At 35.5% G+C, this 60,948-nt stretch overlaps 2 protein-coding genes across 2 annotated transcripts; one reads left to right on the top strand and one right to left on the bottom strand.

Annotated features, from left to right (window-relative positions):
- Positions 1 to 1,088: 1,088 nt before the first annotated feature.
- Positions 1,089 to 33,524, bottom strand: Smp_130480 (TBC1 domain family member 15, putative; the record flags this gene model as incomplete). The annotated part of the gene is made up of 15 exons (XM_018790042.1): positions 33,487 to 33,524; positions 31,405 to 31,521; positions 31,323 to 31,365; positions 31,076 to 31,283; positions 25,708 to 25,788; positions 24,831 to 25,119; positions 23,189 to 23,329; positions 21,202 to 21,305; positions 16,596 to 16,690; positions 11,127 to 11,243; positions 9,321 to 9,421; positions 7,382 to 7,481; positions 4,109 to 4,206; positions 2,193 to 2,309; positions 1,089 to 1,427 (listed from the first exon to the last, which is right to left on the bottom strand). The coding sequence occupies exons 1-15, from the start codon at positions 33,487 to 33,489 to the stop codon at positions 1,089 to 1,091; spliced, it is 1,953 nt and encodes a 650-aa protein (XP_018646390.1). The 5' UTR covers positions 33,490 to 33,524.
- Positions 33,525 to 53,209: 19,685 nt separating this feature from the next.
- On the top strand, positions 53,210 to 60,111 carry Smp_130490 (hypothetical protein; the record flags this gene model as incomplete). The annotated part of the gene is made up of 3 exons (XM_018790031.1): positions 53,210 to 53,247; positions 58,450 to 58,594; positions 59,965 to 60,111. 3 exons carry the CDS (start codon positions 53,210 to 53,212, stop codon positions 60,109 to 60,111), a joined length of 330 nt encoding a protein of 109 aa, XP_018646389.1.
- Positions 60,112 to 60,948: the final 837 nt, after the last annotated feature.

Raw genomic sequence — 60,948 nt, 5'->3', positions numbered from 1 at the left:
ATATATGCTTATTATCCAGAGTGACTAGGTGTCAAATAGTTTTCACATTATTATTGTTATCCTTGTCTATTCTTACCCCCCATTTCCAGTCTAGTTGACCTTTTATTTTTATATATAAGTGTTCTTAACAAGTATATGTGTGATCAGATTGTTCGAAATGTATTGCGCTAATATATCACATAGTTCTGATAATCTTCGTCTTCTTATTACATTATCGAAATTATATGATGAACTATTATCCCCATTTACATCCCGTGACTTAATAAGTAGTCGGTTCATGTTAATCCTATGATGCCCTGTTTATAAGTCCAAAACCCATTTTTTCCTGCAGCATTCTACGTGGACTTTTAGAAAGTGTTATCTCAGGAAAAATACCAATCAAGTTATCACAAAAGAGAGCATAAGAGTGATCCCCACAGACATATTGAGGCCTTACTTTCTTTTAAAAGTTTCTACATGTACGCACAATTTAAATAACCTTTTAAGTACTTCGTGATTATTTATTACCTGAGAATGTTTAGACTACATTACATTGGAACTGATTCTATAGAACTATAATATCACCAAAATTCACTTATTAGGAATCTGTGCCGGTTAACTAATCGATCAAACGGTTGTTTTTCTTTCGGCAGTATGGCACTATCACAATGTTCCTACGTATCCTGGAGACTAATTATCTTTAAGAAAAACATTTGAAGGAGATGAAGATTCAATGAATTACTTTTCTTCGAAGAAATATTTTGATTTCTTTTCAACAGCTAGAAGAAAAGTCATTATTAAAAGTAGAATCACAGTGCTGATAGAGGAAAAATTACAAAGATAAAAAGATATAGTCAAATAAATTTAAGGGTAAGTAGATAAATGTATACATGAACAGAAGGGAGAACCATATTAAGTCTCCTAAGTGATGGATGCTCCTGGTTTACGTTGAATATGTGACACATAGAAATAGGAAAATGGTCATATGCACATTTTTCATAACCCAGCAGTTATCTAATAGGTCCAATTGAAAAGAGAGTTTATAAAGTACATTTTTGAGGAGTTTGAAACCTGGTATCTGTGTTAAGCATTATATATATAGTTTGTCACTAGAAGAATTGTCTATTACTACTAGATGGGATCATTAAAATTGACTGATTAGTTATATCTTCATTTGGATCGAACATTTCATTATCCATTAATACTTCTAGTTCCTCATTTAACAAAGTTGGTGAATAATCATAAATAGATGATGAACGCTCTGTACAACTGGTGTTTTTCTCTTTGTAGTCATTAACATGTCTAGATGTTGCTAAAGACTGTCCATGAATAATATCCTGCACAGAATGTGGTAAAGAATCAGAGATCTGTTCCAGCTGGCCTAACAAGGCTGTAGCACGAATTATAGAGTCTTCCAGTGGAATCTTCATGGATAATTCATTCACATGCTAAATTTTTCACAAAAACATTTACGCATTATTAACTGATTGATAATAAAGAAAATCAACATGTTCCATAAAGTAGTACATTAAATGTAATTCTAAATGAACTGTTTATCAAAAAAGGCATCGCTTCATATGGAAGATAATGGCTTGCGAGGCTACAACGACTGACTGAATTTCATATATATATATATATATATATATATATATATATATATATATATATAAAGGGTTTTTATGCCTGCGATGTTGATGTCGGAATGAAATGGTCGATTTCAGTGCCTGAATTTATAAGCCAAATATATTTTCAATGGGGGCTAGCAGTGAAATTCAGGACTCGGATTTCATCCTATTGGGGACTTAACAGGGCGCACTTAACTACATTCTAGTTTAAATGTTACAACTAACGATTAAATCAAGTACAAAATTTCAAAGATCAGTACCACCTGTTGAAGTGTTTTATTACGGGAACCGCTATATGTTCAACGGATATGTTATATATTATTAACCTGATAAAAATGATTTTCAGAGTCCCGAATACTAATAATATTTAAGAAGTCATTTAAATATTGATGTTCGCAAAACGAGTGGAATCATATATATATATATATATATATATATATATATATATATATATATACTCCGTAATATTTCATACTTCTGAGCTGCAATATCTTTACAGTATCGACATGTCGAATGTTTTTTTGAATTACATCAACCTTTTTACCAAGTAATAATTTTTGGTGATTTATTTTTATAAATAAAACTAACCTTCAGTATACTGTTTGCATCATATTTTCTATTCATGATATTATCTCTTTGAGACAAAAGTATAGCGGCAGCGAAAAAGATATGGAAATTCTTAGTCCGATAATCTGTCCAAAACGCCTAAAGAAAGCATTACACCAAGATTGATAACAATATAAATACAGAATAGACAGTTATGAACGGGTTTTTCACTTGTCATTAGCAAAAATCACTAGTAAATATAAGCATATCACGGAAACGTGTGACTTTAATTTAATTTCACAGTAATTGGTTGCGAAGTAGTAACCCATGTTATGTTTATCTAACTCGTAATCCTGATTGCATCCTATTGACCAAGTTGAATTCTGGGCACTGGTCTTCGTGAATGGACACTACATGCACTATGTTATGATGTTACGTAGTTGGAATTGTCGACTGGAAACCATAAACCTAGGGTTTCATTCCAAGTTAGAACTAGTCGGCGTAAATTACTAGCAATCTTCAGGGAACTGACATGGCGATTGTTACTAATCAATCACCAATCAACATAAATATCTCGGTTTTGCGAGATATCAGGCGAAGCCCGAACAGTTCAATGGCAACGCCTCAGATTATAAAACTGTGTGATCCAGACTTGAATTTCACATAGGACACCAGTTCAGGATTGCAGATACTTCTTGTTAACAAGTGTCAACTAGCGCAAAACAGTGCTACAGTAGGTTTGAAGATTCACAGGGGAGTGCAAAATCTTTAGAAACAATGAGAGCTGACTGGATCACACAGACTGAGAAGTTATTGGACTTTTTATTGGACCCATAAACCACTGTCATATACTTTGTCGTTCCAGATTTACCATTAATTAATTTCTTATTACTCCGATTTATAAGCAAACAGTGTAATTACCTAACTGTGTTGCTGTATCGTCAGGTATATTGTGTAGATTCTGAGTCATGACAGAATGAATTACAATAGAGGACTGATCAGCATCCTATATACGTCTTCTGATTGGACACCAGGTTAGGAGCTCAAAGAGCAGTAAGCTATAAGGTCTGGGTTGTTGTTCATTGGTCGATGTCTAAACTGGTAAAAAGGTCACCGATCCTACTGGCAATATAAGCGAAATAATCGATAGTCGGACTAGAGAGGAAGAGAGAGAGAGAGAGGATACAACCGCTGTTTTGTAATTACAACTTGGTCACACGAGATGGCAACATAAATCAACCACCTACTTGCTTGTTTTTTTCTGTTATGCCAGAAATATCTTCAGGGTTTTCCTTATGTTACTAATTTGTTCGTTTGATTTCCTTTTTTTCGGTTCTCTGCAGCCATTGATAGATTTATATTTTTATATGTTTTAATTGATTTCCACTATCTGTATTAATATGAAGTATGGGCGAGATAAACGAACGCAAAATTTTCTTAAAATCCTACGACGTTTAGCATGTCAGACTACATGAATATAGCCTAAAAATTACAAACATATGAGGATATAAAGAGAAGTAACAAATAACTGACAAGTGATTGTAGGTGGCTAACCCCGCCTGTAGCTCTCACAGGGCTACTGAAGGTCCCAGGTCCGGGCAAAGGAGGAGGGTTGGGCATGGGGTCGGCAACCCTATCCCGTAGAAAAAAACTTTGCCAGAAAAAGAAACACTAACCAGATTGTAAGTGGTTATATGCCAATAAAAATATATTTCAAAACATTGAGTGAGGTAAATAAACACCTTTTAGTAAATAATATAATCACTAATAACAAATGAAGAGTTAGAGAAATAGTGAAAAGTTTTCTCAACTATTAGTGTGTAACTTTGGTAAACACAGGAAAAATAATCAGTTTAGTAAGTTAACAAAAAAAGAAACAACAACTTGGACATTTATTTAAAGAAACTATTGATTCAAAAAATTAAAACAATTATTAGCATATGATTAATTTAACATACCTCCCATAAAGTCATAGTATCTTTGTATGAGAACTCTCGTTTGAAATGAATTAACAACCAGCGGAAGCAAAACGGCATTTCCTTGGCGCTTTTCGATTCTGTAAACATTTATTGTAGAATTTTTAGTAAAATAACATTCATAAGATGGAAAATGGTTATCAGTTTACGTAAATGAACAAAACCAAAGTATATAAAGAATACAAATTTTTACGTGATATCAAATGATAGTATCCTTCCGAGCATCTTCAGTGTAAGTTTTCTATCAACTAGATGAAAATTTGTAATTTTACAATCGCTTAAAATGAGATTTAATTTAACAACTACAAGTGAATTGAATCGAGGAAGCCATATGCTTATAAAACTGCATAAACTCTGCCAAGTTTATTATTCATGCAATGTCAGCTAATATATAATAAAGTCAGTAGAAAATTGTTAACTAACACTACAATGCGTCATCATAATGATTTCTAGACAGATACTGTTGGAAAAGTCTATTATTCATTAGTCAGTAAGCTTAATGATAGACAAGAAAGAATTAACAGATGCCATTGAAATCATGGACCGATCATTGATAGATCACCATTGAAAACCTGGTCTAACATTGGTCGGTTCAATTAAATTTAATAATCTCAAACTAACACTCAGAGAAACTCTTAAATAAACCAGCTACATCGAATCCACCGGACATCGAAGCAGTACACACAGCCCTTCCCACAGATTTCATTCCAATAACGATCGAAGAAATCAGTATAGCCATCACACAAATTAAGAGACGGAAAGAAGCACAACCTGACAATATACCAGCTGAAGCTCTGAAGTCAGACATAAAAGTAAATGCAAGTATGCTTATCGTCCTATTCAGGAAAATTTGGGAGAAAGAACAGGTGCCAACAGACTGGAAAGAAGAATACCAAGGATATCAAGATGCCAAAGAAAGATCTGAGCTAATGTGAGAATTACAGAGTGATCACACTATTATTAGTGCCGGGAGGTTTTCATCAGACTGTTGCCGAACCGAATGAAAGACTAAGTAAACGCCAAACTTCGAGATGAACATACCGGATTCTGTGAGGATAGGTCGTGCAAGACCAAATGAAGACACTAAGGATCATCGTTGAACAATTAATTGAATGGAACTCGTAACTATACATGAACTTCCTTGGCTATGAGAAAGCAATTGACATTGTGGATAGGAGAACTTCTTCAACACTATTGAGTACCCGAGAAAATCGTCAACATCATCCAGAATTCATACGACGGACTACAGTGCAAAGCCGTGCTTGGAGGAGAGCCGTCAGATGCATTTCAAGTGAAGACCGCAGTCAGACAAGGCTGCTTACTCTCCAACTTCCTCTTTCTTTTGGTGGTCAACTGGATTATGAAGACTTCCACACCTGAGTGGAGGCACGGAATACAATAGGAAACTTCGACGCACCTAGACAATCTGGACTTCGCAGGTAACCTAGTCCTTCTATCACATATACACGAACAAATGCAGTTGCAGACAAATAGTGTAGCAATAGCCTCTGCATCAGTAGGCCTGAACATACACAACGGAAAAAGCAACATCATGAAATACAACACGGAGAACACTAACTCATTCGCACTTGATGGAGAAACTCTGGAAGAGGTGGGAACATTCACGTACCTCAGCAGGCAGCACCATCGATGAACAAGGAGGATCTGGTGAAGTCGTAAACAAAAGGAATGGTAAAGTAAGGACGGCATTCCTACAACCGAAGAATGTATGAACTCAAAGTAACTCTCAACCAACATCAGAGTCAAAATACGAACGTCAAGACAGTTCTACTGTATGGAGCTGAAAATTCGAAGACTACTACAACCACCATCAAAAAGGTACAAGTATGTATAAACAATGGTCTACGTGAGATACTCAATGTCTGTTGGTCGGATACCATCAGCAACAGACTACTGTGGGAGAGAACAGACCACCTTCCAACGGAAGAGGAAAAGAGGTTGGGAGTGGATAGGACATACATTACAGAAATCACCAAGCTGCATCACGAAGAAAGCGCTAAGTTGGAATCCTGAAGGGAAACGGAAAAGAGGAAAGCCAAAGAACACACTGCGTCGGTAATCAGAAGCAAATATTAAAATGATGAATAGCAACTGGAAAGGATTTTCCAGGACAGAGTTTGACAGAGAATTCTGGTGGCCGGCCTATGCTCCTCGGCGAGAGGTAACAGGTGTAAGTAAGTACACAACTAAACTGAAAATTAACAGATGTAGTTAATTCCGTAAGCTTCACTTTTAGAAAGAAAGAGAGAAAACAGTTCATAGATGATACTTATAATTAAGTAGATCGGGATGACTAATGTTTACCATATGTGCCTTTCAGGAATTGCTAGTGTATATTGTAACCAGAAAATGAGGGATGTGAAAATTAGAAGTAGGATACTAGGTGAATACGCTACATCAGTTGATGAGGTTTTTATCGACTGAGGTGGTTGGAATAAGACGTATCATGCATACTTAACCACTGTCTAACAAGACCAGTGATAATAGCTGAAATGAGAGTAGGTTGGTAGAAAGCTATAGGTGGCCAAATCAAAAAGTGATATAAGTCCATTAAGCCATTGGTTGTTAAACTGAGGTGTGTTGGTAGATGCAGATAACCTAGTCAAAGTCGACACGATAGTCCCAGTTAGTGGTTAAAAACGTAAGGTGGCATGACTTAGAAGTAATCTCAATGGTACAGTTATATTTACTGTGCGTCCTGCCTTAGATACAAAGCTTTTTCTTTATTTCAAATTTTTCTATTCTACGAATTCACATTTTTCCGAGTCGTATTTTCTATGCTTAATTTTTTTAATTACCACCAATAATGTCACTGCTTATAGTGCTCTAGCATGCAGTTGTGCTGTTGAAGTGTAATAACTTGAACCGATGTACATACATGCCAGCTTTGATGTTGCGTATGACTGATAATTTAAGGATTTTCGATATTCTTATATAATAAAAGAAAAAAAGTACCCAGTTGTTGTTATTAAGTTATAATAGAAAATCATATGAAACATTATTCTTTCGATATTTCAGGTAGATTTACGAATTATTGGAAGAATTAGAGATACCTATCAAAAAATGTGATAGCTATGTGAGGGTATAGAGTAAGTAGATAATTACAACCTAAAGATAGATATAGGTCGTTTTTTTTAAATTTTGGTTGTACATATTATTCTATCTATAACTTAAATTTCCTGGAATATTTTATCCTGATCTTAATAAAATTGTCATTAATTTAATAAAATTTACCAAGATATTCACTGAAAGTCGGATCAACTATTTCAATCAATGAAAATAATTGATTAAATTGTTCTCTGACGGCATTGAGTTCACCATTGAAATTAGATTCCTATAATAAAGAAACAGAAAAATTCCTAATAGAACATATATATATATCATAATTTTACCATCACATATTCAATAAGCAAACACTCAACATATTAACAAGAAACGAATAAAATGTTCTTGAACAAATATTAGACTATCATCAGGATTTATCTGGAACCAAATGACTATCATTAATACTGCCATGAGGATTAATTCAAGTGGTTCGTGTCGTCTATCTTTCAACTGTACAAATATTCCAATAATATATATATCCTGTATATCCTTTAAAGAAACAAGAGATGAATACATTGGAATATATTCAGTTAATAAGTGATGAGTTGAAAAGAGAGCTGTAACAACTGAACTGGTAGAAAACTCTCTTGTTTGGAGATAGGTATCTAGTTATAATTATGAAAAATATTAATATAAAATTTTATTAAATAATTATAATTTGACTATATATGAAAAAGAAGTTCGTTGTTATATTGTACACTTAATTCGGAGCGCTCCTTACTGAAACAACGTTTATATTACTGAATAACATTATTGTTATTATAATCATTATTATTAACATACAAGAGGGAAAAACAAAACTAGATTTCTTCTACAAATTAAACTAACAAGACTGGAATAGAAGCGAAGTAAGATGACAATAGAAAACGAATGATAAATAAATAGAAAGAAAGAAAATGTGGGAATATGAAATAATCATTATTTCTTTGTTCAGCATTGTAATTAATGTGAAAATCAAGAAACTCCTCTTTTAAATGGTTCTAAATTATTTTAAAATACAAAGCTTAGTAGATGTCTGTTGTTAGTGTATACACGAAACTACTACTAACACTTAATTTACATTACGTCACATTCTTCTGTTTTGAGTAATGTTCTTTATTTTGTCTAGTTTGTAGCACACTCGAAATTTCCATTAGAATCGGACGAAAACTGGATTTTTCGAAAATTAGCATTTCGGATTTTTTAAATTTTCAAGTGCAACGCTAAATTAGACGTTATGAAGCTTACATAATGAATGGCTGAATCTCGAAGACACTGAAAAAATCTATAAATATCCATGCTTTTTCGATGTATCTTAGTCAATTGTGGCGGGAATAAATCTGAGCACTGTTCGGTTGTTTTCGCAATAGTTAAATGAAAATTTAAGCTTTTGGATAATGCCATAAGACGAGGGTTATCAGAATTATGTGATATATTTGCGTAATGCATTTTGAACAATCTGATCATAACTATACTTGTAAAGACATTATATATGAAGAATAAGAGTTGAACTAGAATGAAATCCCCTATGTATTTTCAAAAACAATTTGTTCTAACACTTAACCTATCCTGATTTCCATGATTTATTATCCAGCGTCTTTTTTAACATTGTTTTTGTGTAGTTTACTATTATCTTTCTCCCCTTCACCTCTTACTTTGTCTAGTTGACATTTTATTGTTCATATATGATATCTCAACAATTATGTGTGCGATCAAACTGTTCGAAATGCATTGCGGAAATATATCACATGATTCTGATAATTTTCCAGCTTCACATCGTATTATCCAAGCTTATTGAAAGGACTAATATTTTTCAAATTTTTGGAAATCTTGGCATTAAAAAATCCACATTTTCCTCATGCTTTTCAGCATATTACTAGGCTAAACATTCAATAAAGGTGAATGGATACACAAACATTGGTATACGTTCGTAATTCTGGACATTTATACGTTGCCCTAAGCTCAAACGATGTAAAGAACGAACACTACTGAAGTCAATAGATTTCATAGGTAAAATGAGTAATATAATACACTTTTTTCAGTTATATATATATATATATATATATATATATATATGTGAAAAACTTACTAGTCTGTTCATTAAACCAACAAAACACCAAAAAGAATCTTCTTCATCTTTAATAACATAAAGTATTAATGCGAGTAAATCATTCATTCCTTGGAAGTAACCTGAAGCACAAACACATACAAAAAACAAATATAATTGAAATAGATGATCATGAGAACAGAATCAAAATGTTTGATAAGAATCAAGACGAATGTTTTAGATCAATTTTAAAACGGTATCTCTTAGACATATCCAAGGAAAAACTCTGTCGACATTTTCATTATCAATGTACACGATTTTAAGTTGTAAGAATGCATTTTTAAAATAATTGAGGATATTTATGATTATTCTCTCCTTTTCATTTCTCATTAGCAAAAAGGTTTCAAGTGATATTTTAAAAGTTATTCCTAATAAGAATACAAAATGAATTATCATAGCGATTTTCTCAAAACTGTAATCTACTCCATTTCATTGATAATTCGCTTTTATTTGATTGACGTCAATCAAGAGATCAGGGGAATGTGACCAAAAAATTAGGTCATTAGAATAAAACCAATTATTAAAAAAAACCAATCATGTAAATAAACAATCTAGATATTTGTTGATGACTGAATGCAATCGGTTGGAAGTCTTATGTTTCATTAGGAAGACTTATTTCTAATTACAAGTTAACTGATGTTGTTTGAGGATTTGAACTCGCATCGTTTTCTGGTGTCATAATCAATGGCATTACCACTGAAATATTCTGGTTGTGACTGACATTCAGTAAGATGGAGATATCTAAATCAATCAGACATTGAGTAGAAGTTGTCTAATTCAGTGTTGATAAAATTTGTTCCAACTCATTAACTAATAATTCCCAACTGGCTATTTGCTAATTCACTTTGCTCATTCAACTTTAAACAAAGATGAACAGTGAATTCAAGTTACTTTATTTAGTTGTAAAAGTTTCTCAAGGTAAAATTTGATAAATATCAAATACTGGACAATATTACATTAGTTGATGACTGATTAATATAGACCTAGATAATATATGCAGCAGTTAAATGGTGTCATTTAATGACTTTAAAATTTTGTACATTATCTCTACAACAACTGAATTGGACGTGTGCAGTTTTAAGGAAAACAATGTCGGTAGTAGTAAAGTAAACGCTTAAGACAGTTAATTTATTAGGCTACTATTGACATAGATTGAAAAAAATAATAACATCTAGTGTGTGGAGGTGTACAGAATTTGACATAATCAGTAGGATCATAGTTTAACATAAGCAAATATAACTTATTTTGCAAAAATATGGTTTGTTAAATTGTATTGTACGTTATTTTTTGCACACTTGTTTATCATTCTAAAGTGGACAACCATATTTCGTTTTGTCTTAGGGGTAGAGCTCGAATTAAGAAGAATTGGATGTTAATTTACTCACCGATCATTACTGGAAGATTTATTGATTCACTGTAGACCGATGGTGAATGATTTATGGACAAACAATAACTGTTCAGACTGTTTTCTTGTAAAATCACTACATTTATAAATGACAGGATTTCATATTTTTTTGAATGTTTAATAAGGTATAAATAAACTTTGCTTAAAAAACAATGATTAAAAGTTTGACATTGATGGCTTCAAATATCTATTCTAATATCCTGGAGACGCCGATATATCCATAAGTCCTAATAAGCGATCTCAAATTAACGTGAAATCGATATTTTTCTCAATTAGTCAGTAACTTTGACATAATCAGTTACTAATTAGACAACGTCTAAATTCAAAACAACTAATCACATAATAATAACTCAGTGAATATAAACAGTTAATTTCAAGCTTACCGAAATCCATATTATATATAGTATACGTGATAAGTATATCTGAAAGACGTGTCAAATTCCCATGACTATCATCTGAGTAAAAATCAGTTTTCCGATCAGTACGTGGAACGTCTTTATCTAAGTATGTTGATATATAACAAAACAAAAAGAATAGGTATTAGTTGTGTCAAGAAAAACAAAGTGTATTGTACACAAAAAATAAATTAGGACAAATACAGTCAACAATAAATACCAAAACATACTTCAAAGAAGAATTGTTCTTAATAATCAATTGAAGTGGTTTTATAACACTTAAATAAGTAAGTTGATAATATACGTGTAATAAACTGTATACAAATAAACATCACGTAAACAATAGTGGAATTCAATAAAACTACTCCAGTACAGTTGGAGGATAAAAGTAAAGAAAAGTTGAAGGATATTGTTAACCGGAAATGGAATATTCTGAAATTAACTCAATTGAATAAGAAGCAAATGTCAGAAATCTAAGCCTCGTTAAATACACAAATAAAAGCTCTGTCCTAACTCTTAAAGGGAAATCAACACAATAAAGGTCAGATATCTATGGGATGACATATGAAGAATGAAGCATGGAATTAATAGATAATAGCTTCGTTTGTATAAAGTATACTGAATCTAATTCTGACATGATATATACTCTAAATGATAAAGGATTACAATGATCTTTCCATCAACTTATTTGAAATATCATAGTAGGCATAGATCACGTTACGATGGCACAACCATGTCTAACACTGAAGTATATCTTTAAGAAACCAGTTGAGTTAGGATATAGAGTGCTATTGTGCTTTAAATTATTCGGAAATACCAAACAACAAAAGGAAGTTGCCTAAAGAACTAACGGTTAGTGAAAAATATCAAGAGGAAGATACTCTATGAAAGAAAGTGAAGAAGAAAAGAATGGATGTTGAGATCATAGTAAAATGAGAGATTGAACATAATGCATTTGTGCAGAGGGGTTAGGCACGAATTGATGGATTGCGGCGTCCGAGGTAAGTAAGCTTTTAATTTGCACTCCGTATGGTCCTTTGTATGACTATAGAAAAGGATTCTAACGGAGTGACGTGACCAGCACTTACGAAATGCCCTTGAATCGAATCGCTAGCTGACTTCCGTGATCCTTTTGAAAGCCACGCGGCGTAATGCTCATAAATTCATTTCTAAAGAGCTAACTTTGTGTTTCAAAAGAGCAAGTAAACTTAAATATGAACATTGATATGGCCTAAAGCACGAGGTTGTCCTTCATACATTCACCAAAATCCGAATGAAGAAGGTAATGTTCAGAATGCTTTCTTCAAGGATCTAGAAGATTTGTTTTTATCTAATAATTGATCGAGTTTACCGCACAATCCTCCAACCAAATATTTTGGGCCTACTAACATGGTTCAGTCCAATGGTCAATGAGTTTATAGACTGGTTCTACATCTTGATTTGTATATACCTTTCTCCAAACTTAATCTTAAAACAGCCAGCATTGCTCATACAGATAAGTAGGTAGTGAATAGGCATACGTAATCGTTAAAACGTGTTTGCCTGAGTGCCCTGTTTATATATGACGTGATAATGCCCGCCAATTAGAGGGCAGTGAATTATCGATCGGATGAAATACGAAACGCGTACGAGCAGTCTAGAGCACTTGTCGGTCCTGCTATCTGCCTAGCCCAGCCAGTTAAGTTCAGAACACCAAAAAGAGCCTCTGCAATATGAATCATTATTCTCAAGCATACTGGGTTTATATATCAAGCAGACTGACCACATCGTACCATAAAATAGAAAATAACATTTGTACAAGATCTAGCCAAATGTGGCTATGAATAGGGGGAACAGTAATTAATAGACTGGGTATAACTCAGGATTGGTGAATCGTATAGTAGTAGTCTATGGGTCAAAATAAAGCTTATAATAAAAGGAACATGAATATGAATAGTTTAGTCACTTAACAATTATACAATAGGAAATATACACATCATATTGGTCCATAAATAGTTCTCAAAAGTTACCATTCACAATTCACTTTGGGATATAACAGTAATACATGCCTCAAGCAAGTCAGTCAACGAAAATTCTCAACTTCGTCAACCGGTTTAGCATCTTTGTTTAGTAAACTTAAGCTGGGCACTGCTCACTACGTTGGTTTATCAAACGCTTGCAATCTTTCGAAGATATCTATTGTAAAATGCTTAAAGACCACCCAAGTTGTCTAAGAGCTATAAAATAATGCCGCGAGAAAGAATTGGAAGCAATTAGGACCGTTAAGCAATATACTTGCTCTTTAGTTTATAGGGGGAAATGTCACTTGCGCCATATGTGACTTAAGTTGATAAAAGTCTGGTGAGATTTCTAAATTCATGCAGACATAGACTAATCAGAGCTGGTGCGACTCCAAAGGTCAGCGTATTAGTCATCACACTAAACCACTTCACTCCCCATGATCAGTTTAGGGTTTAAAGAAGACCAGTACTGAGGTAACGTTTTGCATTTAGGAGTGGAACATATCCTAATCAAGCTCAAATTAATAATAAGAGCGTCTAGACTTAACTAAAGCATATATTTGTTATTTCATAATAATGGAAATAAATTGTGACAGTTTATGAAATTCACAGGAACTATTCGGACGCACAGACATCTGAGGAATATCATCCTATCGATGGTGATCGAATTAAGTTTTGATGAATTGGCTTCCAGTTGCTTTCAACTACCCAGTTTCAACGAGATATCATCCCTGTTTTAATTTAAAATAGTTGATAGATGATCAAGATCTCAGCCTGAATCCTTGCAAATAGTCTTAGATACATTTTTTGCCAGATAACGGACCATCTACATCACATTTATTCGCATGCCTATTAGGACTGTATTATTAAAATGATTAGGAATATAATCAGCACTTGACGAGAAGTGACATGTTCGATTCATTCAACAATCAACAAAACATGTTGTGTAGGCAGTTTCGTTTATTGAAAAGTTATCAATTAAAGGGAATATACCTACTGCGACTAACTGATTTCAATGGTTTAGTCTTTTTAACTTCATCTTTTTATCATTATAATAAAGATATTAATTAGACATGAATCATATTTCTTAACACACACTCATACTTTTTAACAACATTCAAAGGAAACAGCATAAAACAATGGCTACTGTTAAAAAAAGAAATAACTCCGCCTGTAGCTCCTCTGGGGGCTACTGCCGGTCCCAAGCCCGGGTAAAGGAGGAGGGTTGGGCATGGGGTTAGCGACCCCATCCCGTAGAAAACCAACTCGCTAAAAAACGCTAACCAGAAAAAATTACTCAAACCATTTAAACTCTGCCATGGGAGTAGAAGGAATAAGAATCACCATCACAAGGAATGGATTACTGTTGATATACTGGATAAGATTCAAGAAAGGAGAATTAAGAAGACAGCAATCAATATCAGCTGAACAAGAGCAGAAAAAGCCAAGGCACAAGCTGAATACACAGAAGTAAACAAGCAAGTGAAGAGGAGCGTCAGAACCGATGAACGTAAACACGTGGAAGATTTAGCAATGACAGCGGAAAAGGCTGCAAGAGAGGGAACATTTCCAAGAACTCTTGAATCGACCAGCTCCACTGAACCCACCCAACATCGGAGCAGCACCCACAGACCTCCCAATCGATGTTGGCCCACCAACAATTGAAGAGATCAGCATGGCCACCAGACAAATCAAGAGCGGCAAAGCAGCGGGACCAGACAACATCCCGGCAGAGGCACTGAAAGCAGATGTAGCAGCAACTGCAAAGATACTCCACATTCTCTCCAGTAAGATTTGGGATGAAGAACAAGTACCAATAGACTGGAAAGAAGGACTTCTGATCAAGATACCAAAGAAAGGCGATCTCAGCAAGTCCGATAACTACAGGGGCATCACTCTTCTCTCAATACCAGGAAAAGTCTTCAACAGAATATTGTTAAACAGAGTGAAGGCTTCCGTAGACGCCCAACTTCGAGATCAACAAGCTGGATTTTGTAAGGATAGATCGTGTACAGACCGAATCGCAACTCTACGTATCATTGTGGAACAATCAATCGAATGGAATTCATCACTCTACATCAACTTCATTGACTACGAGAAGGCATTTGATAGCGTGGACAGGACGACACTATGGAGGCTTCTTCGACACTACGGCGTGCCTGAGAAGATAGTCAATATCATACGGAACTCCTATGATGGACTAAACTACCAAATCGTCCACGGAGGACAACTCATTCGAGGCAAAGACCGGTGTTAGGCAAGGTTGCTTATTCTCACCCTTTCTCTTTCTCCTAGTGATCGACTGGATCATGAAGACGTCAACATCTGGAGGAAATCACGGGATACAGTGGACAGCTAGGATGCAGCTGGACGATTTAGACTTCACAGATGATCTGGCTCTCCTATCACACACGCAACAACAAATTCAGGAGAAGACGACCAATGTAACAGCAACCTCAGCAGCAGTAGGTCTCAATATACACAAAGGGAAAAACAAGACTCTCCGATACAATACAACATACACCAATCGTATCACACCTGACGGAGAAGCTTTGCAGGATTTGAAAACCTTCACATATCTGGGCAGCATCATTGATGAACACGGTGGATCAGATGCAGATGTGAAGACGTGGATCGGCAAAGCAAGAACAATGCATTTACAACTGAAGAACATCTGGAACTCAAAACAATTGTCAACCAACACCAAGGTTAGAATTTTCAATACAAATGTCAAGACAGTTCTACTGTATGGGGCGGAGACGTGGAGAACTACGAAAGCCATTATCCAGAAGATACAAGTGTTCATCAACAGCTGTCTACGCAAGATACTTCGGATCAGATGGCCAGACACTATCAGCAACAAGTTACTGTGGGAGAGAACAAACCAGATTCCATCAAGCGGAGGAAGAAATCAGGAAGAAGCGCTGGAAGTGGATTGGGCACACCTTGAGGAAATCACCCAATTGCGTCACAAGACAATCCCTCACATGGAATTCTGAAGGCCAAAGGAGAAGAGGAAGACCAAAAAACACATTACGCCGAGAAATAGAGACAGACATGAGAAGAATGAACAAAAAATGGATAGAACTAGAAAAGAAGGCCCAGGACAGAGTGGGTTGGAGAAAGCTGGTCGGCGGCCTATGCTCCATTGGGAGTAACAGGCGTAAGTAAGTAAGTAAGTAAGTAAGTAAAAAAAGAAATGAACGGTAGTGAAATGTCAAATTTTTGCTAGTTATATTCCGAAAATTCTCATATAATTTATGATGAATGGTCACTTAAGATTGTTGAGCAATGTAAGGAGACGTCATATGCATAGGATAAATCAAGTAATATCTAAAAATAATTAATTTTCACCAAGGAAAGCGAAACATTTGTTTGCTTGATAAACATCACAATCGGAAAATGAAGTTATTACGTTCTTTAGATGAACGAAAGAAAATAACAATGAGGGACTTACCAATAAAACATTTACGATCACGAAACAATCCAAACCTAGCTTCTCGATCAGGGGACATTGACTTCCAAAATGTCTTCAAGATGTGATATTCACGACTGAAAAAAAATAGAAACGTAAAACGCTGGAGAATGTAGTTTATTGTATAATGAAGTAAGGATTTATGAGGAATATAACTATAGGAAAGAAACATTTAGAGTTTAACTCATTGAGTAATAACCATAATTATAAGACAGAAAAAAAAATTAAGGAAATAAGTTATCTGGACTTGTCTATTTTGATTACAAAGCCAGTTGAATGTTAATGCTTGACACTCTCTAAGTATAAAGGTCAAGTTTAAGTCTTCTGATTGTCATGGTTTCCATATAGGTCACATACGGAACAATTTTACTTCTAAAATTCAGTTTCACTTGTATGACGAGCTAAGCACAAAACGAAATAGGCTTCGAGTATTTTAATCACCACTGTTATCCGAAAGACAATGCCAGAGAGTCATCCATTAGGCGATGCAAATCATTGTGTGTTTAAGGAATGTTCTACATACTTTTAGATGAAGGTTTAACTTGGTAATTTCAAATAAACCTATGATAGGGTAGATTGTTAGTAATAAAATAATGACACAGTTCTGATCTCTCAACGAGTAAAAATTGAATTCCTGACGTTCTATGGCTCAGTATAAGTCACTTCTTCAGAGAACACAAAAATAGTTGAATAAATAGTACAAAGGAACGAAGCAATATATTTGACATAACCGAAACACGGATCTGATAAAGTTAATGCTGAGTCATTGTGGCCAAGGTAATGTGAGACATGCTGGTGTATTTATGTGTACATTAGTGGGTATTACCCAAAACTTGTCTTGATTCAGTTATTTATTTATTCTATGAAGAAGCAAATTACACTGAGCTGTGAAACGTCAGATATCCAATTTTCCACACATTTGGATATTGAAAATACATCATTATTGACTGAAGGGTTTTGCATTTTTCAATTATTAGTATCCAGGACTCAGTTGACTCGTTTGTTATGCCATATGGGCCTCCTAGAACGGATGTTCCAACAATCCTTGTATTTAAAACGTTATAATATTTTGAAAAAGTGACGACTCTCATGACGCAATTGTTTACTGGGTAACATACGCTGAAGTTTTGTGGTAATGGGTTTCACATACAAAATCCAATGACAGCGTTCATACCGAAATGCTATTGGATTTAGATAGGGAATCGCAGACACGATGAATTACGTTTAGTGCCACTGTATAAAAAAACGATCATTTTGTAAACAGAAAATACTGAAACTAATCAATTAAATGCTGAACACATCTTAACTAGTAATTCGTTTTTGTACTGTTTGTTTGAATCTTCCCACTGATGTTAAAAACTGAAATTGATCAGTCTCTTATTGAAATATATGCATCCTGTGAGGGTTCCCTCCATATTGTCTTAAGTTGCAAGCATTATAAGCAGAGGTGGACGGTGGCTAGCATTAGAATCCAGGACGCGCGTCTTGTCTTATTTGGGACTTGTCAGCTGGATGTGTCTGCATCCTAGAGTTGATGTTCACTCCGGAACTTGAGCCCAGTACCATCCGCTTCAACGCCTTCGAGTTATTCACTTAGCTACTGAGTTTAGATAGTCGCTAGCTTGTGTAATGGAGTGAAGTTTAATTTATTTTGTATTGGTTATTTGAATCTTCCCACCGTTCTTTAGGGATGCAATTAACCAGTCTCGTTTTGGTATATGTGGGTCTTGTGAGGATTGCCTTGACATTACCATCAAGTCAAAAGCATTTTAAGCAGAGAACAAACGTGTGTCCTGGTCTCCAGTGCTAGCCACTATCTCTGCTTAAATCATATTATAACCAATGGAAAATGTTAGTATCGAAGACAAATGACTGGTTGGACTAATATTAAAGCACATCTAAAAAAATTAAACCTTTAAGGAAAGATTATACAAAAGTTATTGCTTCATGCAAGTTGAGAACTGATGATCAAAAGGAAAAGTCAACGAGGTAAGTATATATATATATATCTTGAAAGTTAACAATAACAATCTCCACTTGTTTTAAGTCGTACATTTAAAGATTTCTTTTCTTATTATAATTTCCAAATCAAAGAAAGCCAGTGGTATTTATTATATTAGTAAATAAACTTAGTTTTATGAAATCAATAAGAATTAATTGACTAAAAAAGCAAAAGAACAGGAAATTTGATCATCATCATTAAACAATAATGGACAGCTGGAAACTTAGTTTTTATTCTGTAAACAAATGTTTATTAGTTGATGGAGCCTTTAATGACATGTATTACAGTGAGAATATAATTTAAAGAAGAAGAAACTTAGGTAAATAAACATTCAGGGTTATTGAAGTTGGGCAGTGACTAGTAGTGGAATACAGAAGATATATTACATTCTATTTGAAACTCAGATAATTAAATTGGACTGTTAATGATCACACAGACTCGAAACCATTACATTTTATCTTACCACTGAGCTACAGAGACAGAGTGGTCAATTGCAAATCTTGACATCAATAATAATGCACACCGCTATGATCTTCTTAATTGTTTGTACTTTACGCAATTTTAATTTGAAGGCTATACATTGAGAGGAGCACGAATATTATTACTGTTTGATCCTTACGACTTTATGAAGATATTAGCAAGAAAAAATAGATTACTACTTGCGTAACGCTATATGTTACCAATACTATTGAAAGCTATGTATGACTGGTGTTTTAATACAGTTTATAACACTATAACACATTATTTAGATTTGTTTTGATGACTTATATTTGATTTTCAAATTTTGCTAGTACAAAATTGTCCAAAACAAATGAACGAGAAACACATCCAATGAGCAAACATTGACTAAAGTGTAAGTGTAACTGCTGTTAATCTATGCATGTTAAAATACATAATTAGTAAAGTAGTGATAAATATCTGAGATGGTAAACTATAATGTGGGGATTCTTAGAATCAAAAAAATAAAGATTTGAAGAATGAAAGCGTAATGTTAATATTAATAAATAGCTAAACAGCCTATAAATTTGGTCTACAATCACCCTATTTTACCTTCAATTTACTATATTACAAAATCTGACTGAGTAGTTGATTTATTTCATTGATGTATATATTTATATTTCAATTGCTTAATTGGGCTACTAGAGTGGAAATATTTTCAACCATTGTGCATGCAAATAAATGATAACCTGAATTACAGTTACGTTTATTCTGACGCATAACATGAGTTGTTGTATAAGTGACTAAGACCTTCAGACTAACGAGAAAATGCATACTAGTCAGTGACCAATAGATACAAAGTGTGGATTTCCTAAGAAATTCGTACACTTATCACGAGAACAGTGATAAATTTGGTGATGGTTTCACTCTTTTTAAAGAGCTGTGGAGAATAGTGGATAAAGAAAGATTGTGCGATAGTATTTTATCACTAATTCTGTTAAATCCCTTATCTCTAAAAACCATCGATATTTACCTCCCGTGAAGAGATGATAAATCCACTTTGTTTTGTGATGAGATGTCCATGACTAAATACCAAAGCCTGGAGAAAGATGAACAGATTTTATCAGTATGTCGGGTTACAGATCTGTACTAATGGATAATCAATGTTGAAACATAGGTAGGGCTTCAATCAAGAGAGTTGAGTTTGATGGTAATGATAATAAAAGTTTTGTAAAAAAGGCCTATTTTATTTTTAAATTTATTTATTTATTTAAACACATAAATATTGATACAAAAAAGCGGCAGATACATATGCGCCACACTTCATTTGATTTGTGTAGGGATTGTGATACTGCCCGGGTGCCCAAACTGAAGCAGATGGTTTTCTTAGGAGACCACACCCGGAGCCTTTGACCTAAAGATCTGGTCCACAAGGCAGTGGAGCATCGTGAGGAGATGCAGTCTCATGTTATCTGGTGACCAACGATCGATTCGTACTCCATTTGTCCCCTCAGGATTCTGGAGTCCATGTGTACCATTGGTTTGGAATCAGGGTTTTCCAACTCCCCTAGGTGGACTTTCCGTGTCCACCAATCCGGTTAAAGCCCCGGACATTCGCTTTTCGTCCACTCAATTTCGTAAACAACACCCCCGCTACGAGAAGGCGGTGAGTATGACTTCCCTGACAGAGGCTATATACGCGTGGTCATGTGAGAGCATTTCGAGAGGGAGAGCGGACTCTCCCCACTCTCGGCCGTAGCAGGGCATTCGGGGATCAAAGTCAAAGCATAGATATTACATTAAAACATGACACATTCGAAGTTGTCATTGATAGTTTGTATGAATTGTTTCAACAAACTATAATCTTCCCACACGTATCTCATGACAGGTAAAAAGAAATCAATGTTTGAAAATTTCAAGATAAATAATTAATTACTGTGGAGCTATATATATTGCCTGTTTGATGACCGAATCTTCTTATTAATGACCTTTTCTTACCATATTTGGTTGGCAACGAAACAGAATTTAGTATTCATAAATAATGATGTGAACCTTTTGTCAATAAGTGCATATATTTTAGTCCTACAAGAAATTACTCACTTACGTTACATAATAAAATACTTTTAATATTATTTAAAACTAGCAAACCTTTTTTCAGCTTTTAGTCTTTCATTTTCTTCTGCTGTATAAGTCCATTGATAATAACCGAGTAAATACTTCCATACTATTGGTTTTAAATCATTTTCAATACCCTGCATGAAATAATAATAACAATGGTAATTATGCGAAACAAGAAGGAAAATGACGATAAATATACCCAATAAAGTAGAAAAAATAATCATAGTCGCTTTAGTTAATACTCATTTATTGTTAAACACAGTATTACATAACTAGTCTAGGTGGTTGGGACACGTAATACGTATGTCCAATCTCAGCACGGATTCAAAAAGCTCGTTTGACTTTTGCCAACTTACGTCACCTATGGCGAAGACGAGATATCCGTCTATCAATTAAGCTTCTGCTATGCGAATCATTTATTTCAAGCATACTCGGTTTACATACCAGACAGACAGACCGCATCATATCATAAAATAGAAAATAATATTTATACAAGATCAAACCAGATGTGGCTGTGAACGTGGGATACAGTAATCAATAAACTGAACATAATTTGGGGACAGTAAATCGTACAGTAATAATTCATAGGTCAAAATGAAGCTTATAATAAGATGAATATAGATACACACAATCTGATTACTCAATAGTTAAACAATAAGAATATATATATACATAGAGACTGACCAGTTGCAGTCCTAACACATCGATGGGAAGATTCAAACAAACAATACTAAGTGAATTTATATATTAATAGTTCATTAATAGGTCCTGGAAGTTACCCGTACTTATGTCTTCACCAGGATATAACAGTATTCTAACATATTTCCTTCTATAAACTGGTTTATGGTATCAGAGACACACTTAGTTTCTTATAACATAGTCATTTTTATTGGCTACCTAATTATCTAGAGTCAAAATAGTATGAACTTTGTGGGAATCTATACTTTTGACGAGTTACATCTTCAATCGATTAACTTTTCATGAGCATTTTACAATCAAATAAGATTTAACATTTTCTTGATAGGAATAATCATGATGATAGTTGATAACCCTAATCAGGCATACATTTTCATTCATTTTTTTTGAAACAAAAAATAATAAAAATGATCTTGATTCCATCAGATAGAACGTTAATATATTTGATCGAAACCAAAAGTTTTTTTTACTATTAACGGAAAGTAAAATATTTTATTCTATTGAAAATAAATTACCGATCATATGATATAATACCATCAATAAATGAGTAGTGACAACAGTATACTTATTAACAATATCAACATAATGGTGAAAGTTAAGAGATTAATTTCGATAAAAATCAATTTCAAGGAGATCATTAGTAATGATTGGGAAGAGAAATGTTTGAAACTTGGGTAGTTATATTTTAATCGGTTAAGTTTTATGTTTTTAAACAGCTGTTTTATGGTGCTTTTTAAGTTGTCCTTAATAATAGGTTTGTTTTTGGACTTAATAACTGTTATATCCCGACAAGAATAATGAATAGTAACTGTTGGGATTTATTTATGGACTAATTACTTACTTACGTCTGTTACCCCCAATGGAGCATAGGCCGCCGACCAGCATTCTCCAACCCACTCTAATACTATACGTATATTCTTAATGCATAGCTACTGAGTAACTAGTTTGTGTATATTCATATCTCTCATATTATGAGCTTTATTTTGACCTACAGACTATTATTATGCGATTTCCCATCGTTATTTCTAGTTTATTAATTACAGTTTCTCTCAATTACAGCCACTTTTTGGCTTGATCTTGTACAAATGTTATTTCCTACTTTATGGTGTGATGTGGTCTGTTACAAAGACATTAAAAATAGGGTGAGAAATTGATAAGCAACAAACCAATAAAAACGTTTTGCCTCTTGTCACAGTAAATAAAGACAGTTCCTGTAGGTATTTTCACCACAAAAATGAAACGAAAATCCGAATTTACAGAATAAATCAAATAAGTGTTATTTTAGGGGATTTAAAGTCTTCAGTAAATATAACTAACTTACGCCATTGAATATTATTTCGCGTAAATTTTCAGGTCGATTTACACGACCTTCTGGATCCAGTGACCTTTTCCATTGGGTCATATTCAGTGGAAGGGAACGCTGAACAGTGGGCATTGGTGGAAGGGAAATAGGATTGGGTCTCTAGAAAAACAAGTAAAATAAAAATAATTTGTACTCACCTTTAACAAGTTTGATATTTGAAAGTCTAGCATTTTAACAAATAAAATCTCATAAATGTAAACTAAGACTTCCCTATTTCGCTTACATTACCATTGTTAATAATAGCAATAATAATAATAATAAATCGTTGAAGCCAATTAGCAGAAAACCTCTCGTAGTGGTATTACATATTTTTCGATAAGTATTTTTACCATGTATGGACGCTATTAGAGTATAATACACTACGCAAAAAATATGATTATTAACCACGTATAAATAGCAACATGTGTATAGCACTATGGTTCATTAGTCTATTGATTCGGCTTTTAACCATTGGATAGAGGACTCTTGTCCTATTTCATCAACCTTAGAATAGTTAAGTTATTTTTCGTGAATAACAAGTGTGGGCTTCAGCCCCGTCTCCAAGTTACTACGTTCGAAGAGATTACGAGATCACTGAAATCGGCGAACGGAAAGAAGACTCAGTGACATAATGACGAGATAACTATTCCGATGCGGGCCATCCCCGTCGCCAATTGTTATATCTGGTAGTCGCTAATTGTTATGTTGGAATCGTTTGTCACTTGTACTTGTAAAACGAGGAACAACTGCAATTCCCACGATGCGAAAGTAAGGATACAAAGGTTGGCACAAGTGAAGATCTATTACCCCCAAAACACGATGACGACCGTAGTCGAAAATATACTCATCTATATGTCGATTTGCACACTCATTTTGATCAATGGTTAGGATGAAATCACATATATGAAAAATAACAAATAAGTGTTATACCGAACAAATTACCATACTGGAAGAACAAAACAAATACTACATTGAGTAATTATGACAGTAATGTTGGACAGAAATCACAATGAGTAAAAGAATGCAATTTTACTTTTTAATCCCATCATATCACAAACAGATAGTTATTTAGTTAAAACACTTACTTAATTGTTTTGAAATCATAAATGCTATGATTTTAACACTTCTTCAAAGATAGTAGGACGTACTTTTATGCGATGTCAGACCTTCAATGTGTTTATTCCGGATAATTTACACAGAAATAGAGATTTTATAAAATTTGGGACGATTATTTACGAATTCAACTATAAACTTGGGATTTATTGAGTGGTAATACAACAAAATAACGATGAACATTTTTAATTAATAAGTAAGCAACTAATAAATTTTTTAAAGCAACGGTGAATGAAGTAACTGAGAACACAAGTTTACATTGAACTCAGGAGAAGTAATTATTCTTCGAAATCACTTTTCTAACATTATATCATTAGCGAAGACAACCGATTGGTTAAAATTACCGAGTACGTTACAAAAATATAGTTAAACTATACAAAAATAAATATGGAAATTCATTATCAAACAAAATCAGTTGATATTACCTCTAAGGAACAGTAGTTTACTTTATTTGCAAATAAAAAAGGAGAAAAATCTATGAATGAAATAAAGCAAAACTTAAACTAACTCGTTCAACAACAGCAAATCCCCCTTCATCGTCGGTAGTTCTTAAACGTGCAGCCTCGATTTTCTGTAGATCTTCTGCAATACATTTTGCAAAATACTCTTCAGATGAACCGTTATTTGGTGCTATATTTTCATCGATTAAATTAGGTGACAATATAGTACTGACAATTGAGTTGACATGTATTCCAATATTTCTTAATGAAGCACCTAACTGGCCGGAAAAAGGGGACCCGACCAGCCCTGCCCCTCCCACTCTTGCTGAACTGAAATGACGTTTGTTTTGTACAAAACTGATGATATAATGCAGATATATTTTGGTTTAATGAAAACATAAACAAACATACATGAAAGAAGTAAACAGAATTCACTGCTGTCTAACATCTTTTTAAATGCTAGCAATTTACTCAAGCTAACGATTTTCAGGATTTGATTAAACTAAATATATTATTCATCAACAATCAGTATTGTTTAGGTAATTACTGAAAAATAAGAAGCCGTGTAGCTGGCATTTGCATGCTACATTGTTACAAACAAATATACCCACCTCGGTTATGCAATATGTGCCCATTATATCTTAATATCGGAGTAGAAACCTTTAAATTTTGATGGATAGTACGACTGACAGTATTTTTTCCGCTTATTTTTTGAACTCAAAACCGAAATTTTCAGGTTAATCTGGGGTGAAATTTAGAGTACAAATTAACAAAAACTCTTAAATTAAGACAGAGAAATGTTGCAAGTCAACACTTAATTTCGAACTGTGATTCAAAATCATTTCAGATTGAAAGTAATTATATTTTACTTTGAATATGAATTATACACAATAATTACGTATAGAAAACTTTTGATGAATCAAATAACAATTTCATTAAACTTACGGATCAGGAAGATGGTAATTAGAAGCAAAATTATATTGTGGACGAGGTCTGATAATGTACCGATTCTCATCGTCATGACATCTAAATTAATGAACAACAATAACAACCAGTCGATAAACAAAGCAATCATTCATATGCCCAAACAATAAAACGATTAATTCAAAACAAAGTATAGAAGATATTACAGAAAAATTTAAATTTCAAGTAAACACGGAGTACGTTAAAACTGTTTTAATGATTTAAGCAACCTAACATATTTACAGAATCTATGGTTTACAGACAACTGGATGAGTTTGTAGGTTATTCGTTACAAATGTAAGTAACGCACGATCTAGCACAGACATGTCAGTTTTAGATTCATACAACAAGAGACAATCAGCAGGATAATGAGCTAAGACAGAAAATATTGATTTTAGCAGTAGTGCGGACAAAAATAAAAGGATGAACGGTCAAAAGGAGAAAGTGGAAACAAGGAATGAAAAGAATGAGATAATACAGTAATTAAGTTACAAGAAAATAAAGAAATGCATCTAAAAAAACGAGACAGATTTATAGCCATATTACCTGACATCGTCAACCATGCATTTTGATTAATCGGTAAACTCTAATCAAGTCAGCGTCTCACAACACATCTTGCATTAATGATCAATGATTAGTGTGAAGTGATGTTTTAGTAGTTGTGGTATCCAATTGTTAGAGCCTTGATTATGAATTAGAATGCCATCTAGTCAGTCAGGTAGTAGTAGTTATACTAAGTTAGACACAAAACATTTGCAGTAGAGATGAGTACATGTATGATTATTACCACGGCTATATGTCTCGGTCAAACCAACCGTACACTCCTGCAACCACAATCAACACTAACCAGAAACAATGGCAGCTCGCCATGAGTAATACACGTTTCAACCAGGTCAACAGAAATATGTTGACAGTTTCATCAACAGCTTTATCATCTTTACTTGGCGATTAACCATCTAACATCACCCGACGGTCTCACCAGACACGTACAATGGTCCGAAGACAATCATGGTCAAATAACTATATACTACACACGTTTTCCACCTTACAAGCCCATGTTTGGAATTCTCAAGATAATACAGATTACAAAAGTAACAAATGTCGCCATACATATTTTCTAAGTTGATAGGCTGATAAAACTACCTAATAAACTTGAAAACAGTTCCCTGCAGAATAAATAATATATTTGTAATACTCATTGGGATGTTACAAACATATTATTTATTTATAACAATCTACCCAATGCTCAATTTATTCGAAATTATCAATTCAAACCTTGGTAATGATTCCTATAAGTTCCCTGTAGAGTTGAAAATTAGGTTTGCTTGGATAGCCGCGATCCGCAAGGCTAGATAAAGGAACAATATTGATAATACTTAGTTATCTTGGACAAGCTAACTGTTGGTAATTTCAGGAGGAAAGTGCTGAATGGCGTGAAATTAGAAGACTAGACACCAACAAATGCAAATAGATATATAACTGGGTGAGCATCTCAGTGTACTAAAATAGTTAGGATTAGCTGGAAATGCTTACATATTTACATACATAGATGATAAATTCTTTAAGATGAAATAGGAGAGCTTTTCGCCATGAAAACTCCTACATAGCTAGTAATGAGAGAAGACTGTATGGTTGTCGGCCTTCTATAGTCTGGACAGCTAGATGGTTAAATTACTACATTACAAGTATTTGGACAGTAAAATCACAAAAACATCACCAGTGAACAACGTTTTCCGGTTCCCAAGCAGGGTTTATAATCTGAGGGCCCGATGAACATCATTTAAGAGTTTGTATAACAAGGTTTTATCGGCTATATTAAGAATGGTTCGATTGTATTCAAAACCCAGCGACCAAAGATATGAATTGTGAAAACTTATTAATCAATACGTGAAAAGTACCTTGGTAAGAATTAAAATGTTTTAGGTATTATAAGATTTGGCTGTCTGCCATTCAATTTGTTTGGGCATGAGCCGCACTTTATTCCTTTTCCTAAGACCTGGGTATAAAATCAAATCAACGGATTTTTGTTGAGTTTTCCTGGTTGGTTCTTAGCTGACTTCTAACAAAGATGAACTAAACATCGCTTTGTACTGACAGAAATACCAAAATCGATACAACGATCAACGCGACCAAGTTAGAAATGCGCTTCCTTAAACAATTCAACTGAAAATGTATAGTGAAACTGACTAGTCAGTCAGTCAGCTACAAAGTACGACCAGGCACATATATGCATCGGTCCACGTTGCCACACCTCATTAGCACAACAAGATGAACACCGACTTCATAGTAGTTAATTTAGTGGTGGTAATAAATAAAAGAAAGATTGTGTATAAGATATAGAACAGGAAGAAAGAAGTAGTTGGTAGGAAGAGCAATTTTAATCTCACGGTTTAAGGGAAGACAAAGAGTGTATACACCTACGCCATTGTGATCGACTCTCAGCCATGTCACACAAAGTCTGCAACCATTGATTACGATAGTCACGCGGACCCCAACCAAGTAGCATGCATCTACCATCATGGCTCAGACTAGAAGTAAGTGAATTCAAGCTCTGATGCCACGTTTTGGTTTGGCCGCCCCTAACTCTCTTCCAACCATCCCCAATACTAGTCAGCATATCGCGTCGTGGTAATCGGTGTTCAGGCATACGTAACACGTGGCCCAACCATCTCAGTCGATGAAGATTCATGACCTCATCAACTGATTTACCATCATTCCCTAATACTTTGCGTCTAATCTCACTATTACTTACCCGGTGATCCCAGCAGATGCAAGCAATATTTCTAAGGCATTTGTGGTCAAATACTAGTAGTTTACAAGTGTCTTCTACCCTTAATGACCACGTTTCACAGCCGTAAAGTAGAATAGAACAAACTGCTGCGCAGTATACTCATCTTTCTACTGATAGATGGATACCTCTACTTCGTCATAAGTGACGTGAGTTGGCAAAAGCCAGACGAGCTTTCTGAATCCGTGCATAGGTTTCGTCGAACACCAACACATTAGGACTGATCAGACTTTCAAGATAAGTGAAGTTGTAGACGCGTTAGACTACTTCACTCTCTATCCTTAGTTTAGGTGTTGTGTTGATGCAGGCCAGTCCTGAAGCAACAATGCGCATTCGGACGGGGAGAAACGCATCTCAAACATCCTGTCATTGTTGCTCAGTGCGACCAAAACACTCCGCATTTTATCACCGTCTTCACCAAACAAGACCATGTCATCTGCGTTATCTAAGTCAATAAGTGGACCTCCTGGTAGATCAATCCCAAAAACTTTAGACTACGTGAAAGTCCTTTCCAGCAGTAGGTATATGGTGAAATTAAAGAAGATAGTGGACAGCCTTGCCGAACACCACTTGAGGATGCAAAATCAGATGACAGTTCGCTATAAGCTCTCACTCGACTAGTAGTATTCGAGTAAAGAGCCTTCACAAGGTTTATGTGCTTCTGAGGTACACCTTTCAATGACAGACACTGTCACAGGACCTTTCGGTCTACAGAGTCAAACGCTGCTTTCAAGTCAAGAAAAACTATTATTGTCTGACGCCGATAAGCATGCCTGTGCTATAAAACCAGACGAATAGTGAATATGCGGTAAATACAGTCACAACCAGGTCTGAAGCCAGCCTGATTTTCTCGTGTTTGCAGTTCATGAGTCTTAGTTAGGCGTCCGATAATTATTGAGGCAAGTATTTTAGATGCTATGTTAGTCAAACTAATCCCTCTATGGTTATTACAGGATGATTTTGACAATCAGTGATTGTGACCAGTCAGATGGGATTACATATAACTCTCAGATTTTAGCTAAAATATTAGTCAACCCAATCGCTAAAATTGGACTATCATCTGTAGCCAATCCATCTGGATCAGCTGCTCTTCCTCGTTTCAGATTAGCTACAGATTTTTGAACTTCAGTTAGTGTCAAGGGACCTAATTCAATGTTTTATTCAGGTTTTCTGGGTATGGTGGGTAGCTGTACAGTAGTTGAAGGCCAGCTGAACTGCTCTTTAAAGTGTTCCTCCCGTAGTTCTATACATCTGGGCTGAGAGCAGATAAGTGTCATCTTTTTCTGAGATAGTCTCACTTACACTTGAATTCTTAATTCCAGTTTCTTTTATTCGTCTGAAGAGTTGCCTGGTGTTGCCTACAGCCACTGTCTTTTCCATCTCTTTCGCTTTCGTTGCCCACCACTGCTCACGATCGTACTGTAAACTTTTGGTTAACCTAGATTTTCTCTCTTCATCGTGTTTCGAGCCTGATTGGATAAGTCTACGAGAGTCTATCAGTGTAATAGATGTAGGAGAAATCTACTGGTTTTTCGTGACCCTATGGTTCAAATCACTAATACATGTCACTGCTGTTTCCACAGCTGTTCGTACATCTTTCCAAACAACATCTGGGGCAGCCCCGTTTTCAGAGCTACGTAGGCGTAATTTCAGTTGTTCCTGGAATCTACTTTTGGCTTACTCGTCCCTCAGTTCAATCCTAATGGGTATTCTTAGTGTGGTTTTTCTGCATCCAGTGAGGCGCGAGCAACTACATGCTCGTATTAGAGCACGATCGGAGTCCGAATAGGCATTCCAGAACGAGAGACATTCTTTTATTGAGCCTCTCCGACGACGACTGATGGCAATATGGTCTATTTGAGTCCATCGTTGGTTTGGTGCAGGGCGTCCCATCCATGTTAGACGATATCTCTCCTTATGATTAAAATTAGTGTTTGCTAAAAACAAACGATTGTCTGAGCATAGTTGCAACAGACGATCACCATTATCGGTTCGTTGAGCCGGAATACTAAAATACCCACCTAAATGTCTTTCTGTTTGATTTAAGCTGCCTAATTGGGCATTAAAGTCACCCGCTGCGAGTACTATGTCTGAGCGCTTAGCTCCGTACTTGTTGGGACCTTACCGCCGGAGACAGATATTCGTGGGATAAGGTGAGGTGTGCATTTTTAGGGTCGACCTTTTCTGATCCCACCCCTCCTTGTGGGAAGGCAGGATCGCTGTTATGCTGGTTGTCTGAAGGAAACACCTTACTGCTGTCACACCTCTGTACAGTCAGCAGTACGACTTCGCCCTCGGACCTTGGGTTTGCTGCTTTTAGTCTTACCGTTCTTCAATCGACCTGCCTGGCATCGTAGGACCTTGAGGAACGACTGTTCCAGCCAGTATAGCTCGATTGGTTTATTACGACAAGCACGCCCGACCACCACGTCAAGGTAGCAGCAACGGTTGGGAACTGACTATTAGCAAGGTGAAATACAAATCAAGATTGTAGACTTCAATAAATAACGGAACAAGGTTTTATGACTACCAGTATAGATAAAAGATTTCAAATACACTCACCTTCTAACGTCAGCCAAACTACTCAAACTTTGCAAAAATGAACTTGAACCACCTTTACGGAACTCGAATGGGCCATAAGGTTTTTGTGATTTTAAGGATAAATACACTCCACGACAAGGAAAGCATGGGGCCTTTCGTATAACAAGAAAATCCATATCCCTAATATCGATTTCATAACCTTTTCTATCTTCTTGGGATAATGACGAGTCTATAAGGTAATCTAAATAGGAATGACAGTGAAATCTACCTTGATCATGATGGGGTACCCAGTGAATACTTACTTTTGATCCCTAACAAAAATTGTAATTATACACGAATTCCAAACTAACATGATCTGTTAAGAACAATGTTCCCTTGATTGAAATACTATCTGTCGGGCATTGGTTCGAAATATACATCAAGTAGACGTCCTCCCATTTTCTGCAATCAGTGTTTCCTGATCCGTTCTGAAAAATTACGAAACTAACCACATAAACCACACTGTAGGCAAAATGAGTTGAGAACAATTGACACTATTACTAACATGGAACAAAAGGGAGAAGAGCCTTGCAGTGTGCTATAAACTTACGTGCAATAACAAAAGTTGCCTATTTGGTTATAACAAAGGAACTTTGGAAGACAAGTTTGTCAAACACCTAAACGGACAATTTTTTGTCAAACAAACAAACAACTTTGAGTAACAAAAGCGTTTTATTGATAACGAAAACACACGAAGGGGACTGAGAAATAGTATAATTATGTAAAACTTTGCGATATGAGAGATCTCTTAAAGCGGCTTGAATGATTATTGTTGAGCTTACACAATATCTCTGTTATGACTGTACCTTATAGCTCTTTATTTCATTCACACACCGTAACTTTTATTCCATACTTGTGGTTAAATACTTTCAGAGACACTATTTGTGTTCTTTTTATGGTGGCGTAATAAAAATGATAGTACTATGAACACACGCACGTATATGCCGAGTTGTGGTAGCAATGACAGCATAGGTAGTTTCGGTTTTCTGATTAGGAAATATGGCTTTAAACTTTTGCTACCGATTTCGAATGCTAATTGGTTTTCCAAAATAGCTCACTTATTTCCACAAAAATATAAGGGTTTGAAGCCAAACATTGTCCATTTCACAACCTCGTTTACCACTCAGTTATTGACAAAATACTGACCTAGACAATGTCTATATCAATTTGTATACTTAAACACCTGCTATATCACAAAGCTTACTCCCAAGTTTCAATAGATTAAACAATATAAAAAGTGCCGGATGCATTTAGATTTCGATGAAACAGGGGAAACAAACCACGAATGCTTAGCGTAGCAGTAATAAAAGAACAAAAGAGGAAAAACGATTAGTGAAGTGATGCGTGTAATTTGGTTGAAGCTTAACATCATGTGAGGCTTACTACGAAAATCTATAGGAGTTTTGTTAAAATATGTAAATAGAAATCACCAGAATAATTATTATTAACTCGGTGGATATGTCAGTGACTATGATGAAAAGCCTTATGCACAAATGGGCACAATAATTACAGTTTATAGGATTTCCAAGGAGTGAAAAGGAACTATCAGTGATAACAGAAAGTGTATACAAAATGTAAAATTTCTATGAAAACGTTAAAACTAAAGTAGTCATATTTGTGAGTAAATACAGTTAACAATCAACTGGATACTAACTAAACTTATCCACCGAAATGGATCTTCCCGTCAGAATACCACTTACTAACGTTTGATCTTTAGGACACAATGTAGGAAAGTATGTTACATTGATGTCTCAGTTCTAAAACTGCGTTATCTGTAGTAAGAGTAAAGCCTAATTTGTGAGTCCCGTATAGGTCTCCAACACATTTTATCACTACTTAAAGCAAAATGGATTTGTAATGAAAAACAACCCTTACACGCAACTTTGGATCTATCCTAATATGCAATTCTGATGGCCTCATTCATTTGTATTAGTAATAACAAATGAAATTAAAATCCATAAGTGGGATTCCACGAATAAATTTAGGTTTCGCAGTTTTTAACTGGAGGTTGGAGACCCAACTCCACTGAATTACTAAAACCAAACAAACCCAATAATATTAAATGTTTTAACATTTAATGCCGACATATCATGATATGTCGAAATACAGAGGCGGAAGACAGAACCACATACAATTGGAAGTGCCAGGGCTGAACAAGCTAGACCAAAATAAGCCTCGTAGTTCTAATTCACACCCAAATATTCGAATATATATAGGTAGTAGAACACATATGCATATTCACGTATATTTATATATATCATCTGGACCAAAAAGCTGGTTTATATAGATCCGGTGATTCCAAGCACTACTAAAAATCAATGCTCTGGAGTCATAATGGTTCGGCAAAGAGGTTTCTCATGTTACTGTAGTGAAATAATGCTTCACATAATTACCATACGTTGATCGATTAGCAAACAAACCACGCGCGCTGGTCATCTAACCAGACTGAATCATGGCGAAGGGTTCAAACAAACTTTCACAATTTCGGTTAATAAACATCCAGACAATGAAGCAAATGATTTATAAAAACCCTATTCACTAGATGAATGAGATGAACTTCCAAAAATCCATGATTTTAATCATAGTCACTGACATATCCACAGAGTTAGTAATAATTATTCTGGTGACTTCTATTTACATATTTTAACAAAACTCCTATAGATTTTCATAGTAAGCCTCACATGATGTTAAGCTTCAACCGAATTAAACGCGCCACTCGATTTATGATTTGCCACTTTATATTATATTGTTTGATTTGTAAACGTTAACTGAAATTTTTCGATCGATATTCATATTTTGTCAATCTTTGACTGTCGACGGTTGCGCATTAAATATATGTGGGATATTTTTGTGGTGTTTACTTGGACCGATGATTCCTTAGATACTGAATGTATACATTACTCCAACTTCGTTCTCCACATGAAAACCAGAGACCTCTCATACGATGCAAAGGTTGCAATTTAATTTCAAATCTTTGGTGAACAGTCTTCGTTATTCATTATTCGTTGCCACTGTCTTAGGTTGGCTGAAGTTGGAGATGATGACTGGGTGCAACATGCTAGCATAGTAAATCGAGTGTCTGGGTGTTTCAACTTATCGGCAATGACGGAAGACCGGCTTAAGTGTCTTGTTTTTATGTGCAGCTTGCAGTTACCTGAAATTGTCAACATGTAAAACCGAAATTGTAAGTTGAATTGAACAGTGTCCAAATATAGTGCTACAAGAGGCGTCTAGTGAATATCAGAATTTGGTGAACTTAAAACATGGCACTTCTCTTGTTGAAAACAGTACCGGTCATCATATGTGCAGGTAATAAATTGCAGAAAGATTATTTGTACTTATTCAATATAGTTCAAACAAATAGCCTCCATCCTCATGCTGATTACGCGGTGAGTGGCATGACAAGAAGTTTTGCCAGATGAAAACTATTGTTGTATTAAATGTCATCGGAATGCCTATAAAGAATACAGCCACAGGAAAAGAACCCACGGTCATTCCTCGAAAACCTATTTCAGGTATTACAGATCCAGTGCGATAACTCGCGAAATATCTCATAACAGAGCGCGAATTCACTGCCGAAAAAAGTATGTAACTTTTGATATTAATAAACAACGTACTCGTTTTCAACTTTATACACCATCTGATACCATTCTGGTCATCCCAGAGATTTGGAAAAGTATCGGGATTTCCCCAGTTCATATAACAACGCAACTATCACACGATGTATCTGGTGGGAAGGTAAATATTGTTGGAGAAGTACTTTTTCTAAAGATAAAGTGACAACTAATGTAACATTATTTCTTACAAAGAATTCAGCACTTGACTTGTTAGGGATAGGTCTGATAGAGATACTATAACTAGCAAGGCTTTCGATTAACAGCATCTGATAACCCTGTAGTGGATGTCGAGTCGAAGACGGACTATGATCACCACTACAATTCGTTTACGCGCCCAGAAACGACTTGGTTCCTTTGATAACTCGTAAATCAGAAGGCTTTATTAATCCAGATCAAATATATTTATTAGCGATCTCGTGGTATAGAAATAATACCGAGACGTGCCAAAGAGTACAGGCAAAATGAGCAGTGCGTGAGCAAGTTCGAACCAAACAAGGCGGAGAGTGAAACAAGAAGTGAAACTGATACAGTTAAACAAATACAGTAAAACAATCTCTGGTACAACTGGTTACAATAATAATAACTGTTTCCGTTATTCCAATCGTGTTCTTATCGAGACTGGCCGGTCACTACAACCCCTTAGAGTGGAAGCAGAAAAATGCTGTGCTACAAAGACACCATCACGTGTTTATAGAAGGACTGGGAGAGTATACGAAAGGCAAGCACTACTAACCATCAAACCCGGAGCCACTCTCGTTTCTCGACCTAAGAGTTTCTTGCCTTATGCTACCCCTCCAGTACTTGAACAAGAATTAGAAGGGCTTCAGAAAATGGGTGTTATAGGACCTGTAAACTTCTCAGGTTCGGCTGTTCCAATAATGGTGGTTTAAAAGTTTGATGGGAGCGTTCGCCTATGTGCAGACTATTTCACCGGACTAAATGAAACTCTAAAGGAGCAGACAAAACGAACTTACAAAAAGGATTGGGTGCTAGAATGCATAGTGGAATATGGTTTACACCTCCGTGCGGAAAAATGCGACTGTACTATGAAGCAACTGCAGTATCTCAGCTTCACAATAAATAAAAATGGAAGACGAGCACATCCAAGGAACATTGAAGCTGTGAAAACTATGCCTGGACCTATGGATATCCCTACTCTACAATCCTTTTTGGGATTGGTCAGTCATTACGCTACCTTCCTCTCATCGTCTGCGTGCGAAATGTGATTGGCCAGCGATCAAGCAACTCCTAGCTTCCAGTCTCTTGCTGACGCATTATGATCCTTTCCTACCGATAGTTGTTGCTCCAGATGCTTCTAACTATGGTAGTGAAGAAGTAATCTCTTTCATTTTCCCTGATGGTCTGAGAAAGCAATCTCCTATGTTATCAGGTCCATGATAACAGCAGAACGAAACTATAGTCAAATTGAGAAGGAGGCTCTATCAATTATCTTTGCAGCAAAAGTGTTCCACAAGATGATATTTGGTCAGCAATTCACTTTAATAGCAGACCATAAGCCATGACTGGCTGTATTGGGGTCGAAGAATGGGATTCCTGTTCACACGGCTAACCCACTACAACGATGTGCGATAATACTTCAGGGTTAAGATTTCACGATCGAGTATCAGTCGACTAACGCTCTCGGGTAAGTTGATGCGTTATCAAGATCAATAGGTTCCCAGTCAAAACTGACAGAAGATATTCTTGTGGCACATGCATCAGACACACAAACTAAATCTTTAAAGATGGAAGAGTGGTGCCCACTCGAAATAATCAGCTAAATCTCCCACTCGAGTTAATCTCAGACATATCAACGACACAGACTCCCAAGAATATTTAAAACAAGACTTGTACCAGAAAGACAGCGAAGAAAATGGAAAGCCTTGGCAAACCAGTCGTCAGGCTACAAGTGGATTCAAGGAAGAAATCTTATCCCGGGGGGTGCTGGAACGACGGAGCCTCCAGAGGCCCCAGATGAGCCAAAGTGTTCCGTCCAATCTGAACGCAATGGAGCTTTCTAGAACATCAACGTGACGTGCTACCGTTGGTCAGTAGCATAACATCCCTCTTTGCGGATTTGTTGAATTATAATGATGATATAACAAACGCTAACATCTATAAACACTCATGATTTCCTGTACCTTTTAATTCTTGCCCAACAAGCACTTTCTCCAGTCTTCTTTTGTCTTCTCATTTGCGACTTGAGAGGGTTCTTGTGTTTGAGTGCTCAAGTTATACGCAGTATATTAAGAATCCAAGCTCTAGATATGACAAATACTACTAAACACCACAATTACTCGGAAGTGATTTTCGAGTTTCTTCCGTTCTCCAAGCTGAATTATAACATAGAATAGCTTGAAATCAAATTTTGTCAAAAAAATACATTGCTAGGAATTTAAGGAGTATCGTAACATAATAATGTTTTGCTTGATAATTTTAGTTTGTGACGAATTTCGCTGCTAATTATTCTATAGAACACCGTAGTATACCATTTGTTCATTCGCACAGTTTTTTCAGTGTCCATAATTATCTTGACAGTTTTTTATTGAATTTGTTTTTTTCACGTCGTTTTCTAGTTTCTGTAGTCCACCATGAATAAAAGATAATTTAGCGAGAAGAAAAAAGTTATATATATTTATAATATATATACGTGATGCATTTTTTATGAAGATTAAGGGTTAATATTCCTTTTGGTGATCCAGTCTGATTTGACAACAAAGATAGACATACAAGCGTGTATCTCAATTAAAAATTACAAATTCAGTAGATCAGGTGAGTGTATGACCGAACGATAAGGAAAAAAAACTGTCAATTTAAGGAATATCAGCATAATAGTTTACATATTTAAGTTGATTTCAGTTATTCTTCAATATATCTAACCACTCAACGTGGAATAAAATGTTTGATTGTTACTCATATGTAGGTTTTCTTTAAGTAAATTCAGCTGAGAATGTAAACTTATCAAAAAACGTCCCGTGGCCCTCCATTCTGTTTCGCGTTCCTCATTTATTTGTCTCCTGGAAATAAATAGTTCATTTAATTATGAAGTATTGCCACACATGTAAAAATTGTACAGATAAGACAGATGGATGATAAATAAATACTTTGCTAAAATACAGATTTATGAACTAAGTATATTCTTTTCAATAATTTGTCTTCAGGTTTTACAATTATATATCCAAATTAATAATCCATAAAATTGAGAAGGTTTAAAGCAAATTAGATAATTTAAAATCATAGCATGTGAATTAAGAATTTTTTGTAATATAAAGTAAAATCAGAATGGGGATTTGTAGAGACTGTAGTAATTTAAAAAGTTGGATCCATGAGTCGATCTATAAGGTAGATCGTAGATGCGCATTGTTGAGGAGTCCCATACTAGGACGAAACGGCCGTTCAGTACATTTAGGGTTTCAATGGTGGTATAACTTAGATCGATTCATGAATTCAACTATTAAAATCAAATCGTTAATGTTGAAGTGACCAATATTAAGTGTTAACTTGAATAATTTTATACATTAAATAAAATTCTGAGAGATCTACCCCTATTCACCCAATTCACATTGTTCTACATGTTACATGATTTCTGTTTAGTAATTACATTATTACCTCTCTCACCCCATATTGACCATATTTATTCTGATCATTTATCACACAGTTTCATTTAACGTATAAAGTTATTCAGGTTAACACTTCATATTAGTCACCCAAACGTTAATGATTTTAATTTACGGTATGTCATAAACGATCCTTAATTCACATACTATGGTTTTAAATGATGTAATTTGCTTGAAACATATCCAATTTTATGAAATATTATTCTGGATATATAATTGTAAACCCTGAAGAGAAATTTTTGAGAAGAATATTCTTCGTTCATATATCTGCTTTAATATGATTGAGATTTTCAGCGATTAAAATAGTTTATTGTCAAGATGAATGGTTTTTAAGATGTTCGTTTACTTTGAACATGGTCACTACAATAAATTACATCAGTTCTAACACTGTTAAGAACAAGAAATCACTGACCGAATAGTCTGTCATGGTTTATGACTCTTCATTAGTACGAACTCACAGAATCGATGTCAGAATCTTCGGTCTTCTTTCAGGGTAATTCAGTTAACTGATGACATTTCTTAATCATTATGTGGAACTTGAAGATAATCATTTCATTCTCTAGTGTTCAATGATCCTCTATGTGATATCAGTTGATTATGAAAACTACTATCAAATGTATTTTGTAATCTGTTATCGAATTTAATTTAACTATTTAGTATAACACTTTAAGCTTATAATTCAGTAAGGAAATATAACTGTCTTATGAGCAATACATTTCCATAGAACGGAGAGGATATGAAATATTGATTAACTGCACGATCTGATAACATTTTAATTATTTAATTGTATTGTAAATGCAGTTTTTAATGGAAATCATTGAGTTTGGGTCTCAGTTGTGATCGTTGACACAAGAATCTTACATAATTGTTACTTGGATAATGATGACGGTGGTTTGTTAACTTTTGCCTACTGAGACTTAATAAAGTCTGATCATTTGTCACTTAATAATGTTTTCTGAACAAACCAGTTCAACCTAGTCGATTGAATTCAAATGGTTTAAGCATTTTGAATCCCAGGGTTGAATTTCCAGGTAAATTTGATTTAAAATTTTATCTCCGAAAGACAATCTAGTGTGAGAATAACCATCTGTTTCCAATAAGAGTGCCTTAAATATCTAGCATTATCAAGCATTTTTCTTTCTATTTAAAGCGTTATTGTCGTATATAAGAGTGTAATTTCATTGTGAACTTTATTTTAACCATCAAAGGCTATCTATATATGTCTTTGGTGTACATGCTAGCGTAGCGCATCTCAACTTACCAGGTGAAAAAAGAGAATGAAGTGAAAGTTATAGCTTGAAATAAAATCCACAGTGAAAATTATGCTCTTATATATAGTACTTACTCACTAAATGAACGAGAATTTTAAGGAAATGCACACTTATTGAAGATTCAGAGACAGATGCACTACGAAATTTATCCCATCCCACAAACTATCATCTGTTGTTTGAATGTGTTATAGATAACTTTACTTTGCACGTAAACAAGACTACTTGAAAAAGTATTATTTAGCAAAGAAAATTAACCGTATAATCTAAGACGTTTCGAGTAAATTGATTGTCTAAATGAAGTTCCTTCCCGGAACTTAAATAACTGGTCACTCACGATATTTGAACTGAACTATATTTTGTAACATACTAAATGAACAAACATTTTGAACCATTATACGATTATCGTCTAACCTCCATTTCGTTCGACGATTTTGAAACCATGTTTTCACTTGTACATCAGTCATTTTTAATAAGTTTGCTAGTTCATTCCTCTCTGTCGAAGCCAAGTACTTTTGTTGACGAAACTTTCTCTCGAGTGTTGTCACCTGTTAACAAGTCAGATAAAATAACCAAAAAATAAACAATTTATCTAAATTATACATAGTTGATTCAAGAAAAAAATGTGAAAAGTATCAACAATAATTAATGTGTACGTAAAATTTCCAATTAAATTATTTAAATAATGTTAGTTGTACTAAAATAAGTGTATAAAATGAGTTGGAAATGTGAATTAATTGATACTTAACTGGGGTTACTGAACCTAGTAACTAACCCAGTTCTAGTATCATATTGTTCCTTCCATCCTTACTTATTCGGATAACCCATGAAAAGTTCAAGCGAATTTTACCAAAAAAAAATGCATTTTTCGAATATATTATATATTCTACCTACAAGAAGAAAAGATGGATCACTAAGAAAAAACATAAATAAGACAATTAATTGGACTAGCCAATATGTAAATTTTTTTAGTTTTGTTCTTGTACAATAAAATAGGAGTCTGATTAAGACACTTCACTATAAAATCAAGACCACATGCTCCTCAGATGCTGTTGAAGACGAAACAAAGGCATTGTATACAACTCTGAAGGGAATGGATATCTGAAGAAATTTACAAACCAATATGTAGCTGAGAAAAGAGAGCATAAAGGAATGTCTAACTGTGAGCAAAAACCTCTATATATTCGCTGACAATTAAAAGGCGATGCATCCAGCGAAATGCTAATACTAAAGTGACACAGAGCAATCCAAAGAACTTTTAGTGCAGGTAAACTACACTTATTGTTTTCTACACATCCGATGATAAATTACCCAGACTAGCCATTTCTTTCTCATTTTCTATGAATTGTCAAAGTAATTAAAAGTTATTTTATCGAGAAAATAAAAGTTTCACTTACTTGATATCTTGTGAATGATGCTCTTGGTTTTTTTCGTTTTCTAGGTATTCTACTCTGATAAGGATGTCCAATTCGTCTTGGTTCTATGTAAATATTATTAAAGAAATTAAGATTTTTGACTATAACTTTTGAGATAAACAAAAACATATTCTCGCAATACAGAAACTACAATGATAAGCACCCACTGGTGTGGTTTTAAGATTACACACACTACAGTGATGTACTGTAACCATTACAATTTGTATTGAGAATTTCAATAATGCTTATTAGCATCTAATTAATAACACTGATTGATGCATAATAAATTTGATATCCAACCTAGTACATTGCCTTATGAATAATAATAGATGGTCTATTTTTCTTAAATTTGGAAATATACAACTTTTTAACAGCTACAGTAGTGAAACGTGTCTAATCTACACATCTCCCGTTACATTTATTTAATTCAATTTCTCTTAATACCCATGGAAATATAAGCCTATGGCAATTGAATCAAAATTTAGATGCAATTATTTAACTATATATTGCTATTTAGATGTTTAGCACTTCAATATCATACATAGTCCATGCATAGGTATTTAAAGATAAACTGTTATGGAATCGATAATCTGTAAACTAAAATCATCTGACATGTTATGTGCTTTCAAAGTCGTTAATCTTGCCAAGAATGATGGTCTAGGGTTTAGATGATCCTTTTTGGGGGTATTTTTGACGTGTATATCCTCTTTGTTTAGTGATTATTTGTTCACTTTTAACGAATAAATTTTATTTTTCAGAACTAGAGAGTTAGTAATAAGCTCAATCAACTATTAAGCATGAAGAAAATTCTAGTTATAGTATTTCTGCATTATTACCTGACGTCGGTTGGACAACCGCATAAAACCAGGTACTGCTAGACAGCTGTATCGTTCTAGTATAGGATTTCTCATCACTCTTATCCAAAACCTCACTAGGGATCAAATCTAGGATCTTCAGGGTTCGTGGCGAGAGAATAACTTTTAAGTTAATGGATTGGTATCTAATGATTTAAGTTTTCAACTTTAATTGATCTGCAATATTGCATAATAATCATTTCGACTGCTTTGTGATGGTCATGAGGACTGAATGTCCTGAGTTTGATCACTTACAAAAATAGTCAGTGGAAACGTAATTCCAAATACCACTGTAAAATCAAATGTCCATAATTTTATATCTTATTTCACTCAGCTTTGATTGCAACCTAATACTATTTGAAAAATTATGTATCAATTCGGTGCACATCAGTAGCATTCATCAATGATTATTTTGTGATTATTTTTTCGAGTGCGGGATCGTGGATGCGCACTGCTGAGGAGTCCCATAATAGGACGAAACAGCCGTCCAGTGCTTCCAGGTTTTCGATGGTGGTCTAGCTTCAATTGACTCATGATTTCAACTGTGAAAATACTAAATTCTCCACAAAACCCCCTCTGATCTATAATCATATGCTCACTAGTGACTGACTTCAAGAGATATTTCCTTGAGTTCCAGTGGGAAGCAGTGGCCAGTGGAGTTCTACCAAGTCTGTTGTAGAGATATCAGCTCACTGAAGACAATTGGTGAACGGTCGCTCAAAATCGTGGATTGGTTGAAGTTAGACATTAACACCGTTGGATGCCGGCTCAGTGGTCTATCGGTTAAGGGCTTCGGCTCGATACTGGTAGGTCCTGGGTTCGAGTCTCGCGAGTGCGGGATCGTGGATGCGCACTGCTGAGGAGTCCCATAATAGGACGAAACGGCCGTCCAGTGCTTCCAGGTTTTCGATGGTGGTCTAGCTTCAATTGACTCATGATTTCAACTGTGAAAATACTTTTAGGACTACCAACAAACTTTTGACTGAAATATTCCTTTAATTAGAACTAGACATCATAAATTTTAGCCGTATAACACATAATTGTAATTGTGATTTCTAAAAAAATAATAGGATTTACAAATAGTTAGTTACTATTGCTTATCACTTTTAAGTAGAACTTAAGTTTGTTTCGATATGTTACCATATAGTTAACAATATCGAATTCGACTTAAACACCCTCTTATATAAGTAAATGAATATGTGGATGAGATTCTCTGTCATGATAACATATAATGAATAAATGATGTTCGCTGAACAAGTGGCTCCATTAAATTTCCGTTTTATGGAACGGAAATAATGATACATTCACCTTTCTATGCATCACTTAAAAAAAAGTTCAATATGAAATAATTTATATGAAAATATAGGATGTATGACAATGGTACATATTTAAATGATTCATTTTATTTTAACAGCTGAGGATCTACTATTGTTTTTCTTTTGAAAAATAACACAAAATTTATCAGAAGGGGATTTTATGGGGATTTTCTTAATTTAATAATTGAATTCATAGATTCAAATCCCGCGAGTAGGATCGTAAATGATCATTGTTGACGAGTCCTATACTGGGACGAAACGACCATCCAGTGCTTACAAGTTTTCCATGATGATCTACTTTTAATTGACTCATAAATTTAACATAAAATTTACACCTCTAGATTATTGAGTACATTTCATTAAGTAAAACTATAATTTCTAAAGCACTGTTGAGAAGTCCCATACTGGGACGAAACGACCATCCAGTGCTTCCAGCTCTTCCATGATGATGTAGTTTTAATTGACTAATAAATTCAATTCATTAAGTAAAACTATAATTCCGAAAGTTGGCATTAAAAATAAGTTTATAAACCTACCAATAATAAGGTTACTTTTAGATAATTCATTGAAGATATCTTTTGAATTATTATTAAGTATATATGTTAAATATTTCATCATTATAGGATTTGTTATATTATATTCTTCTATATATTTTGTTCTTAATTCATTGAGTACATTACCATTATTATTATTATTATTATTATCATTATTAATAGTTGTATGTTTAAATGACTTTAATACATTTATAAATCGTTTAAATTGTGCGGAATTTAAAATTTGTTCAATAGTTTTATAATTATCATTTGTTAATGATTCCAATGGTTGTATTATTCTATTAGAATTCATTGAATTCAATGAATTATTTGATAGAATTGATGATGTAATTGAATAATTATGATTAATTGAATTTGATGATGTAATAGTTGTTATAGGTAATAGTATTTCTTTAGATTTATTATTATTATTATCTTTGAATGTCAATGGTATATCATAATTTGATCTGAGTATTTCATTAATACTAAATTTATCTGACATTATTGTAAAGTGATTTAGATTTTAATCGCCTAACATGGATCTTAATCTATAATATTTCAATAATGAAAAGATTCTCTTCTTTTTCATACCCCTTTTTATTGATATTTAATTGGATAATAAAATGGGAAGAGTGAATGTAAGCGGATTTTTATGTGATTGGTTTATTTATTATTTTTTTGACTAGAAAATGTGGTTTTTGTTAAGGAATACAATTTGATATGATGTAAACAGATTATGATCAGTTAGGTAGATAGATAATTTTCTATTGAATTTTGAATAATGATCGAGAAGAATAAACGATGAACCTATGAAACTCTTCTTATGAATAAATTAATATATTTGTAATAACCCAATGAGTAGAAAAATTAGATTTTCTGACGTTTCGTAACTTAATGAAAGCCACTTCTTCAGAGAATAAATAGCCAAATTAACATTAATCCAAGTTTAAATAGTACTATTTAAAGAAGTGGATTACACTGAGTCATGAAACGTCAGAAAATTTAATTTTTCTACTAATTGGGATATTACAAATATATTAATTTATTTATAACAACCTACCCAATACTCAATTTCTTCAAAATTATCAAATCAAAACTTGGTAATGATATATTCCTATGAATATATTTTGAATCAAATATGAATTAAAATTCATCATACCACATAGTCTTTATTGAAGTTTTTGGAACTTCTCTAACACAACTTAAATAAGGACCTATCTAAACAAAATGAAAATTGAATTCACAAGTCAATCTACGCCAAACTGTTATTGAAAATCTGGAAGGATTAGACGGTAGTTTCGTCTAGCTTAGATTAATTCATGAATTTAAATTTGAAAATACTACAATTTCGACTAATCCTCAAAACAGAAAATGAAAATTAGTAATACATCTCTACTATGAACAAGAGATTTAAGGGGACAGTATTGTTTTCAATTAGATCCTCAATATACTTTACTCCAATATACAGTGATATTCATAAGCATATATAAAAATATAAAACTACTCAAGGTAGTTTATAAGTCAATGACAACAATAAAATAGAAGCGGTTTTGTGGAAATTTCAGCATTTTCATAGTTGAAATCATAAGTCAATTGAAGCTAGACCACCATGGAAAACCTGGAAGCACTGGACGGCCGTTTTGTCCTATTGTGGGACTGGTAAGCAAAGCGCATCCACGATCCCGCCTGAACAGTGAACGGTTGCTCAACTTCGTGGGTTGGTTGAAGACATTAACACCATCGGATACCGACTCAGTGGTTTAGTGGTTAAGCCCTCTGGCGCGAGACTGGTAGGTCCTGTGTTTGAATCTCGCGAGGTGGGATCGTGGATGCGCTGTGCTTTGGAGTCCCCCAATGGGTCGAGGCGGCTGTCCTGTGCTTCCCGGTTTTCCCCGGTGGTCTAGCTTCAATTGACTCATGATTTCAACTATGAAAAAACAATAAAATAAATTAAAGAATTAAAAATGATTGCAAAGTATGAACTAAAATTAGGATGATAGGTGAGCTAGTTGTGATAAAAATAACAAAGGCTTGAACTAATGTTTCACAATAAGGTAGTAGGTTAAGGATTTGGGAAAACAGAGACTAGAATAACATATATTAAAAGTTACTAAAGTTACGCATTAATAAGTGTTCAAATAACTGGATAGTGAGTAGCATATTCGAAAAAGGGTCGAAGGAAACGAACTATAAGGATGGATATTTTGATCTACTGACACGTGGAACATACCAGATTTGCAGGAGTATCAATAAATTAAAATTCTATAAAATTAGGAGTGGTTTTGTTCTCAAAAACCCATCTATGATCCATACACACTGTTGGCTTGCAATCAACTCTGTCTCATTGTATCACTATTTACTTAACCAACGAATTAAATATGAAGAAATATGACAATGAGAAATGAACAATTAATAATGACACCAATCATTTTTTAAAAAAACCATGAATGAATTTTGGTTTGTAGCACTTTATAGCCACATACCATTACATTCAAGTTAGTATAACAAAAATAAGGTCAGAGTTAGCTAGAAGGATGAATTACTTGGCCCTAATGAATATATAAACTGTAAAGATAGTTCTTGATTTAAACAGAGTCTAATGATAACTTCCAGTAAACCTTCATGATTGCTTCTTCAGCAAGTGACTCTTTGTTCTTTCTAAACACTATACACTGAGAGATATTCTCTTTTACTTGGGAAAGATGAAGTCTTGGTAATTATATATAGGATAGTTTACGTAACATTTTGTCTCTGTTTATCACTAGCATTTGTTTTTTCTGATATTTCTTCGTTTACTATTGAACCAGTGAATTTACAGAGGTTATCTTGTTGTTATCTGAAAATGTTATCAAAGATTGAACTTTGTTATCATTGTAAACAAAAATCAATTTATCATCTCCATCGTAATGACTGTAAAAACGCACGTACACACCATTAACTAGCTTCAAAATAAACTACAGAAACTAGTAAAAACCCATGCTCAATCAAGTTTAACCATTCCAACAGTGAACCAGATATCATTTAAGGCATTGGATGATATCACAAATAAACTAAATTTGAGAATTTAGTTAACCAAACACTGGCTCGCCGTCATAAAACATTACGCTCAATGTAAAATCTGAAGGTGTAGGTTTCGATTTCCGTGAGTAGTCAGTGTTATGCAGTAATGAAGAGTAGCAAACAGTTGTAAAAAAAACCCTATTTCATGATCACTAGTTTTTAGTGGTTTTTCAATTAACGTTCATTTATGAAGAAGGTTACAAACTTTCATTTGAATAATCCTCAAAGTTATCCCATTTCATACAACGCAAGCGATTATTGTGACACTTAGTAATTGATGTCTAGACCATTTTCTGAAAATGCAACTACATTTTTCTGATCGGAGAGCTGACGATTTTGATAAAAGACATAGAGAATGAAATGTATAATAATTTTGATTCCTGTCCCATAAAATATATCCAAGTACGGAATATAATATTACCCAGACACTCAACTTAATATTAGATCTCATTGTGTGGATGGTAGACCGTGTAACATGGGTTTATAATCAAAGCTAAGTGTAAAATCACTGAGCCCATTTATCATGTGCATAACAAACCTCTCATAACCTAAATAATTTCTACATTACATACTTAATCACAACTTTATTATTCAGTCTTCCTACAGTTCATATTTGTATGAATAAATCACTCTTTAGATGTTGCAACATATATTACATAGTGTTTCGAACACATTTATACTGTTGAGTTATAGACATGCCTTACACTGACATAAATTTAAATTTAATTTATAATGGCTTCCAACTTATTTTGTATTCATTTATCCAATGAATAAAGTTAAGTATTCACATTCAGATACATAAGGATTCTTTTCTCTTTTCAGTACGTATTTTGACAATATGAATGTACTGAACATTAATTAATATTATACACCTACAGATAATTATCATCAGCATTAAAATCTTACAAACACCTTAATGCTTGAATTACTTTTAATTTCTAAGTAGTATGTGAATTCTATAGGTAATGTTTAAAATGAGATTTCATATATATATATATATACGGAGATGAAGTATTCCACCGTTACCATGACAATAAGTTAACCAAACATATAAACACAATATGAAATTCACTTTTAGTATTTATTGTATAAAATATAAAATAAAAAAACTTAATTATAAAATAAAAAAATTAATTAAATTAGGCAAGTTTAATTAAGTTATCCTATTTGAAGTGAACAGGGAAAAAGACGAAATTATAATCTATTAAATTAATTAATTAAATTATTAATATATATGTAACTTCTCTGTTATGCAGTCATGTAGAATATATATATTCCTCTTTAAGGGAACCCACTCTCTATTTCATCTGATTGACCTATATTGTTTCTTTGCTTTAAATAAAAACTAATATAACTTGATTATTAGTAATTAGCCATATAAATTGGTTAATATGATGATGTATATTTATGCATGATTAACTGTTTAGCAGCTTATTGTATATGTATGTATTCACAGAGGATAAGTTCTTTCTTATATAGAGATTGACACATTTAAGTTATAATTCAAAAACAGAAAGAAAAACAATTAAAATCTTTTCACTACATTTAAATATCAATCGAATGATTAGTGAACAATTGATTTGATTAAGTTAAAAACAAACTTCTTCTGTTTTAAAAATGGAAGAAGATGAAGAAGATGGGAAAACAATTAGATTCCAGTACTAATTAATGTTATAATTAAAGGTGAGATGAATGTTACTGCTTATATTTTGATAGCTTATTAGTTTTAGTTCATTTCTGCTTTTTTTTACAAATTATAAATGACATAAATAAATAGATATAAATGGATATTAACCAATATGTTAAATATTCAGTATTCTAGTTTATGAAATGTTAAAATAAATGATAATGATGATTATGTTTGTTTGGGATGATTCTGAAAATTTCTCGCAATAGACATGACAAGCTCAGGAAACATTACGAAGTATTTTATCCAATTAGCGTTTGATTAGAAGTTTTGCTAAAAATATCGTGAAAATGAAAAGTCATATGTGGAGGTTCTGATTGGCTGATTATTACACCGCCCCTATGTTGAGTAGTATTCTAGAATTTTCAGGAAAACTCAAGGACTCCTAAAATACTACAAAAACCCTATATTTTCTGTACATAAATGAACCTTTGGAGTAAAGTGCTTCTCGTATATTCTGCGTCATTTCTCTAGTGTTCAAGTCACTGTGTAGATTTAGCTTGGGGTTTACAAGACTAGCTTAGGATCCGAATATAGCGTTCGATCAGCAAGACTTATCAATGTTATAATCTGTTTTAGATGCCACAATGTTTTAGTCAGTAATGTTTATTAATAGATATTCAAAATGATTAATCACGTAGTCAGATATATAAAAGAGATATTAAAGAATGAATAAACGATGACAAGATAAATCGAAGACAAATAAATAAATAAATATTACATTGTTGAAAGCATGATTCAATTGAAGCCAGACTACCATGGAAAACCTAGAAGCACTGGAAGGCCGTTTCGTTCTATTGTGGGACTCCTCAGCAGTGCGCGTCCACGATCCCACCTCGCGAGATTCGAACCCAGGACCCATCAGTCTCAGTTATTCTTCGGGGGTCTAGCTTAGGCCGATTCATGAGTTCAACTATGGAAACATCTGCATTGTAGATAAATCGAAAGACTTTAGACATGCCTGGAGTGCACACTACCTTTAATTAAAACACCCACAGATGCCCTACCAAAAAGCATTGTTTGATAACCTCAAGTTTCTCAGAAAACACTAAAATTTGTTTGCAGCTGATAAATCAAGACAATTTACTCATCTCCTAACGCCGTACTGTCCCCTGGAAATTGCTTAAAACTTTCCAGGAGCTCGAGTGATTCCAGGTCAACACAACCTGTTGAATGTTTACGAGATATCCTATTTAGATTGCCTAACTATAACATTTGAGTTTGTCTAGACACTCCATTAAACTGACAAAACCGCTGTAGTTTCATTAGATCTTGACCACAACCCTCAAAGCTGAACACGGGATAACTGGGAAAATAGACCTTGAACATGTAACACTAAGAGTAGACCAGTAATGGTGGACGCGGGAACACTCATTCGAAATTCAGTTCATCGGATGGCATGGCTCGGCTTTGCAGGTGTAGTCATTATTATGTAACATCATTTTTATTCATATTAGATAAGTTGTTCTATCTCCAACCTAGATGTGTTCTCCATCATATGCTGGTGATTGTTACATACGATGAGTCAGTGCAGTCAATGATGTGACTTCCACGAAAGACCTTATAGATTAGGCAGTTACATCATAACAAATCTACAATCTTAGGATTAGGTCTATTATCAGAGCAGTACTAATAACAAAGTAGAATTTGATTCTACACCATAACACTGCACAAATTTGCTTGATACTCTTATTTGAGGAATTTGATGGATAAAAGTAAGAAACATTTAAGAGAACGGTGCAAGTTTCTTCCGCGGACTGTGTAACATCTATATCACTTGACTGCGAAATCCAGTAGCTCTGCAGGTTTACAAAATTCAGGTTGCACTGGCACACCGAATGATTCTAATTAGAACGCATATTGGCAACAATTATAGCTTTGCAGAATTGAAACTATCACAAACGAACGTGGCAGGAGTGGGAAGTGAATAGGGAAATACCCCAACCTTCAGTAGCGCTGTTTCGTGCTGAAACCAGTGACAATCACTATACTAATAAGACAAGACATTATAAAAGCCAACTTTTAAAACAATAGAGTTTTTCTTTGATTTTCGGAACATTGAAACCTATTGAGCAATCAACTTGTCAAATTTTTGCCGGATAGACAACTATGAAGAATTTAGTCCGGCTCCCATGGGCTGATAACAGTAACGTAAATGTAGTGAAAAGAGGCAAGTTTAGATTATTTTAAACATTACCAATCACAACTAAGCTGAACAATAAACAAAGCAATATACAGGACGTTATGCGACATCAATTGTGTCTTTTGCAGCAAGTTCCTTAACTATGGAGAATGCTTCTTTCGCGTTGCCATTCAAATAGGTGATTTTCGCATCTTCGCAAATTTGGTCTGTAAGTGGTCTAATGAGAGACGCGCAATTAGGTATGAACCGTCAACAGAAACTTCCCAGGACGTTGAACGAGTGTAGTTGCATGGTTGTGGTTGGTCCAGAATGGCCGCCACTTTGCTTTTCAGAGGATGGATGCCTTGATTATCAGTAGTATGCCCGAGGAAATCTAAGAAGTCGGTTCCGATTTGATATTTCTTAATGTTTACAGAGACACCATGTTTTTGCAGTTATTTGAAATCAATGTCCAGTTAAGAATCTCTGTCCAGACTTGCGATCAAGCAGTCATCAACATACGCGTGTAGAAATTTGAGATCTCTAAGGACATCGTTGATGAATCAGAGGAAAGTTTGTAAGGCATTTTTCATATCGAAAGGCATGCATAAAAATTCGTAGAGTCTGAGGGGGGTGATGGTCGCGATTTTGGGGATGTCGTCTGCAGTCGTTGTTATTCGTTTTGGGGACCAAGTTTAAGGGAGATGCTCATGGGGTGTTCAATGGCTGAATCATTCCCAAGTCTATCATGTACTTGGATTCGTTCGTATTTGACCTTAGCTATTCAGGAACCAGCAAGTGCGCTTTTGAGAAAAGAGGTAGTCCCACAGTTTTGATGTTGTCGCTGGTCAAGTATAGTTATTTTGGTCGCGAGTGGTACAGTTCGAGGTACCTGTCAAGTGTGGGTTGAGAGTGTTGATAGATCATGTGCTTAGCAGCGACTGGCGATGACCTACAAACAGAAAATGAAGTTTCATAAACAAGTAATTTAGTAATGCTATCTGCTAACCTCCGATTGCGCGTGTCGACAAGTAGATTATGGTATGATAGTACTCCTATGCCAATGGTTGGAATAAAAAAAAGTTCAACGATGATAATTGAGTGAATGAGTTTGCATAAACCTACGTCTCTGACCGTATTATGATGACCGGTTTCCCATTTGCAGCCTATAAGCTCAAGAGCGCTTCATGCAGATGGTCGTTAGAATATGTTGAACGACGCTTAATTCTGTGCCAGTGTCAACGAGGTAGGGAACTTTCATCATCACATCAGTGATTTGCAATAGACGGCTAAGACCACCAGCTACAGTTGCCGATAACGCGCGTCAGCGTGGAAGTTTCTCGAAGAGTTTTTCGTGTGGAGTGTTTTGAGGCTTGGGGAAATGCAGAGCTTTACTCAATTTCTAGAAGACTTAACGTGTTTATTGTGGCATCAACATCAACCGGGATTATCTGCCTCTTGTGGTTTGAAGACAGGTCTTTTTCCTGACGAGCTTCTTCGAGGAGACGGGAAGCGCCTATGATGACGATGAATATTAGGATGACAAAATGAACCGCGGAGTTGGAGGTACGGGTGATGTCCAGGATCCGGTTAGCAGGTCCAGACAATTCGCCTGCAGCATTATTTTGAGGTAAGACAGTAACCTTCTGAAGCTATTGGAGAAGCTTAGAGAAGAAGAGCTGTCTCTACAGGCCTCGCCAAAGGTCTCTTGACCACTGAGCTTTCGCATACGTGGCGACACTTTTGTTGCTGAGCCGTGTCGCTGATCGGTGTTGTGGAAGAGTTGGTCAAACTTTTGTCGGTCGGTCAGTTCCCCACGACTAAGGATAGCCTTCTCCAAAGTGTCGTAAGTTTTAGAAACATTATCCGTAAACACACTAAATGTGACGTTCCTTTTGGAATCACGAGATAGTGCCTTCACTACTGCAAGGAATTGTGCACGTGGGTCTGTCACTCCATGCTCGTGGGAGTCAGCTTCTGCGTAGCAGAACCAGGGCTCTTTGCTGTCAGGCTAGATTGGCATGAGTTGAAAGGTGGAAGGAGAAAGAGTTTTAATCTCAACTAGCTTAGGTGTCTGTTCCGTCATGATGAAAACAAGACACACCAATAAACGATAAAAGATATCCAAAAATGTGAGAACAATATCACAACGTGTAAAGATGAAAACTGAAAATAATATGTAATGTCCCAACACGGAACAGACTTACAGTTTGCTGTTCGCTGTGTCAGATCATGTCAAGCTCACCACCAATGATGCCACAGGTATTCGGAGTTTGACGACGCATTTACATGTAACACCTTTATAATCGAAGTACACCACCCCAGGCAAATACAAAGTCATAAATGAGGGGTTCGAAGATGTATTTAGAAGGCTGTCGATATGTCAAGAAGCGTTTGGTATAAGTTTGCTGGCAGTTGCAAGTGGTGCGTAGCACGGTGTACCCACTCTTGACCTGGTGGGGATGTGTGACCGAGCTCCTCCAGCTAGATGTGTCCACTAAAACTAATTGGGTCATCATCATTGTCGAAGACTCACAGAACTATTTATTTTGGGGATTAATTTATCTCTACGGACTCCTTAGTTTGCTAAAACCGATGAGTATCGTACCAGCCAAATTCAGGATAAAATGGATGGATCTAGTTACGTTTTTTGTCTGTCTTCACGGTAAGTAATATGGAACATATGAGTTCACTTTGATATCTCGTTGTGACTATTTTCATCAGTGCATTGATATGTTGTAGGCTATGGTGGCTCAAATGGTTCAAATGGTTGAGGACGGAATAGAAGAAGCTTTCGCTTAACGGGCTTCCGTGTCTAGTAGCAGTGGATCATCAATACCTACAGACAAAAACCTAGGTATATGAACGATAATAGAGGAAAAAAAGAATTTGGTAAATCATAATAATATGTTATCCTTAGTCCTTAAGAATAAGTCAAGTTTCCTCTTAAAGGACTCCTGGGAGGTCGCTTGGACTAGCTCAGTCGGCAGCGAATTCCAGCACTTGACAACTCTAACGGAGTAGAAGTTGTGTCTGCAGTCTGTTCTGCTATATAGGGTCTCCAATTTCTGGGTGTTACCTCTTAGGTTAGTGTTATGACTAAGCTTAAGAAGATGTTCAAGGGGATGACCAGAAGTATTAAGGTTACTGTAAGTCATAAGAAGGTCACCTCTAAGACGCCTGTACTCTAATGGGTAAAGGTTAAGTGATTGGAGGCGCTCTTCGTAAGGTTTGAATTTGAGTCCCCGAACTGATTTCGTGGCTCGACGTTGTATACGTTCCAGAGTGTCCTTATCCTTTTGGAGGGAGGGAGGAAATACTATGTTTCCGTACTCTAAATGGGGACGAATAAAACTGTTGAAGACTATGTGGAAGGTTCTACCGTCAAACTGGCCAAAAATGCGCTTCAATGTTACCAGTGCAAGGTTTGCTTGAGAGGCGTTTTTGTCACAGTTCGCATACGATTTCAGGTCATAGGGTACCAACACTCCTAAATCTTTTTCGACTTGGGAAACTTCTAGAGGGGAGTTGCCTAAGTTATAACTATAGTCTGCAACATGTCTCAGATGGGCTACTTTGCACTTTGAAGTGTTGAAGGTAAGTCCGTTGTCGTCTGCCCAACTCTGAAGTCGAGTCAGATCCTCCTGAAGAACTAGTATATCATTATGATTACGTATCTCTCTCCAAAGTTTCACATCATCAGCAAAAAGCAATAAGTCAGATGAAACTTGTTGAGGAAGATCGTTAATGTAAATCAAGAAGAGAAGAGGTCCTAGTATTGAGCCCTGGGGGACCCCACTAGAGCATTCCATAGCCTGAGAGAGAGTGAAGTTAACCCTGACCTTAAAGTGTCGGTTTTCTAAATATGAAGAGAGCCAATCAATCAAACGGGGTGTTATACCCAATCGTCTAAGCTTATTGATAAGACATACGTGGTTGACCCTATCAAAAGCCTTTGAGAAATCCAGGTAGATGACGTTAACCTTCCCCTTGCGATCAAGGATGGTTGTCCATCTACCCACCGCAGTCAGCAGGTTGGTCATACAAGAATGACCTTTTCTGAAACCATGCTGTTGAGGTGAGAAGAACTTTGAGGATGATAAGTATTCTAGTATACCGTCGTATATTAGGGATTCCATAATTTTGAAAGGTATGGAGAGAAGGGCCACTGGTCGGTAGCTTGAGGGTTCACTGCGTCGACCTCCTTTGAAAATTGGTGTGATGTGGGCCAGCTTCCAAATTTCCGGTAGTTTGCCTCTGCTTAGCGAGTGTGCAAACATCACGCTTAGTGGTGTCGCCAGGATTGAAGCTGCTTCCCTCAATACAGTGGAATGAACCATATCCGGACCAGGAGAAGTGTCTTTTCTTAGGTGCTGCTGTTTACGGAGCACCAGGTCAGCACTCAGGTCCACTTCGGAAAGTCCTGTACAGGTGCAGATGAAGCTTTCGTCAGTATAGTTGATGTGGGTCGGCTGGAATGTCTGAGGGTATTGTTCAGTTAAAAGTTTAGCGGCATCACCGTCGTTATTGGTTGGGCCATTAGGACCAAGCAGTTGGGAAACTCCAGTTTTGCCTTGTCGAAGAGAAGCTGCGTAACCGAATAAGCTTTTCGGATTGGAGACGAATTTATCGATAAGCTTGGTCTGGAACTGAAGCCTGTCTTCTCTTATTGCCTTTGAACATATGTTCCTTATGCGTTTATATTGCCTGTATGCGTCGTTATTGTCGGTTCGTTTATATTCGGCCCAACAATGCCTTTTGCAGCTTAGCAAACGACGAGTGCGGTTCTTGATGATTGGAGGTTGTTTGTAGCTTTGTGGGACCATTTGAGAAACTGAATGCTCAGTAGCACGTAAGAGTGTGTGCAGTAAGAAATCTCAATGAGCATCCAATTCAGTTTGAGGGTGAACATCCCAACCCACCTGTTGTAGATAGTCCTGTAAAGCTAACACATTCAACCGTTTGAAATTCCAGCATCTGTTTCCAGTGGGATATCTTAGCTCCGTTTTGCTAACAAAGCTGAATGATGAGACGGCGTGATCACTTTTCCCCAGGGGAGCCAGGATTGTGAGGTCGTCAACTAGGAATTCTTCATTTGTGAATACTCAGTCTAAGCGCGACGGCGTCTGACTGTTTCTCCAACGAGTTGCCGACTTCACATTTTCGAATAATCCCAGGTCACCGATGAGGTTGAAGAACAGAGCTTCAGTAGAGTTGTCACCTCCAATGTATGTATGTTCCACGAAGTTGATTCTAGGAAGATTGAAGTCCCTTAGAATCAGGATTTGAGAGAATTTTAGACGCGTAGAGCGAGTTGATCCTTCCAGCAGACGTTTATCATACTCGATGTCGGCAGTGGGCTTCCTGTAAATGACCCCAACTAGACACCTCGAGGTGGTAGACAATCTTACTGAGCACCAAACTGACTCATCAAGATTGAGAAACTCTTGGTTGTGAAGTTGGTGCGCATCCAGGCATGACCGTATGTATAGTGCTACCCCACCCCCCATTCCTGTTTTTCTGTCGTTGCGAAATAAAGACATTCCAGTTATTGCTCCTGGTCCGTAAACTGAGACGTTATCTAAGTTTCGGATATTCCTAACAGATGGGCATCATTAGCGTTGCTGAGTTCACGTAGCTCATCCACTTTGTTTGGCAAGCTCGCGGCGTTCGTGTATAGGCAGTTTATGCTTTCAATTTGGAACGCGTGAGCTTCTTCCTGTTTGTCTATATGAGCCGTGCGTGAGTGGACAGGTAGCCTACCTATACGATGTTTACCGAGTTGGTAGTCCCTGTTCTTTACACGTTTTTTTTATGATCAAGACAGTCCGCGAGTGGAATTGTCAGCTCCAGCTTTCGTTTGTGCTTGATCCTGCTGTCGTGGGGCCTATCCGGATGCATATGGATGCCAGTTGGCAACCGACGTCTATTGGCACGAAATGCTTCCAGAGTTGCAGCCGCCATGTGGGAGGAGGGGAAGGTTATCTTCAACAGCCAGGGCCTAGAGTCTCCGTCTCTCTTGGCTAGTCGCATTACCTGTTGGGTCAATATGTTCTTGAGTTTTAAGGAATGCTTAATGAGTTTCCATTCCCGAATATCAGAGTTTGCTTGAGTTGGGTCCATATTTTCCGGCACACCTTGCACAATGATATTTCGTCCACGGTAAAACGCCTCGCGAGATTCCTTAGGGATGTTCCGGATGAGATTTCGTTCAGAATACGGTATGTCGGGCAGTATTCTTACGTTCCCATCGGACTTCAGTAAGTGACTGGCTAGCAGGACGTCCTCTACGTCGGAGGCATTCTTAAGTGTAACACGAAGCAGCCTCGGGTGGTTTAGGTGGTTAGAGTCCTTCCCCCGAGTGAGCCGTGTGACGGTCAAAGGCTCTATTCTAGGGAGTTTAAGCCTCTTGTTTAATTCTCCCCAGAGCATCCTGTCATTTTTGTCCTGCAAACTGAGAGGAAGGTTGGGGTTGTCAGTAAGGTTCATGATTATGACAGAGTCGTCGCGAACCGTAATTGATTTCCCAGGTTTTCCAGGGCGTCTAGGTTTGGTATCTTGTTGTTTGGATGTCGAGGCGTGTTTTTGATTCCTGGGATCAGTGATGACCGGGCGGACAGTCTTGGGGGTAGACTGTGCGGCCAAAGCATCAATTGATTTCCGCACGGTACTTGGGATATTCAATTTCGGCGGGGACGCTTGGGCCTTTTTACTCCTGTTAACGTGAGTCCAACCACCTACAGGATTTTCGAGAACCACTGTCTCATTCAAGGACTGTTCCCTGGGGGACCCAAGTTTACTGAGGGAGTCGATGACAGTCGATGTTAAGATGGTGCTGAGTTTCAGCACATCATCACTCGTGGCGTTAACAGCGCCGTCGATAACCGACCTGTCAATATCCTTTTTCTTGTTTGCCCTATGCGTTTCAGTTTTGTTACCCGTCATGACACTATCATTTACCAAATTCTTAGACAACTTATCTCTCAGACCTGTTAGTAAAGTAATGATGGTACCCAACATAACTGCCGTATCAGTGTTGCAGGTAACACATACCGACCTACGATCAGACTTGCTGAGTCTGCTATAGGCTGCTGCTGTTAGATCTGTACATACTTCGTGGAACCAACCTTTGCAGTTGTCACATTGCATGCCGGATGTAACAGCGAAACGGCAACCAGGTCTTTTGCATGAATTTTTCATGGCTAGTGATTTAGTCTGTCTTAAAAATACAAGCAGTAAATTTAGGACCGTTAAAAAAAACACACAGTAAACGAAAACTGGCAAAAATGTATAAAAACAGTTAACGATAAGCTAAAGCTAGTCTTTACGTGAAAACTATAAAAAAACCGATAGTGAGCTGAGGCAAAACCACAGTTAACTAGTAAGTTGAGTGAAACACAAAAAAGAAGTAATCTACCGAACGTATAGCTCAGAATAGATTCTTTAGATCGGAAATGGTACTTTTGTTGCGTAGGAACACAGCAAAAGTTTGAGAAATGTAAATCACGTTAGGACTAAACTTCCCGTTCGAAAAGCTCAAATCTGGGGACTAGTTAAAAGGTGTAAAACAAATGAAAGGTTGGACCTTATCTGTTTATTGATAATGTACGCTTATATGTGCACTCAATACACAAATCGAGTAACATTCTGTTGGTTGATTCTTCTGGACGATGAATAGAGACTGAGGGTTGTAGGTTGTTGTAAAGCGGTATAATCAACTGGTCCGAACGACCTTGTGTGGTCGACTGTAACAAGTGGCGGTGCATTACCTCTTGAATTCATGATTCCTTGGGCAAGCTTCCTAAGTAAAAGTAACGTATTTCCATTATTGTAAGTTCCATCCACGCTTTTTATATCAAAACTGTAGATTTCCCTACAGATGTAATGCTAATCGGGCAGCTTTATGCCGTACCAAACGACGACTATATGGACGTACATATCCAGTTAGCTTGATTTATCCTAACGGCGGTTCGATCCGTATTAGATTTCATGAGCCTCGAATAATGCTTCAGGTTGGTGCTTCTAATATCACCAGAAAGTATATTTATACGTTTTATCCTAAATTTCCGTTTTCGCTGTACAATGAAGTTAAACTCGAAAAAGAAACTATGTATAGTCGATAAGCTGTTACTTTTCACAGGTTCTGAGGTAAAAATGTCATCGCAATAACTTCCCGTATCTCAGATCTCATATGTCTTGTAATTAAAACCTAAAGCTAATACAATCTCCAAACGGGCATCAATAAAATCCTATCAAGTTCAATCATAAGTCTGTGGTCATAAACATTGAACGAAAGCACTTTTGATAAAAACTTAAGTGATCTTCTAAATGTACAGTAGTATGTTATTTAACTTGAAGAATTCTCGCTTTTACGAAAGGCCTGGCTTATAGTAATTTTAGTTGTGTTTTATGTACAATTAATGAACCTTTCGTATTTCTAGTAAATAGTTGCAAGAATATTGAGAAGAATTACCAGAATTGCTCGTATTGTAACTTGTAATGTCAAGTGACATTTGTTTGTTTGGAAAGCAAACTTTTAGCAATTGAGTGGCTCTTTCAGTTCTTTACGTAAACGAATAGTACAGTAGTTTGTAGTAATAAATAACTATTATGGAACATTGTAGACACTGGCAAATGTACTCCCAAACCAGTAAAATCCCGTATTGCTTTCCAACCCATTCTTTATTTACTATGCGGGTTCCGAAAAAGTAAATACTTTGACTCCCACCCCCTAACTATAATAGATAATAAAGTTGTTTCCGTGTAACTAAACTAAACTCTATACCAATACCAACCATGAATTTATAACCAAAAGTTAAAATCGAAGAATCAGTAATGCAGAATTCGGAGTTCATGCTGCACTGATGTAAACATTAACTTATAGTGAAACTCTCACGAAAGAGTAAATACCAGCTTCACTTTTTGTGAGTAACAACCAATAGATTCGTAAGTATTCTGTCGTTCATCAGTCCATAGAAAAATGACCCAAAAACAGATCTAAGATAAACGAACTAAAGGAAGTCCGCATTATAGACAGTTCTCAAGGTAGAGTTGTTTATTCACTAAATAGATAACAGGTTCTTGCACCATCTACCGAAAATCAGTTAAACTGAAATTTGCACTCCCCATTAATATGATATTAAGCATCTTAAAATGTTGACAGTCGAAGACCAGAAATTTATTACTGATTCACTACTAGAGATTCAGTCTCCAGATTTGATTACATGCCCTCTGGTTGTCACGTTATCAATAATGCTATTATGGACATGTGACTTATAATTTAGAGCTAATATCTTAAACCTTTGTGACGTTGCTGTAAAACCTTGGGCGTTGTGCTCAAAATATATTTAGTATTTGTGTTTTTCTTAATCATCCCCTTCAGATCCCTCTAGATTTAAATGACTGCTCTCCAGAAGAAAGACAGAAACGTCTTCTTAGACGCGCTCCTCGATCAAAGTTGACTTTGCTAGAACAGATAGAAGACACTTTTGACCAAGAAGCTTACAATTTTCTCTTGAAGAAAAAGTGATTCCTTGCTTCCTGTACATAAACTTCAATTTTAGTAATAAATTATATTGATTTATCCTCTCCACTTTCTTATAAAATATGTATAACGTCATATCTTGTGAGGGTTTTGAAGAACTACCAGATAAGTCTCCATTTACATAAATATAATCTATCGCAGACCTGCCATAACTACTTTTAGGTATTTCTCTGGGTATACATAAGTCATGATTAATAAATATGACAGGAAAACTTGTGCTATTTCATTCATTTCAGAATAGTTGTCTCAGGTAATGGCACGTTCATACCAAGTGATCGTCATTATCCTGTTAAGGTTTAAAACTTAATACCCAAGCGTCTTTTCACATATTACATCCACTCTGCTTGTAGATCGAATCCGGTAGATATGAACACAAAGTATATGTGCACCTCAGTAACTAAGTAGAACTATATACTCGAGTTTGCGCCAAATGTTATTTCGGGGGGTGATAATATTGAGTGCCTGTTCAAACTGTAATACCTATTTTTCGGATGGCTTTGTAGGTTAGATTTCAACAGAAATTGTCACTCATATCAGCCAGCCTTATGCTATTGGTTTTGTTTACTAAGGTAGCAAATTCTTAGAGAAATTTCTCCTGGTCTGACTTATCAGGAATCGATCTCGCATCAGGAGGTCCGCTTGTTAACTTAAGATTCGCAAATGATATAGTTTTGTTTGGTAAAGACACTGACGAAATACAGCTTTCCGACCGCCTTGAGCAACAATACAAACATGTTTATGATGCGTTTCTCTTCATTCGAATGCAAAATTTTGCTTCAGGAATGGTCTGTGCCAACGCCGGGACTAATGATAGGAGTAAAG

The sequence above is a fragment of the Schistosoma mansoni genome (genome assembly GCF_000237925.1).
Source record: "Schistosoma mansoni, WGS project CABG00000000 data, supercontig 0126, strain Puerto Rico, whole genome shotgun sequence".
NCBI classification, from domain to species: Eukaryota; Metazoa; Platyhelminthes; class Trematoda; order Strigeidida; family Schistosomatidae; genus Schistosoma; species Schistosoma mansoni.
Note: the sequence above shows the minus strand (reverse complement) of the source record. Positions and strands in the feature narration are given on the sequence as shown.